Below are 72,089 nucleotides of genomic sequence, written 5' to 3'. Positions count from 1 at the left end.
ACAACTTCTCAGACTCTGCTGCTCAGAACTTGTGCCATTCGGAGTCACCCGGTGTTAGTGTGTGAAGAGTATTACCATGTTCAAGTTTCAACGTTATTGCCCCAGAGGGAGATTCATTTGTTCACCACACCGGTGTGCTTTCTTGAAATGTCTATTGTCCTAACTGGATGATAACCCATTACATGATGTCCTTTAAATGGGTAATAGTTTGCACAATGTATTTTAAACTGGCATCCACAGTCTTTGGCATGATGTTGTAACTGTATACTGTTCTGGCATGGCCTCTCTCTGCTGTTGTTCTCAGGCGGGGTTAGCTGCTAACTGTGTTGTCTCTAGGTTAGGGGACATCGTGACAGTCCCAGTCATCAGCAGTAGAACCCTGGGTCTCCACTTCCACCCCAGGAGCGGTCTCCACCACCATGTACCTGTCATGTTCGACTACTTCCACCTGTCCGTCGTCTCTGTCTCCATACACGCATCCTTGGTGGCCTTGCATCAACCACTCATCAGGTAACGCTGCGTGTGTGTCTTTGTGTGTGTACATGTCACACTGTCTTAGCTCTCACACCACGTATCTCCTCCCCTGTTAGAATGGGTTTAGTTTGGCAACCTGCTCTGAGAGTGCATCCACTGGCCTGCTACTTGAATAAGTTGTTTTTCAAACACTTGATGAATCCACTTGCCAAAATCTTAACCTGAATGTTCAGCCATTCTTTTCCATGATTACACCAGAACTGAATTACATAATGACTAACTGCTCTTCTCTCTCTCGCTCTCTCCATAGCTTTGCCCATACAGGGAAGGGTTCCTGGCTGGGAAAGGGCTCCCCAGAGAACGGTACTGACCCGTCAGCCATGGGGGTGTCCATGGAGAACCTGATGTTTGGGGCTGGATACTGCAAACCTGTAATCACAGAGGTACAGTCAAATCAAGTCAAACTGTATTGTAAGTGCATGAGTACATGGTTTCTCAATAAACCTTACAGAGGACAGTAAATGGTCAACACCAACAAGCCTAGTCCTTGACTAGTAATACTCAAATGGCAACCTGAACATGGGAAAGTGGCCCACAGAGTTCACACTGAAGATGAGAGAGCCAAGAGACAGAAGAACTGAATCAAAGCTGTCTTTCTCTGTCGCTCCCTCCGTCCAATAGGTCCCTCTAGAAGTATTAGAGACAGAGAGGGTGGACACTGAGGCTGCGTCCCTATTAATGTCTCATTATCCCACGTGGCCAGACCAGGCTCGCAGGACACTGAGGCTGCGTCCCTATTAATGTCTCATTAACCCACGTGGCCAGACCAGGCTCGCAGGACACTGAGGCTGCGTCCCTATTAATGTCTCATTAACCCACGTGGCCAGACCAGGCTCGCAGGACACTGAGGCTGCGTCCCTATTAATGTCTCATTAACCCACGTGGCCAGACCAGGCTCGCAGGACACTGAGGCTGCGTCCCTATTAATGTCTCATTAACCCACTTGGCCAGACCAGGCTCGCAGGACACTGAGGCTGCGTCCCTATTAATGTCTCATTAACCCACGTGGCCAGACCAGGCTCGCAGGACACTGAGGCTGCGTCCCTATTAATGTCTCATTAACCCACGTGGCCAGACCAGGCTCGCAGGACACTGAGGCTGCGTCCCTATTAATGTCTCATTAACCCACGTGGCCAGACCAGGCTCGCAGGACACCGAGGCTGCATATAAAGAACACCTTATTCCTTATATAGTGCTCTACTTTGGACCGGAACCCAAGATGCTGTTCAAAAGCAGTGCATTTTGGGGGTTCCTTTTCGGACGCGGCCCGAGGCTAGCAGGACACTGAGACCAGCTGAGCGACTGTGGCCTGGCGTCTGGAGGAGAAACGACAGCAGCTCTCAGTCACAGGAGGTTGGTGGCACCTTAATTGGGGAGGACGAGCTCGTGGTCGTGGCCGGAGTGGAATCAGTGGAATGGTATCAAACAGATCAAACGCATGGTTTCCATGGTTTCCAGGTGTATGATAACATTCCATTTGCTCCGTTCCAGCCACTGTTATGAGCCGCCCCCCCCCCCCCAGCAGCTTTCTCTGCTCTCAGCAGTAAATATGGTGTCATAAGGCTTCTCATCTGCCTGTGGACTACAGGGCTAAGGATAATAGTAGCCATTAGGGATGGTTTCCACATGTTAAGGGCTCATTTAGTGGCCCGAGAGCTGTGGGAAGTCAGAGAAAGTGCTTCGCTGGATGCATCAACCACAGACACCACTCACGTCTCTCGCGCTTCTGGAGGTGTGTGTTTGAGGTGTGTGTGTGTTTGTATGAGGTCTGTGTAAAGTGTGTGTGTGAGGGTGTGTGTTTGAGGTGGGTGTGTGTTTGTATGAGGTCTGTGTAAAATGTGTGTTTGAGGTGTGTGTGTGTGTTTGTATGAGGTCTGTGTAAAGTGTGTGTTTGAGGTGTGTGTGTGTGTTTGTATGAGGTCTGTGTAAAGCGTGTGTTTGAGGTGTGTGTGTGTTTGTATGAGGTCTGTGTAAAGTCTGTGTGTGAGGGTGTGTGTTTGAGGTGGGTGTGTGTTTGTATGAGGTCTGTGTAAAATGTGTGTTTGAGGTGTGTGTGTGTGTTTGTATGAGGTCTGTGTAAAGTGTGTGTTTGAGGTGTGTGTGTGTGTTTGTATGAGGTCTGTGTAAAGCGTGTGTTTGAGGTGTGTGTGTGTTTGTATGAGGTCTGTGTAAAGTCTGTGTGTGAGGGTGTGTGTTTGAGGTGTGTGTGTGTGTTTGTATGAGGTCTGTGTAAAGCGTGTGTTTGAGGTGTGTGTGTGTGTGTGTTTGTATCAGGTCTGTGTAAAGTGTGTGTTTGAGGTGTGTGTGTGTTTGTATGAGGTCTTTGTAAAGTGTGTGATTGAGGTGTGTGTTTGTATGAGGTCTGTGTAAAGTGTGTCAGTGATAACGGTATGGTTGTCCTCCTCCGGCAGAGCAGCTACTTTTCACTAGTCTTATCCGGCGTAGGTCGCTACTGTGATTGCAAAAGCTGTTGCTCACACCAACATGTGCCTCATACACACACCCTGATCCAGCCCTTTGGCCCTGTGGACGGATGTCACAGACTGAGCACTAAATCTTAATGAGAGCTGGGTTGTCCCCCTCATAGCCCCTCCTCTCGGTTTAGCCCCCTTGTTCATGGGTTACACACACCGGGCTCGGCCCCCCTGTTCATGGGTTTTATACAGCGCCTCCAACAGGGAACTTTAATAAGCACTGCATTTAGCCGGGCGGGGGGCGGTGTTTGATCCCCTTAATGAGTACTCCTCCAACCGCCACGTAGCTTACCTGCAGGAGAAATGTGTACAGAGCACAGTGTGTGTGTGTGTGCATGTGTGTGTGTGAGTGCCATCCTTCTCTCCCTTTCTCCTCTCTTCAAACCCCTTATTTATGTAAGGCTTTCTACCTGGAGGGTATAAGCACATTTTCAGCACTACCCTATTTATACTGCCACAGCTTTTCCACACTCTTTCTTCATTCATTATTAAGAGTGTTGTTATTGCACAATCTGGACACGTGTCGTTGGAAAATTGTGTTGATGTCAGCTGAATTATAGTGGTGCTGCCTCTTGTGGTGGGCAGAACATGGATGTGGACTTTCTTTACATCGTTCCCATTTCCTCATTGGTATAAAAATGTGTATCTCAGCAATATCAGAGGCGATAAAGATTTTCTGAGGGAGACACTCCTCTTGGACCCTCGTGGGGTGGTTGAGAATGTCAGGTACCAATGCAAGAGCAAGAGGCAGGATACCTTCAGATACTGAAAGCACACGGTCTCAGGCCTTTTCGAGAGAGAGACCTGCCCTGATATGTTTACCAGCCTGTCTGCCTGACAAGCTGCTGGCTTGTCCCCTGTTCCTGTTGTATGTAGATGTAGAGTGAGCCATAGAAATATAATTACTAGAGCAGGAATTCCCATTCATGTCATTGTTTTGTAACTCTGAGTTCTATTTCTGTCGGAGCAGATGGACCCCCTGTAACTACGTATCCCACGGTGCACTGCAGCAGCCATCAGATCCAGCGTGTAACCTGTGTACTCAGCCTTGTGTTCCTGTAACAGACAGTCAGCTTTGCATGTGGCTGGTGCTGACAATTAGGACTTAAGAAGACTGTAATACAGTATCCAAACAAGGTTACTTCGCATAAGAAATATACTGTATTTACACAAAGATTGCCTCGGCCCGTCTTGCTTGGTAAGCTACTCTGGCACCCCAAGCCCCCTGGTAGATATACACTACACAAGGCAGACTTCCTCTCTGGGTGGAACGCAATGACGATGTGGACAAAAGTTTGCTCCCAAAAATCGGATTCCGCCCATGCACATGCTCAGATGTCGATCGATGGAGTGAAGTGTGTTGAGACTCTTAGACTTGTCAGTGAGGGGAAAAAATAGTTTTGCTTTGTGGGGGAGGGGGATAATGACTGCGTTCATAGTGACAGAAATAGCTATTTTTCATTTTTACCCCTGGAGGTGTTCCATGTTACAACCCCCATATCCCAGTGTGCCACTATAAAGGTCAAAGGAACTATGAAAGTAAACATACAGATGTTCCTTCCTGGTTGTGGAGGATCCAGAAGTATTATCTGTTATTACAGAGCAGAGTAGAGCTATGATGATAGGGCACTGCGCTTTACTGCCCCAAGGTAAATTATAGTGCACACACACATACACCAGTATTACATGCCTTTAAAACTCACACACATACACCAGTATTACATGCCTTTAAAACTCACACACATACACCAATATTACATGCCTTTAAAACTCACACACATACAAAGGCATTATCCAAACATACCCCATCATTATATATCTTTAAAACAAAACTGCCAAAGCAGCCAGAACAGCCAGCCAGTCACAGGAAGATGGACCCTGTCCAGAAAACAGTGACAGAGGCCAGGCGCTGGCATCCCAAGGGGCTGGGGCCTGTGTGTGTTGGGACTGGTTCAGTGTCAGAGGTGAAAGTGCTGTGGGTTTGCGGTTAGAGATCCACCTGCTGGTGAGAAATAGGAATTACTACTAATAAATACTTTCCTTAAAATGGTAGTACAGTGACATTGATGAACAGGTTGGCTAAGCTTTCAATCCATTACCTTCCCAGTCTAATATATGTTGAATGAAACATCACCAGTGATTGTTACTGATGTCTGGGTAGTTGGTGGTTACTGGGTAGTGTGAGGTTAGTTAGTTCCTGTCCACAGGACATGTTAAAGGTCATACAACTACTGTAGGGTCATGTCTTCTATATCTTCCAGTACCACGTCCACATCAATGTTGTTTTACTACTGGGTACCAAGCTATGTTTAGGAACTGCCTGAGTCCAAAACCTCATGTGGTGACTGAGACTTTACACATTGGTGTTAACTCACTAGACAAGGTCCTAAATAAAGTCCTGTTCCAGACCAAGATCAATGGCAAGGCTACACAGAGGGAGCTCATTGGTTCCTACTGGGGAGACTGTGGAGTCCCAGTATGTGGACCTGGCCGTCATTAAAGCAGCTCGTTATCGTTTGACCTAGATGGAGTAACCAACATTTTTTCCCATGTCTCTTTTCTTCCCGGTCTCTTCCTCTGTCTCTCCATCTCTCCTGTCTCCCATGTGTCTCTCCTCTCTCTTTCCCTGTCTCTCCCTCTCTCCCATGTGTCTCTCCTCTCTCTTCCCCTGTCTCTCCGTCTCTCCTGTCTCCCATGTGTCTCTCCTCTCTCTTCCCCTGTCTCCCCGTCTCTCCTGTCTCCCATGTGTCTCTCCTCTCTCTTCCCCTGTCTCCCCGTCTCTCCTGTCTCCCATGTGTCTCTCCTGTCTCCCATGTGTCTCTCCTCTCTCTTCCCCTGTCTCTCCGTCTCTCCTGTCTCCCATGTGTCTCTCCTGTCTCCCATGTGTCTCTCCGTCTCTCCTGTCTCCCATGTGTCTCTCCTGTCTCCCATGTGTCTCTCCTGTCTCCCATGTGTCTCTCCTGTCTCCCATGTGTCTCTCCTGTCTCCCATGTGTCTCTCCTCTCTCTTCCCCTGTCTCTCCCTCTCTCCTGTCTCCCATGTGTCTCTCCTCTCTCTTCCCCCGTCTCTCCGTCTCTCCTGTCTCCCATGTGTCTCTCCTCTCTCTTCCCCTGTCTCCCCGTCTCTCCTGTCTCCCATGTGTCTCTCCTGTCTCCCATGTGTCTCTCCTCTCTCTTCCCCTGTCTCTCCGTCTCTCCTGTCTCCCATGTGTCTCTCCTGTCTCCCATGTGTCTCTCCTGTCTCCCATGTGTCTCTCCTCTCTCTTCCCCTGTCTCTCCCTCTCTCGTCTCCCATGTGTCTCTCCTCTCTCTTCCCCTGTCTCTCCGTCTCTCCTGTCTCCCATGTGTCTCTCCTCTCCTGTCTCCCCGTCTCTCCTGTCTCCCATGTGTCTCTCCTGTCTCCCATGTGTCTCTCCTCTCTCTTCCCGTCTCTCCGTCTCTCCTGTCTCCCATGTGTCTCTCCTGTCTCCCATGTGTCTCTCCTGTCTCCCATGTGTCTCTCCTGTCTCACATGTGTCTCTCCTGTCTCCCATGTGTCTCTCCGCATCTCCTGTCTCCCATGTGTCTCTCCTGTCTCCCATGTGTCTCTCCTGTCTCTCCTGTCTCCCATGTGTCTCTCCTGTCTCCCATGTGTCTCTCCTGTCTCCCATGTGTCTCTCCTGTCTCCCATGTGTCTCTCCTGTCTCCCATGTGTCTCTCCTGTCTCCCATGTGTCTCTCCTGTCTCCCATGTGTCTCTCCATCTCTCCTGTCTCCCATGTGTCTCCCCTGTCTCCCATGTGTCTCTCCCGTCTCCCATGTGTCTCTCCCCTCTTCCATGTGTTTATTCTCTCTCTTCCCCTGTCTCTCCGTCTCTCCTGTCTCCCATGTGTCGCTCCGTCTCTCCTGTCTCCCATGTGTCTCTCCCCTCTTCCACGTGTTTATCCTCTCTCTTCTCCTCCTCTCCTTCTTCCCTCTTCCCTCCAGGGGAGTTTCTACGTCCCCAGTGAGAACTGTTTACAGAGAGCTCACACATGGCATGGTAGACTCTGTCGCCTCCTACTGGTGGTACACAGAGGCCTACGTTCCTACTACACCACGGTGATGAAGGAGATACCACAGCTGCACCAGGTGGACATAGGTGAGGCAACAACATGTTACAATAGCATTTCCTCATTATTTAGCTATGTCTATTGTGGCAATCAATCAAGTCAATCATTTATTGTTCAATTGTATTTTTTTAATTTTTATATTTTTGTTTTTACAGTGGGTTTACTTCATACGGTGTAAGACTGAGTAGAGCCGGGCTTTGCTGTAATAATCTCTTTCTCTGGTCTTTCTCTACACAGACGAGCTTCCTGTGGAAGAAACACTAACGCTGCTCAGAACAGAACTACAGGTAGGTGGGTGTACAAGACATACAGTACTGATTAAAACCAAGATCAGTATCCACATTTATATTAGTTATGTTCTCTTTCCTCTCCAATGTTCGACTAGTATTTCCATAAAACAATTCCATTATTAAAGTGTTTCACTTTATCAACATACAGGTAACTGCCAAAATAAAGGAGACACCAACACAATAGAGCATCTTAATAGGGCGCTGGATCGCCACAAGCCAGAACAGCTTCAATGCACCTCGGCATAGATTCTACAAGTGTCTGGAACTCTATTGGAGGGATGCCACACCATTCTTCAATGAGAAATGACCCAATTTGGTGTTTTGTAGATGGTGGTAGGAAACACTGTCACAGGCCCCACTCTAGAATCGCCAACACGTGTTCAATTGAGTTGAGATCTGGTGACTGAGACGGCCATGACATATGATTTACATCGTTTTCATAATAATCAAACCATTCAGTGACCACTCGTGCCCTGTGGAGGGGGGCATTGTCATCCTATGAGGGCATAGCCACGCCAGCCAAAATAATGGCCTGCCAAGAATTTTTATACATGACCTTAAACATGATGGGATATTAATTGTTTAATGAACTCAGGAACCACATCTGTATGGAAGCACCTGCTTTGAATATACATATCTATTTATTCAAGTGTTTCCATTATTTTGGCAGTTACCTGTACTTTTACTATATACAGTATCTAAGATACCATGAATTAATTGAGCATATAAAGAGATACTATCTGTATCCACTGTCTCCTCCATTAGAAGGCAGCAGAACATATCAGTAGAGACCTGACACAGCTCTGCTCTACCTAACCTGCCCTTTGACCTCTAACCAGCCTCTAACCCCTCTAACCAGCACCACCCGCTGACCCTAACCCTCGTCTGTCTCCTCTCTCCTCTCCTTCTCTAGCTGCAGGAGGGACATGAGAAAGTAGCAGAACAGATCTGTAGAGACCTGACCCAACTCTGCTCCCAACTGTCGGCCCTGTGGACACGCTTCCTGGAGGCTGCCGTTCCCAACACACATATCCTGTCCCACCTGGCCCAGGAACACCACACACTCAGGGTGAGCCCTAACCCCTGACCTCCAACCCCTGACCTCCTCAGGAACATCACACATCACATACATTCTTTCTAATCTATTTTAAAGCCGAGGTCTTGAACTCTCCAAAGCCCACTATTCTGATTAGGTTTTGTGTGTCAGATTGCGTAAGAGTATTACTGCCAGGTAAAATACACCAACTTAGTCCCTATAGACCTCTATGCCTTGAATAGACATTATATCTGAGAATCCCAAATGTAATTTCCATCTAATCATTGGAATGATTCATATTAATGTAAACTGTCTCTCACAGTGTTAGTTTCAGATCTGTCTGTCTGTCTGTCTGTCTGCCTGCCTGCCTGCCTGCCTGCCTGTCTGTCTGCCTGTCTGTCTGCCTGTCTGCCTGTCTGTCTGTCTGCCTGTCTGTCTGTGTGAATCATAATGAACACAGTATGTCTCCATGTTAGTTTACCCTCAGTGGTTAGTTTCATGCTTCCACCCACAGGATGGGTGTGATTTCAATAAACATTTATTCTGTAATTATCCTGATGTTTGTGACTCTCTGTCTCTGTCACGCTCTGACTTTATAAACAGAAGACAGGTTTAGTTCAGTGGGGATTATTTTTTTTCTGATAATGCATGGTATCAAAGTCAACATGGTATTACATTTGCAAAATGCCAGAAGTCAAACATAATTGAACACTTTATTTAACATGAATTATTTAACATATTCATCGTTCATACATATAACTGCCAAAGTAAAGAACACACCGACAACTGGGTTGAGATCTGGGGCCTCATTTATAACCGTTCAGTAAATTTCACACTAAATATCTGTGCCATTTCTAAAAATGATTTGTAGTCTAAAAATATTTTGATTTATAAACTTGACATATGCCATACATAGCATGTTTCCCATTATAAATCAGACCTGTCGCAAAACTGTGCCCCGCATTCTGCAAGATTGATTGTATATTGGAAGCAATTGAAAAGTAGGTAACAACCCACACTTCTATGCAAAGGATGAATTGTTGTTCAATGTTTTGTTTATCAATAGAGTATTGTGTTTCTTTGTCCTGCCTTGGTATAGGCTCTGAGATTAAATAGGCTTATGATGTCACACTCCTATCGCACAGCAAACCTGTAGCCTATGCATACTGTCAAATATTTGACATGAATTACTGGTCTATTTACTGTGTTGGCAGAATGTACATTTTTTGTGTAGTAATTTTTACTGTATTTGGCAAAGGACTGTGACAGTTTCTGAAAGAGAGAACATTTGAATTCAACAATGTTTTGCAACAACTTTTCGCCCAAACTGAACATGCTGTCAATGCTACTAAAAACAAATTACAGTGGGCTACATACAGTAGTAGCATACAGTGCTACTATATTCAGACCGCTTGACTTTTTCCACAATTTGTTACGTTACAGCTTTATTCTAAAATGTATTAAATCGTTTTTTCCCCGTCAATAATCTACACACAATACCCCATAATGACAAATCAAAAACAAGTTTTTAGAAATGTTTGCAAACTCTAGAGCACTGTCAGAGTGACCATCGGGTTCTTGGTCACCTCCCTGACCAAGGGCCTTCTCCCCCAATTGCGGGCGGCCAGCTCTAGGAAGTGTCTTGGTGCTTCCAAACTTTTTCCATTTAAGAATAATGGAGGCCACTGTGTTCTTGGGGACTTTCAATGCTACAGAATTTTTTTGGTACCCTTTGCCAGATCTGTGCCTCGACACAATCCTGTCTCGGAGCTCTACGGCCTATTCCTTCGACATCATGGCTTGGTTTTTGCTCTGACATGCACTGGCAACTGTGGGACCTTATATAAACAGGTGTGTGCCTTTCCAAATCATGTCCAAACAACTTAATATACAACAGGTGGACTCCAATCAATTTGTAGAAACATCTGAAGGATGATCAATGGAAACAGGATGCTCCTGAGCACAATTTCGAGTCTCATAGCCAAGGGTCTGAATACTTATGTAAATAAGGTATTTATTTGTAATTTTTTTTACACATTAGCAAATATTTCTCAAAACCTTTTTTTCGCTTTGTCATTATTAGATATTGTGTGTAGATAGCTGAGGATCAAATAAATAATTGAATCCATTTTAGAATAAGGCTGTAACGTAACAAAATGTGGACAAAAGGAAGGGGTCTGAATACCTCCCGGAATGCACTGTACATACTTCATAGTAAAAGAGCAACTGTTTTGATGTTCACCTAATTAAAATGATCTGTAGGCTATAAACCACACTGCTCATGGGATCACATACAGCCAAACTTGAAATGCATAGCCTATCTATTTAAATAGCCCCAGTTAAATTAGAGATGCGCATGGTAATGTCTCGTCTGGTACCATCAGTAATGTGAACCCATCACAGCTACGAAAGGTGAGGAATTTATTCTGCAATGGGTTTTTTTTTAAAGACAGAAATAGGAAATGGATTCCTATGTCTAATTATTTACATTCCAACTAAAGGAAATAGGCTACATCGTGTTATTGTGATTATTTGATCAATAAGCCTGTCATCATATCCCCCACAAAATACCTGCTTGCAATACAATACTTCAACCACTATAACATTCCTCTACGTACGCATGGTCTGAAGTTTGCGTGGAGGAAAGGAAATTGTCACGTAAATTTTTTTTCATAAACGCTAACTTTTTCTGGAAAACCGGCACAAGCACACTTTGGGATATATTTTCTAAGTACGCACGGTTTATAAATGAGGCCCCTTGTGACTGAGATACAGATATACACACACACACACACACACACACGTTAAACCTCCTATACTCCTTTGAGACCCCTCTTTCAGTCACTGAGATCTCTGCTAGCCAAAATAATGGGCAACTGGGCATTTTCTAAGTATGATGGAACGTTAATTCTTAACTAACTCAGGAACCCCACCTGCGTAGAAGCACCTGCTTTCAAAATACATTGTCTCGCTCATTTACTCAAGTGTTTCCTTTATTTTGGCAGTTACCTATATTTGAACCATTTTTACACTATTAACTTTTACACCATTTTGAAGATCAAATCTTTGCCTTTCATGCATACAGTACTAATTCTGTAGGTTTCTCAGTGAGAAAATGAAGGTGGTTCTCGTTTGTATTTTGTGCTGGTGTCAGGTCAGGCGGTTTTCAGAGGCATACTTCTTCACAGAACACCCCAAAGAGACATCCCTGACATTCCAAGAGGACCTGTGAGTATTGGCATGATGTAGTTTTGTCACTCTGTTTTACACAAAATGTTATGTTAATGCTTCACCTGAGATTTCATTCTATGAATGAAGGAAATGTAAGTCCAATGTGTTCGAGTCGTTATGATAGATAGCAAAAAGTAATCTCCTTCTTCGTTCTCCTCTTAACATCGTCTTCTTCCTCTATCTTCTTTCTCCTGGTTAAAGGATCAACAGACACGGTCAGATAGCTGTGGAGGTGCGTAGCTCCAACTACCTGACCAGGATGCCACCGTTACCTGTAGAATGCCTGGACATTGACGGAGACTGGAACAGCCTGCCTATCATCTTCGAAGATAGATATGTAGAGTCTCCACGGACAGGTGAGTTGACTAAGTCCGGGATTTCATTCAACAGCGTTGTATTTTCCTCTACATTCGCAGAGATCATGATCGCTGATGGCTCAACAAGAATTGACCTTTAAGTAGTGCATAGGTTGTTAATCTGTTTCAGTTTGAATCCTGGCCTGAGTCTGCTTTTATTTGTGCTAACAATACTCTTTGATCTGTTTCAGATTCCTACTTTTCAAGTAGTGTAGATAAGCACAATTCAAACATCTAGTATTAGCGTAAGACCTAACATTTTTATCCATCTTTCCTTCTAGATTGGGGATCATATATACCAACACCTATGTCCACCAGTGAGCAGGCCATCCCCGACCCTCCTGTCACTGATTCCAACAATAGCCCTCCTCCCCTGGACCAGCTCACCAGCTCACCAGCAATACCAACCCAGGAACCTAAAGACAGTGAGGACTGCATGGACCTGTCTACACACGGGTCTCTCATAGGAGAGCAGAGCACCAGCATTATTACTGACAAGATAGGAGAGACATCAGAGCCAGACAAGGCAGACCCAGACCAGGGAGAACCAGACCAGGGAGAGCCAGTCCAGCCAGGGGATCCAGAGGTGCAGGCCAAGGCAGAGGATAAATCAGAGGAGAGCCCTGGTTTAGGCCTGAGAATAATCAGAGTCAGGCCCACTGATGTGGATCCATTCAGAGGAGAGGCAGTGCTAATGATCTCCTCCAACCACAAACAGTGTACGGACACACAACATACCTCTAACCGTGAAGACACGACTTGGAAAGACTTGGAGAACCACCAGGACATCATCACACAGAGATACCAGAACATTATCAGTACAGGAATTGACTTGGATGTAGAAGAGAATGACATTGCTATGGACGACGACAGCAAGTATGTTCCTCTTAGCCGTCTAACCACTTACCCCCAGGCTCCACTCAAAGATCATCCCCTCACGCACCCTCTACCTACGGACCTGAGGAGAGAGCTGGCCCACCGAGGGGTGGTGGGGGTGGGGGGCCCCAAGATAATGAACCGCTCCCCCTCCGTCATCTCTGACTCAGGCATCGAGAGTGAGCCCAGCTCGATGGCCTGGCTCCTGGACGCTCACCGGACTGGAGGGCGCCCTCTGGAGGAGATAATGGTACTGCAGCGCCTGGAGAGGAGACACCCAGCCCACCGCAGCTCCCTGGAGGGCCTGCAGACAGAGAGTGGAGCCAGCGGGGGCAGCCTGCCCGGCGGAGGGGGTGGCGGTATGGGTATCCAGGCCTCCCTCACCTCCATCTCGTCCCTTCCCTACGAGGACGACGAGGAACAGAGGTACCAGCAACAGCTCAGTAAACTGACCAAGTCTGTCTCAGCTCCTCAGATCTCCAGCCCTGAGGACACAGAAGAGGACCAGGGAGGAGCGGAGGCGGAGGTAGACACGGAGAGCGAGGGGACTAGCGGGTACCAGGACCAGGAGGTGGGATGCTCCTCCATCTCCACTGCTCCCACCCATGTAATGACTGGGGACTTGATTAGACACCAGGAGTCCTTATCCGGGGGAAACTACTCCTCTCTAGAGGACATCCAAGAGGGAGAGCTGCCTGAGGTTGGTATGTTTGACTGGGTAGCTGTGCCCTCACCACCCCAGCATGTGACCAGAACTCATATGGAGAGTTGTCATGTTCTTAAAGAAACTCTTAGATCTAATGAATCTGCTTTGCCAGTGGCCCTGTCAGACACTCAGGACATGAAAGCAGTGTTAAGTGGCATTAGTCGAGTACCAGAAGTCTTGCTGTTCCAACAGTATGTTAAATGCCATGATGATGTGAAGGATCCAGCTGTAGTCAGTCAGATGGAGGATAAGAAACATCACAGAGGAGATAGCTGTGGTGTCCCAAACTCAGTGGACCCAGGTCCCTGTGAAGTAGACTTCGCCCCCTGTAGCTGTGAGACAAAACCCTGTGAACATGACAGCGGTGTGCTGGTGGATGATGTGGAGGATAATCCAGTCAGGAATGACTGTCAGAGTCTCCATCAGATTGGGTTGAATGACCTTGTTGACCAGGACCTACTGGATCATCATCATACTCCCTGCCAGAGCCTCCATCGGGTCGGGCTGCGTGACCTAGTGGTGGTCTCACAGAGGAAGAGCCTCCATGACCCCAGGCCGATCCCCTCTATCCCCAACCACACAGAGAGACCCATCCACCTCATAGGCCTTACTGTCAATGATAGGGCCAGGTCTGATGACCTCATAGGGCTCCCGGCCAACGAGCGAGAGCAGCTGGATCTCAACGGTCAGACTAAGCCGGCTAAGATTCCCAGTAGCTCGGAGTCAGGGTCAGGCTCGGGGTCAACCACAGGGTCAGGCCTGTCCTTTATGAACAGGAAGGTGGTGGAGGTGGTGAATATGTCTGTGTCCTGTGCTCCGACCTGTCTTCCCTTCTCCTCCGTCCTCCGGGACTCACCGTCCATTAGCGGCATCTCCACTCGACAAGCCGCATCCCCCATTACCCATCAGCCCCTGGGGTCCTTTGGCATCATCTCCTCATCCTCGTCCAACTCCCTGGGGCCAGACGATGACACAAACGAGAGGATGCTGCAGTGAGTTGTTTTTTCTTTCTAGTTTTTGAATGAGACGGAAGTCAGATGTTTGCTCTTTGACCTCTTTGATGATGAGTTCTTGTGAGTGTGTGATTTCCCATAATGATGCTGTTGTTATTTCCAACAATGATCACACTGTTTTCCAGTTTCTACAGGTCCAAAGAGGATCTGGTGAAAGACCTGGTGTTCCAGGCAACCCTGTACAGTGACCTCCCTCACCTGGCCTCCGACCTGCCCTATTTCCCCCCTGAGGAGGAGGATGAGGAGTTTGAGGATGGCATACACCTGGTTGTCTGTGTCCACGGCCTTGATGGTGAGACAATCAATCAATCAATCAAGCAATCAATTGAATCAACCAAATCAACCAATCACCTGATCCACCTGATTGTATATGTCCATGGCCTGGATGGTAAAACAGCATACAATGTTGTCCAATGCTAGGACAATGCAACTTTACTCAAAACAACTGAACAGTCCAGAATATCATTTGGGTCCCCCCTCTATGCTTACATACAGATCAGGGGCCAGCAGTTTGAAGGTGTATTGTTTTATTGTGTCCTCCTAGGGAACAGTGCAGACCTTCGCCTGGTGAAGACCTTCATAGAGCTGGGTTTACCAGGGTCCAGACTCGACTTCCTCATGTCTGAGAGGAACCAGGTAAAATACAGAATATTCTGTCTGCACATTAATACAATAAACAGATTTTTGTAAATCGATAATCCTGTGAATATTATTTATATTTTTAGCTACTTATACCAGAGCACCCTTGTTAAAGAGGTATTTGAATCTCTATAGGATTTCCTGGTTAAATAAATGTACAAATATGTTGGTTGTTTTCCTCTCACTTGGCTGCAGACTGACACGTTTGCGGATTTTGACACCATGACGGACAGGCTAATAGACGAGATCATCCAGCACATTCAGCTGTACAACCTCACCGTCGGACGGATAAGGTCAGTATCCTAACCACTACACAACATTAAGGTCAAGTCTCCTAACCACCACACAACCTTAAGGTCAGTTCTAACTATGACACATTTATTTTGTGAGATAGTAAAATAGAACTTCTACAATCAAGACAGGATAACCATATTGCTTCAGAAGATAATAAACAACGTTTCTTGTTGTACATTTTTTCTCAACTTGTTTTTTTTATTACTTTCGAGCACTTCAAGCTATATTACAGAGTAGCCAGCTAACTGCCAGCTAACTGCCAGCTAACTGCCAGTGGCAAGTGGCCTAGTGGTTAGAGTGTTGGACCAGTAACCGAAAGGTTGCTGGATCGAATTCCTGAGCTGAATAGGTAAAAATCTGTCGTTCTGCCCCTGAGCAAGGCAGTTAACCCACTGTTCCCGGGGTGCCGTGGATGTCTGTTATGGCAGCCCCCTGCACCTCTCTGATCCAGAGGGGTTTAGTTGAATGCATTCAGTTGTACAACAATGTATCCCTTTATAGCCATGGATTGTGCATCTTCTGTTGTTTAGCTAAGTCACTAGCTGGTTGATGCTTTCCTTTTGTATGTAACAAGGGCAGATGAAAGCAACATCCACCTCCACAAATTCTGTTTGCATTGATAACCATACTGAATGAAGCTGTTTAGGGACCTCACGGGCACCCTTAACTTATTCACCGAATTTCATGGGGGAATTCACATTCAAATGTTCTGTGCAACTGACTTAAAGTTAAGGAAACTAAGGAAAGAGATGAGGGGGAAATTAACTTAAGGTGTTTTATGCAACTGCGCCCATTGCCTTAACTACCACACAACAATTAATGCAGTTCCAACTACCACACAACATTAAGGTCTGTGTCCTAACCCTCACACAACATTAAGGTAATTTCTAACTACCACACAACATGAATGTCAGTATTCTAACGACCACATAACATTAATGTCAGTGTCCTAACCACAACACAACATTAAGGTCCGTTCTACCTACCACACAACATTAATGTCAGTTTTCTAACTACCACATAACATAAAGACACAGGTACAGTAATAGGAGGCAATGGAGAAACAAAACAGCCCAATAGCCACTAGATGGCAGGATATGAATACATTATGATATTCACTGGGAATTGCATCCTCCTCACGTCCTCTCTCCTCGTCACCTTCTTAAAACCCATTGTATGAGAAAGGCAGAGGTTCCTACTCCTCCAATTAGTTTTGAGAAGGAGACGAGGAGAAAGGACACTGGGAGTATGCGTCCTCTCTCCTCCGTCTTCTCTCGCCTCCTTTTGAAATAGGTCAAAGGAGAGTCTGCGAGGAAAGTGAACGTGGATGAAATGAGACGGCCGTCATTAGGCAAATGATGTTTACAGGGGTGGATCCCCAAATAAATGTGTAAAGTGATCAAAACAAATGAAGTTAGTTGTGCAAGACATGTTATAGATGAAAAAAATGAGTCGTTTTTAAACATGTGCATGTTTCTTTGTCCTCTGACATGAAAGCTGATTCAAAGGGGTTGTGGCAGATTTAAAAGCTCTTCCACCTTAGGATACACATGAGTGTCCTCGATGAAAGGTGGCTATCGAGAAGTGGAGGACACTTTCGTTTGCCTACTAATGAATTGACACACTCCTCGACCACTTATCGGTTTCCGGGGCACGGAGGAGAGGACAGAGGACGGACTTTTGCCCAAATGAGAAAACCCCCCATCTCAGTTCAATCCTCAACCCTATCAAACAGATTGCCAGTTAGAGCAGAGGAGGCTGGTGGGAGGAGTAATAGGAGTATGGGCTCATTGTAATGGCTGCAATGGAAGAAATGGAACGGGGTCAACCGGTTTCCATTTGTTTAATGTATTTCATATCGTTCCATTTCTTCCATTCCAGCCATTACAATGAGCCCGTCCTCCTATAGCTCCTCCCACCAGCCCCGTCTGAGTTAGAGAAGGTTTTAATAACCCAGTAATGAAGGATATTCCCATGCACTTTCAACCACTTAGCATTGTCTTTGATGTGAAGAACTGAAACATATTTCTCTCCGCAGCAGAACACTAATGGATCCAAATCAAGTACAGTGATTCATCATGTACAATAATTGCCCTAAATATGCCAATTTTCCTATCTGAGTTTCTGTGTGTGCTATTTAAGTATGCATTCTTTTCAACATTGTTTATACTCTGGAGAAATGTGACTAAAGACATGGAGTGCCACAGTAGCAGCTGTCTCTCTCCTCATCGCCTCTACTATATTTAGTGTTCGAGGAAACAGATGAGGTGGTTTGTGGCTGGTGTTAAGGGATGCTGCCCAGTACTGTGATGACGGTGATACTACTGTAATTAGCAGATGAGAACTTAACATCTAAGGAAATCTAACGCCCCATGGACTACTGGGGTAAAGCAGCTAATTACTATCCTAGCCATGAAGACGTCAAGACGTCACCTTGCTTTGGAGGACGCTTATTTGGACATTAATCATCTCTATGGAGTTAAAAACATAAAGATCTATTTTCTTGACAAAACTCAAGGGGCTAGATTGGGATGAGCTACCCTCGTCCTGAACACTTTATACTGATAGAGTAAATACCAGGGGGCCAAGGAATTGGAGGCACTTCTTGCTGTGCATAGTTTCTATTCTATAATAAGAAACTGTGCAGTCAGTCTTGGCAGTCTTTTCATTTGATCATTCTTTAGGTCTAACGAGACCTGGGCAGCAGCAGAGTAATGTATTGATCTGTTCTGTTTGTCTGTTTTGTTTCTGTTCTGTTTGTCTCCTTTATCCGACCCTCAGTTTCATCGGTCACTCTTTGGGGAACGTGATTATCCGGTCGGTGCTGACAAGGCCTCGGTTCCGCTGCTACCTGGTCAAGCTGCACACCTTCCTGTCTCTGTCCGGACCACACCTGGGAACGCTGTACAACAACAGCACGCTGGTCAGCACAGGTGAGGTAGGGAGGGAGGTCGGGTCAGCATACTTACCTACTTACTTAGGCCTTTGTAATCCTTGCAAAACATAGGGCATCGTTGACTTAGCATGGAGAATAGAAACTGTTTCTGATTCTGGTTTTGTCTCCTCAGCAGCTTCCTACCAGTCTGTATTAATTGTACTGTATTTAGCTCTGCCCTGAGATCATCCCAGGGTTGTCTTCAATGGGGGATGTGTGTGTCTTTTATTCAGATGGTTGAATCAGGTCTCTGATTGTCTGTGGTTGTTTTAGATCTCTAGGTGATGTCTGTGGTTGTTACAGGTCTGTGGCTGACATCTGTGGTTGTTTTAGGTCTCTGGCTGATGTCTGTGGTTGTTACAGGTCTGTGGCTGACATCTGTGGTTGTTTTAGGTCTCTGGCTGATGTCTGTGGTTACAGGTCTGTGGCTGACATCTGTGGTTGTTTTAGGTCTCTGGCTGATGTCTGTGGTTGTTACAGGTCTGTGGCTGACATCTGTGGTTGTTTTAGGTCTGTGGCTGATGCAGAAGCTGAAGAAATCTGGATCGTTGCTGCAGCTCACCTGCAGAGATCACACCGATCCTCGGAAAACCTTCCTCTATCTTCTCAGTCAGAAACCAGGTAGGTACTGCTATAATGTAGGAGGAACTACACTGTAAGAGCACAATGAGCTCAAATATTCATTAAAATGTTGTTCATCTTGTCTTTTTTTTTCTCTTTTCCTTTCCATATGTCATTTGGCTAACACACAGACTCCACTAGCTAGCTAGCTCTGTTCTGGGAAGCACCCCCACTGTGTGAGATGAACAAAGCATCCGTTTGTCAAAGACTCCAAGTACATAAGCCAGAAAAACACTTTTTTTCTTCGAGCTGTGCCGGGCTGACAAAATGATCCAAACCCTGTCATTTGAAACCCAGTAGTGCACTCTTTTAAGAGCACAGTGACAGGAGACACGAGAAATAACACAGCTTCATCAGTCGAGGGCTGTCAAACAATGATGATGGCACCAAGTAATATAGAAATGTAACCCAAAAACACTTTCTGTCTCTCTATTTCTGTCACTCTGTCTACGCCCTCTGTTTGTCTGGTTTCTCAGGGCTCCAGTTCTTCAAGAATGTGGTGTTGGTGGCATCGCCTCAGGACCGATATGTTCCCTTCCACTCTGCAAGGATAGAGATGTGCAGGACTGCACTCAAAGACAGGACCACAGGTTAGCACCACTCACTGCAGCTCCTATGTTCCTATTAAAAAGACCAGATGCCTGCATTCTCCACCAAATACATCTAAGAATCATGGTTTGCATGGTAAACAATCGTCATCACGTACTGTACCTTTGTCTCTGTTGACATGCGTGTTTCTGTCTCCATATTCAAGGTCCAGTGTACACAGAGATGATCAACAACCTACTCCAGCCGTTGGTGGGGGCTAAGGACTGTTGTCTGATTCGCCAGAATGTGTTCCACGCCCTGCCCAACACCGCCAACACTCTGATTGGCCGAGCCGCTCACATCGCTGTGCTCGACTCTGAACTCTTCTTGGAGAAGTTCTTCCTGGTCGCAGGGCTCAACTACTTCAAATAGAACTTAAAACTACTTCAAATAGTACTTCAAACTACTTTAAAGGGATACGTCAGGATTTTCGACAATGAAGCCCTTTAGCTATTTCCCCAGAGTTAGATTAATTTGTGGATTCCATTTTTAGGTCTCTGTGTGCAGTTTGAAGGAAGTTGCTAACTAGCAGGAGCGCAATTGCAAACTAGCGTTAGGGCAATGACTGGAAGTATATGGAAACTGCTAGCCTGCTAGTTGATACAGCAGACTTAGCATTGGCTCGCGAAACTACCTCTGACTTCCTTCATACTGGGTGCATTGACATAAAAATGGTATCCACTAGTTCATCTGACTCTGGGGAAGTAAATAAAATGCTCAATTGACAAAATCCTGAAGTATCCCTTTAAATAGAGGCTCAAATATTTAAAAAAGTAGAACCACTACTTCAAATTGAGCTGTAGCTATAGAGAAACTGGCTCAGAGAGGCTCTAGGTGTATATGAAGACCTCTTTGTTGTGGTTAACAGGATAGGAGGATTTGGTGAGAGAAAGGGGGTTGCACCATGACTATGTACAGTGTATATTTAAAGTATGTATACCTATGTTACCCCTGTTGTCAAAGAGGTGGTCATAAGCTCTATACATCCCATCCATATTAACAGCCGTATGTCAAGTGAAACAACTGACGTGGCGCACCGTGTGGCTCATACTGGTGTTGTATAGGCCTTATGAACACCTTCATCCCTTACCCCTTCATCCCAAAGTGTAGTCAGTATAATGTACAACTAATGTTCATCCCAAAGCGCTACCAAATCAAGAACATTTCATTTTGGTATTGTATCCTGACCTGAAGTGGCTAGTCTGAATGAATCACTGGATGAAGGATCTACATGTATGCATTTATTTAAAAAACGAAGGAGATAGTTGTTTGGAATTTAACTCCGTAATTGTAATTGTTATAATACACGTATCAAACTCCACATAGAACTGTGGTGATGTTATATTGTACAAACGTTTCTTTTTACGAAAATTATTTATATATCATTTTAAGTTATGTATTTTAAATTATACCATATCCATACGTTTGTCAGACTATGACCATTGTGTTGTGGATTTTATATCATACAATTTCAACACATAACATGAAGGCCAAATCAAGAGGTGAACCTTCTATACATACAATGCCAGAAAAAGGTGGTCTATATATTTCTTGTATATGTTTATATACAGTATATTACATATCTAAAAAAAGTGTATGTTTGTTGAAAGCATTTATGTGTGTCCATCAAACTGCTGAGTTGAGTTGAAGGCTTATCAACCTTGTAATGCCTTTGTGTTCTTTAAAATAAGGTATATCCCAACTTCCTTCATAAGCTACTATGTACCTTCTACCGACTGTAGTGATCCTATTGAGATATGAGTATTACTACTACTACTACTACTAAGATATGAGTATTTCTATACTGATATATGAGTATTACTATACTGAGATATGAGTATTACTACTACTACTACTAAGATATGAGTATTTCAATACTGATATATGAGTATTACTATACTGAGATATGAGTAATACTATACTGAGATATGTATATTACTATACTGAGATATGAGTATTACTGCGACTGAGTCCATTGTGTAATTTATCTTGGTTGATTAATATTTTAAATAGATTTGAAATACAGAATCATGAAGTATGAATCACTATGGCTCATATCCCTTGGAAATGACCTATAGATCTCTCTCTGATTTCTCATACTGTACGTGCGCTGCTTTTAGAGTTAGATTTTGTATGCATTGAACCTTTAATGTCGCTACCTTGTCTGTGCCAGGAACAGTATAATAAGGAGGGTGTCACCCTGCATCCCAGAACAGTCTCTACTATGGGCACTTACTAGTAGGTACTATGCTTCTGTCCATCGAGATTAAAAGAATGTTTACATTTTCAGATTTACAGAGATGTTGTCATGGTATCACATGGAGGTGACTAAAGGTGCGTCTATGGAGGTCATGTACCGACACGTAGTTATTCTTTGCACTGGTTTGACTGACAAGTACACTTTATGCTGGACGTTTACAGCAAGTAGACCTACAGATACACTTGCTTGACGAAGTCCTTGCACTCCAACATTGTAATTTGTGTATGGCTGTTTCAATTGATATTGTACATACTCCGTTCTCCGCTCGCGGGTCAGCTTTCAAAGATGTGTCCATGCAGCTAGCGGCAAGCGACAAAGCTTGACCTTACTCGTTTCCTATTGTAATGTCCCATCTCCTGGTGCTCTGCTGTCACTGTCATTAAGCCCTTTCCTAGTGTCCTTGCAGTGCAAAAGGTGACATCTCCAAGTCGTCTCCTGCGGCTGCTCTGTTTGCTGCAGTGCTGACTGGTAAGCAGAGTGTCACTGGGATTGACTTTAATTAAATGGCCTCCGTTAAGACGTACGCACACACCACACACACACACGCACACGCACACACACACACACACACACAGCAATAGAAAGGGGGCTGGGTTGTTCCCGTCAGGACAATGAGGGAATGGCTGGTTGTGAAACCTCTACAGAAGCTGTGTCAGCAGTCTGGTAGAGCTAGCAGGCTTCATGCATAATTTCCTTCTGACATCCCTCTTGCCTGTTTGCTTTTACCCCCAAAGGGCCACGATCTGTTTGTCCAAAGGGCCACGATCTGTTTGTCCAAAGGGCCACAATCTGTTTGTCCAAAGGGCCACGATCTGTTTGTCCAAAGGGCCACGATCTGTTTGTCCAAAGGGCCACGATCTGATTGTCCAAAGGGCCACGATCTGTTTGTCCAAAGGGCCACGATCTGTTTGTCCAAAGGGCCATGATCTGTTTGTCCAAAGGGCCATGATCTGTTTGTCCAAAGGGCCATGATCTGTTTGTCCAAAGGGCCAAGATCTGTTTGTCCAAAGGGCCATGATCTGTTTGTCCAAAGGGCCATGATCTGTTTGTCCAAAGGGACCATGATCTGTTTGTCCAAAGGACCATGATCTGTTTGTCCAAAGGGCCACAATCTGTTTGTCCAAAGGGCCACATATTTCGTGAAGTAAAGATTTTAGTTTTCATGCTCTCCAAGGGCAGGTGTGGATTGGGATTTTAATATTCATGCTTTACAGGTTGTGTGGTTTAATTCATTGACATGTCATAATAGTTTTTTGTGAGCTTCTGTGTTTTCCCTGAAGGTACATAATACAGTAGTGGTAGGCCTACATGGACTTGATGCCTTCTGTTTCTTTGGTTTAGCAAAACGTTCTGATGGGAAAAAACTTGCCTGCTTCACTCAGTCAGAGAGGGCTGCTGTTCTGGTGCTGTTATGAAGAGAAACACTTCCCATTTCAAATGATTTAAAACATTAGTATTTTTCTTTCTTCTTGTTCACTCCTACAGAAGACATGACTTACCTCTGTCAGCAAAGCAACCCCTGATATGTTGACTGAACTTTTTATATTTTATTTGATTATTATTTGTCATTGGGAGAGTGAATCGTCCTTTGTTACACTGTGTGTGTGTGTGTGTGTGTGTGTGTGTGTGTGTGTGTCACAGGAGGTTGGTGGCACTTTAATTGGGGAGGACGGGCTCATAGTAATGGCTGGAATGGCATACATGGTATGGTATCGAGCACCATTCCGTTCACTCCATTCCAGCAAAAATTATTTGTCGTCCTCCTCTCAGCAGCTTCCTGTAGTGTGTGTGTGTGTGTACGCGCGTGTGTCCTCTATGTGTGCTTTTGCATAAAATGCTCCATGGCAGCTTTGTGACATGTTTGTGTAGTGGTTTTTATTTATTATCATCGTCTGTCTGCTGAGGATTATGACCCATTTCCAGCTGTTTGGTGTGAATGTTCCATAAAAACATTTGACTTGTGAGTGACATTGTATTTATTTATTTAATCAAGTATTTTCTTTTTGCTAACAATATAATAGAACTTAATCTGTGCCAATAATACGAATCTAATATTTTTCTAAGTTTGCTTACTGTATGTGTTCCTTAGTAGCTTGTGCCCATGTAAAAAATATACATATATTTCAGAACATTATGATAAACAATATCAACATTATATTATAATAAAACAAGTATGTTTCTTTATGCAATTCTGGAGCTTGCCTTCTTTGTTCTCAGCTAAAGAAACTAATTATAAATGCAATATGTCTGTATTAAGCTTAGTACAGGTGACTTTAACCATCAGAGAACAAAGCCTTATAGCATAAACGATGAAGGATGGGACTAAAAACCAACAAAAAGATAACTATTGTAAAATATACTGTGTCTCTAAAACAAATATAGTACTGTATGTACTGTATAAGTTGGAAGTAGAAGCCTAAGTGTTGTCGTTCATTAGTTTACTCCAATTAGGGGAGGGTTTCAGGGTTAGGGGAAAATAATAAAGGAAAATATATATATTTTATATATATATTTACAAAAAAACATGGGGGATTGGAAATTATGCAGACAATTACATTGATGGTAGCCACAATCTACCTTCAATATTATAGCTGATCTACCCCCTAAAAAAAAGGCTAGTACCATATGGTTGTGCAGTTTAATAGGACTGTATCCCACAAAATACTCCTTAACTGAACCCTCTGAAAACCATGCATTTTCTGTATGATATTTACTAACCTTACCAATACATAAAAAACTATGATCTCACTCATCTTTCTAATATTATGTTGCGCAGTACAGTACAATATAACACAAGTTTCAATACTTTAACATACAGTTGAAGTCAGAAGTTTACATGCACTTAGGTTGGAGTTATTAAACCACATTTTTCAATCACACCACAAATTTCGTGTTAACAGACTATAGTTTTGGCAAGTCGGTTAGGACATCTACTTTGTGCATGACACAAGTCATTTTTCCAACAATTCTTTACAGACAGATTATTTCACTTCTAATTTACTGTATCACAAGTCCAGTGGGTCTGAAGTTCACATACACTAACATCTTGGAAAACTCCAGAAAAGGATGGCATGGCTTTAGAAGCTTCTCATAGGCTAATTTACATAATTTGAGTCAATTGGAGGTGTACCTGTGGATGTATTTCAAGACCTACCTTCAAACTCAGTGCCTCTTTGCTTGACATGATGGGAAAATCAAAAGAAATCAGTCAAGACCTCAGAAAATGGTAGACCTCCACAAGTCTGGTTCATCCTTGGGAGCAATTTCCAAACGCCTGAAGGTACCACGTTCATCTCTACAAACAATAGTATGCAAGTATAAACACCATGGGACCACACAGCCGTCATACCACTCAGGAAGGAGACATGTTCTGTCTCCTAGAGATGAACGTACTTTGGTGAGAGAAGTGCAAATCAATCTCAGAATAACAGCAAAGGACATTGTGAAAATGCTGGAGGAAACAGGTACAAAGTATCTCTATCCACAGTAAAACGAGTCCAATATCGACATAACCTGAAAGGCCGCTCAGCAAGGAAGAAGCCACGGCTCCAAAACCGCCATAAAAAAGCCAGACTACAGTTTGCAACTGCACATGGGGACAAAGATCGTACTTTTTGGAGAAATGTTCTCTGGTCTGATGAAACAAAAATTGAACTGTTTGGCCATAATGACCATTGTTATGTTTGGAGGAAAAAGGGGGAGGCTTGCAAGCCGAAGAACACCATCCCAACCGTGAAGCACGGGGGTGGCAGCATCAGGTTGTGGGGGTGCTTTGCTGCAGGAGGGACTGGTGCACTTCACAAAATAGATGGCATCATGAGGACAAGAAATTACATGGATATATTGAAGCAACATCTCAAGACATCAGTTAAACTTAAATCTTGCTCGCAAATTAGTCTTCCAATTGAACAATGACCCCAAGCATACTTGCAAAGTTGTGGCAAAATGTCTTAAGGACAACAAAGTCAAGGTATTGGAATGGCCATCACAAAGCCTTGACCTCAATCCTATAGAAGATTTGTGGGCAGAACTGAAAAAGTGTGTGTGAGCAAGGAGGCCTACGAATCTGACTCAGTTACACCAGCTCTGTCAGGAGGAATGGGCCAACATATTGTGGGAAGCTTGTGGAAGGCTACCTGAAATGTTTGACCCAAGTTAAACAATTTAAAGGCAATGCTACCAAATACTAATTGAGTGTATGTAAACTTCTGACCTACTGGGAATGTGATGAAAGAAATAAAAGCTGAAATAAATCATTCTCTTTACTATTATTCTGACATTTCACCTTCTTAAAATAAAGTGGTGATCCTAACTGACCTAAGAGAGGGTCTTTTTTACTAGGATTGAATGTCAGGAATTGTGAAAAACTGAGTTTAAATGTATTCGGCTAAGGTGTATGTAAACTTACAACTTCAACTGCAGATAACTAGTCATAGTGTGCAACACATTCCACTATTCTCCCTTCGAGGGCAAACATCTGTTTGCTAAGTCGGTAAGTGCAAGTAGCCTTACAGAGAGCTGAACATGTCTAATAGATTTGACTCAAAGGGCATGAAAGTCATTCCACTTGCTCAGTGAGGCTGTTGCTGATTGGTCCTGTACCGTCCACCTGGGCAGGCCTCTACAGGTCACCACCGTACAGGGGGACAATGTTCTACACCACTGCACAGAGAAAATCTCTCTTTCTATCTCTCTCCCCCTCTATCTCTACCCCTTTCATAATTACTGACCACACACAATGGAATCAATTTCTCAGTTTCATCCCATTGTATTAAAGATTGGTCTCTCTGTTCAGAGGTTATAGGTGGTATGTGTCAGAATATGAATCATGAAAAAGATCATATGAAGAAACATCGGCTGTACTATAGATAGATGTGTCAAATCCACTGGAAACAAGCAGAAGGAAATGATTATCTGTCATATTAAAACATTTTTTTAATGAGATTTATTGAATTAAAACATGATGGGTTGTAGTGCCAGCCAGCACACCACTTCTATCAACAATTACGTCTGAATATAATGCTTATTTTCTAAATATGATATAAATCTATCAAACCATTGACATTGTGATGGACAACCAAGGTGCTATTTTCTAGCCTGGGTGCCAGTCTGTTTCTGCTCTCCTTATGGAATTGTCTTGCCAAATGTTTAGCTTGACAATGGCATTGACAATGGTCAAAAGCACAAACAGATCTGGGACCAGGCTAGGTATTTTCTAGGCTACAGTACAATATATTTCTGTGGATGCATTATAATCTCTGCATCTACTTGTTACAGAGCAGATGGTTCTACTGGTTTCTACCCGGTTACAGAACTGGTGGGTCTACTGGTTTCTACCTGGTTACAGAGGTGGTGGATCTACTGGGTTCTACCCGTTACAGAGGTGGTGGATCTACTTGTTTCTACCCAGTTACAGAGCTGGTGGGTCTACTGGTTTCTACCCAGTTACAGAGCTGATGGTTCTACTGGTTTCTACCTGGTTACAGAGCTGGTAGGTCTACTGGGTTCTACCAAGTTACAGAGCTGATGGTTCTACTGGTTTCTACCTGGTTACAGAGCTGGTGGGTCTACTGGTTTCTACCCAGTTACAGAGCTGATGGTTCTACTGGTTTCTACCCAGTTACATAGCTGATGGTTCTACTGGTTTCTACCCGGTTACAGAGCTGGTGGGCCTACTGGTTTCTACCCGGTTACAGAACTGGTGGGTCTACTGGTTTCTACCCAGTTACAGAGCTGGTGGGTCTACTGGTTTCTACCCAGTTACAGAGATGGTGGATCTACTGGTTTCTACCCGGTTACAGAGCTGGTGGGTCTACTGGTTTCTGCCCAGTTACAGAGATGGTGGATTTACTGGTTTCTACCCGGTTACAGAGGTGGTGTGTCGTGACATGGTGCGGGTCTCTACTGTGAACCTATAGTGTGGTCTCTGCTGAAGTCCTGCAGGGGTAGTCAAGCGTTCACTAGGAGCATGTGGAGTTCAGTTCACCACCATATGAGAATAAACAGTGGCTAGACGGATCAGGAGTGACCTGACCTTGTGTGGCCTACACATCACCACAAAATTAACAGATATACTGTATCTGTTGTTGGGGAAGCTAATCTAAAAATATAGCTTACCAAGCTACCAATTACTCACACTGGAAGATGTTAAAATACAGTACAGCTACCGCTTGTTTAACTAAAGTTACTTTGAAAAAGTAGTACACTGATCAAAACTACCTCGTCAGAATCTGAAATGTCAAGTTAAGAAACATGCCTACAGGAAGGTAGTGAGCTCTTTGTGACATCCAGAGACTGTGTGTGTCGGGTTAGCCCAGTGGTCAGGGAGAGGAAAAAATAAGGGTGTAGTTATTGTGCTAATAATTGAGTACTTTTTTTGTGTGCAAAAATGTTATGGGCAGTTCAGGTAGTTAGCTACACCAGTACATGGCAAAAAACGAATGATGTACTGAAAACACTACAATGCTAGTCCAAAAATGTAGTTCTATTACTAGTTGAATTTACATGTAATGGAACTACTCGCCAACACTGTTGTAGAGTTAAGCATGGTTTAGTCAGACCCCCTCATAACCAAGCCATGATCATTTCACAAAATAAAGCTGTGGCAGAACTCAGATGCCAGTTAACGAGCGTCTTCATAGATGTTAGAACAGTTTATGCTGTCTCTGTTCTCTCCAGGTTTCGCTCTCTCAGTCCCACCAACATCCTTAACTCTGGTAGCAATATGGTTAACCACAAACACATACCCTTTTCTGACACAACGACATAGGCCTACCGCTGTAGCCCTACACCACAGGAGATTGGTGGCACCTTAATTGGGGAGGAAGGGCTCATAGTAATGGCTGGAACGGAATCAATGCAACGGTAACAAATTAATCATGGTTTCCATGTGGTTGATACCATTCCATTCTCTCCATTCAAGCCATTTTTATGAGCCGTCCTCCCCTCAGCAGCTTCCTGTGGGCTACACACAGCCACCCCATTCCATTTACCAATCCAATTTTCCGTCATGGAAATATCTGTTATAATCAGACTCTCCAGAAGATGGCATTACCCTCCTCTATTCTTGTTGTTTAGAAGGTTGTGAGGCAGCGTGAAAGGCAGCTTTAAATTACTTTGGGTTCAGTTTATTGTGGCACTTCATGTTATGATTAAATTGAATATCAAGTCACTCACCTTATTCATAGGCGGATGATAATATTTTGCTGATAACACAGACTATTTTTTTCTTTGTCATCTTTAGTCATCATGCACATGGATTCTGGTGGAATTCAAAGGGATACCTCTTGGAGTCTGGGCATGTTTGTCTGTAGGCTGTGAAGGGATCTATAGGTCAGAGGCATACTTAACGAGGAGGCGAGGAGACTCACAGACAGAGGTACAGGCCAAAGTATTGATCCAGAAGTATTTGACATTTCATGTAGAACCCTCACTGGTGATTCATTGTCAGGGTGAGTCCATCCTTCCTGTCGAAACAACGGAGAACAAACGTGACCCTCAAAAAGGGATCCATAAGTTATGAGCCACGCAGAGCATGTTACAGACAAATAGTGAGCTCTTGTTTTGACCACAGCAGCTCCCGTGCCCCTTCATTTGAAAGGTTATCAGCTTCTCCAAGACCCTGTAATGTAGATAAGTAACATCCTGGCTTCGTGCACATTATTGGCAACACCCACCAATTGGTGGAGAATGCACTTGGACACATCTAGATCATTCTGCCTGTTACTGTTGCTGCAGAGGTCAACAGGTTCTCACTAACATCCATAGAGAGATGTATACTTTGTGAAAGAGAGAGAGAGAGAGCGAGCGAGAGAGCAAGAGAACACGATGGAGAGAGAGAATGAGACAGATGGAGAGACAGAGAGAGACACACACAGAGAGAGAGACAGAGAGAGAGATGTACTGTACATATGTAGGATTTTAATTTGACCTATATTGCCACAGCAAAATAATCCTGCAGCAACAGGATTGGAACGTTTAGTCCATAATGTTGCTTGAGCGATAGTTAGGCTATTAGCTGGTCAAAAATAGGCTGCATGAAAAGTGAAATACTTTTATGTGTGTTAGTGTGGATTTTCAGTGAATATATGTAAATTACAAAGTTAATCTGAGAATTCTCATGAACAAAATAGGAATAAAATGAAGATCCTACACCTGTAGACAAAGATAGCAGGAGACAGGTGGGTGGGGAGTGGTGTGGGGTCAAAAGGAGATTGGAATCAGACCTCCAAAAGTGACCTTAATATCTCACACCGAAAAAGTTCCATCCTAAAACTGACAGCCTGGCCAAAGACGTCCCTACTACACACACCTGCATCTGGCTCTTCCACTTTTCTTACTGATAAGTAGTCATTCATTCATTGCTGTGTGAGTCAAGTAAAGCATTGTCTATTACTGTGAATGGCTCGGTAAAAGACATGTGCCTACTCAGCACAGTAACCACATGACATTATCATTGCAGTTAATGCCAATACTGTAATGACAGGGACAGTAGAACAACAGGACCACAGTCACCACAGCGACTGTGACCACAGTGATGCCACAGTCAGTTTTTACTGCTCTCTGCATTGTTAATGATGTCCTGCCTACTATCCAATACGAACTCAGCCATAGTCACAATATGTCTGTGTCCCAAATGGCCCTCTATTCCCTGTATAGTGCATCACATTTGACAAGAGCCCTATTGGCCCTGGTCAAAAGTAGGCCACTATGAAGTGAACATAAAGTATATGTGTGACAGAATAGTGCACTGAGAGTTCAGGTATGGTTTTGAATGCGACTCAGGTTTACTTTGTCAACATGTCCAGCTTGCCCTCTTTCTGTTCACTCAAGCATCCACAACAATAAGACCAATTTACTCAACTATCAGTCACATTGGGATTGGCTATATACTGTAGCTTGCGGCTTCGGAGAGAGAATAGACAACGACTATCAGCAAAACCAATCCGAGACCCTCTCCAAGGACAGCAACTTGAATGTGGGACCTCCAAGGTTTACAGCTATGCCTTTGGAACATTTCAGACATTCAAACAATCGTAGGTCCCGTAGGAACACTGAACAGCAGCAGGATTTAATTTCTTAACCATAGTTGCTGGATGTAAAAAGATGAAACTATAAAATCTGTCAACCCAGTGGTTTTAAACATGAAATAATCTGCTTTAGTTCTGGGAGATCACAGCATGCAAAGAAATGCTAATCCCACATAATGATGGCTGTGCATCACAAAGGTCCACTCTGTCAGGAGAAATACAGACGGAACACACTGTGCACGTGGGTGCGTCGAGTGTGTCCGTGTGAACTTTGAAGAGAGTGGCAAGCCATTCAGTGGCTCTCCCTGTGGACCAGCTATGTTGTAACAGTGGAGGGAAATACTGTATAGCTACTCTCTTAGCACTTTTTTTTCTATCTAGAACCTAAAATGGTTTCTCCGCAGTCCCCATAGAACCCTTTGAAGAACCTTTTTTGGTTCAAGGTAGAATAATTTTGAATCCATGTAGAACCCTTTCCACAGAGTGTTCTACAAGGAACCCAAAATAGTTCTACCTGGAACCAAAAAGGGTTCTCCTATGGGGACAGAAACCCTTTTGGAGCCTTTTCTGCTAAGAGTGTACCATTTACTGAAGAGACATAGTTTGATGTGACAGTTTGACGTGTTTTAAATCCATTTCCTTTTTAACTACAGATTAACAGATTAACCTCGAGCCATACATAATCTGGGGATTATCCACTCTGTGATAAATGCATATGATGTGCTTTTGAAACGCGTCCCCAATCCTTCGGTGAACATACTGTCATTCATGTTTTAGTTTAGCCTTACACAGAGGAACGCTGAAAGAAGCATTGATTTCCCTCTGTTTCTTCTTGTGTTTCTCCCACAAAGAGGTGTCTAGGTCATGTCTAGTTGGTGTCTGGAGCAGGGGAAGCGGAGAGTGGAGAGGAACAGTAGAGGCAGGAGGAAGGCGAGGGAGGAAAGGAGCAGTGGCAACGAGGGGAAGGGGAGACCTACGACCTCAAGTCTGCACACTGTGTTTACTCGCTTTATCTTTGAGTTTTCTGTCTCTCACTTTTTTCTCCTAGCAGTGGAGAAGGCTGGGGTGGGTGTAAACTGTGCTGGAGACTGAAAAGAGAGAGAGAGAGAGAGAGAGAGAGAGAGAGAGAGAGAGAGAGAGAGAGAGAGAGAGAGAGAGAGAGAGAGAGAGAGAGCAGAAGAGGGAGACAGAGAGAGAGGGAGGCCTACAGAACTCTCTGCTATGGGCCACATAATATACATTTAAAAAAAGGCTTCTTCTGTGTTCTGCAATAATGGCCCGAATCTGACTTATTCCTTCTTTACATGTTTTGATTTAAGTTCTTCTCAGTATTTGGTGTTCAGGCTTAAGGGGCTTTGCAGGTGTGGCTCCCTTGCGCGCACTAAATTGAATTAAACTGCTGAAAACACTCCCACTCTCTGGCCAACATATTTTCTTGTGATGTTTTCATTTTCATACTTTAAATACGGTGTACCTGTAATTCGAATTTTCTCAACAGACTCACTAGAATATATATCAAGAGAACGGTTCAGAATAGGGATCAATGACAGAAAACCGTCTAAATACAGCATATGAGTCTCCTTTTCAGCACCAATTGGTTGATTTAAAAATACTCTGATCTTGCATATTATTTAGGGTTTGAAGTGTTTATGAATAATACAAAAACAGGTTTGGAGAGCCTTTGCCAATACAGATTCATCCTAAAAGTTTTCACATTCAGTTGTTCAATCCATGAAATATTGGAAAGTGAGGAAGTGTACAATAGGTGTTGAACAGTAGCCCCAGAAATCTACCCTAATAATCCTCACTAATCATGGAAGTGTGATGACTAGGGTCCAGTCATGGTGAACCGTGCGCAGGTTCCAGGTTTAAACTGCTATGTGTGGTCTGGGTTCCATAACGATTCATACAAGCTACATGTTCCAAATGATTGCACGTTGTGTAATACGTCAGCCTATTATGATCCGCTATTGCCAGCGATCCTCAGGAACACCCACACAAATGCAAAATCACGACGTGATGGAATGATGCAAAATGTAAGGAAACTAACCCTAAAGTGACACTTATAAATGTATGCCGGCATAACTGACAGTGGCTCCAGATAGTGGTTAATATTTAACACGATGCAAATTGTAATAAATATACAGTGAAATGTCTGGCCGTATAATTAAAACATTCTAGAAATCATAAATCAACTGGGTAGATTTGGCGCTATACTGTTATTTGCACGTGGCTACAGAATCTTGGGTCTCCACATTTCAGTTATAAGGCCAACATTTCAAAAACTTCACTGTGGAAAAGGTAATATATCGATATGCTTCAGTTCGCTGCCATGTGACTGGTTTCACATTTGTCTCAAGCGATCAGAAGGCACAATAGATATAAAACAATTGTAATTTATATTTACAATCCCCTTATCCAAATGGCTTACTAATTTACCTAGCTCTTATCGATAGCTCTTATCAGTCTGTAAATTACAGTGCATGGAGAACGGTGTTGTTTCTATAGAGGGAAAAAAGAAAGTAGATGTGGTTCCACTTGGAACGGACAGGTTGCTCAGCCGTATTCATCGTTTCATCATGCTTTATGGTGGTGGAAATACGAGGGAATGAATTCAAGGTCAGAATACGGCGTATCTGTGGACAAACTTCCGCATACTACTCTCATGCCTAAATTAAAGGTCGGAATATGAGTAGAGAGAAAGGTTCATAAAAACGATGTTCCATTTACGCACACATAACTCGGGTCGCTAGCCTTATCGCACCCTTCATTATAATGTTTTCCTAGGAAATTACTGTTTGCACTTTGGAAACATTGTAGTTCACACAGGTGGCTTTCCAGGTGCATAGTAACGCATCAACGTGAAATTCATTCAAAGTTAATTCATGGATAAATAGATAAAAGGTCATTCCCCATAGGGCTTATCTCGTCTGATGTTTTCATTAAAGCAAAGAAAAACGATTAATTCTCAGCGTGCAGTCACCCCTGCCAATACAGTTAATTGGCAATTTGATTAAATTTCAGGATTTAATGTGTGTGTAAAAGTAGGGTATTCATCTCTCAGAGATATAGTCCTCTCCGCTGACTGGTAGTCTGTGAGGGAAAAGTCCATTAATAAAAATGATATGATTTATGGCCAACTTTTAAAATGACTGAGCCATTTAATCAGCACAAGATGTGCTACGGTTGTAGAGATATGGAGGACAAAGGATTTACAGGGGATTGCCTTCACCTGACTAGTCAGATTCCATTTCAGCGGACTTGCAAGACATTCACACATTGATAACCTGCAACAAATACAGTACTAGGTGTTGTTTCAGTATCTCATCTAGGTATAAAGTCCTGTCTGCAGCCTTGTGAAATGGTTTGCGCAATATTCCTTTCAAACTCACAGTGAGACACATTGAATGGAGTACATTGAATGTAGCCAAATGCTGATGATGCTTCTTCTTAAAAAGTGTATTTCCCTGTTCTGCTTCAATAAAGAGAGAGGCAGCCATTCTCCTCGGGGAGGAGAGAGAGGAAACAGAACTTCATAAAGGATGAAAGGAATAAAAATATCAGCGGAATGGTGGTGAGGAAAAAACACAAACTGGCTCTTTAGAATCATCATCAGAATCTTCCTGAGCAATGGCCCCTCACAGAGCTCACAGAACACGGCTACCACTTAGAATGTTAGAACAGAGAGGAGCCCCCGAGTTCTCCTCAGGCAGACCACATCACATCATCTATGCCTGCCTACCAGAGAGAAAAGGTCTGGGACCGACGGCCAGCCGCCTGTAGTGCTCTCGCTCTCTCTCATCTTCATTATCATTTCAAGCTTGGCAGGCTCCCGGATTGGAGAATACATCGCAAGGAGGAAACGGGAACGCCTGCAAGGTGAATTAATGAAGAGAGAATGAGAGGAGGAAGAGAGGAGAGCCTTGGCAACGAAGAGGTGAGAGATAAACCCAGATTAGATGGAGTCCAACAGAGAGAAGGTAGGAGTCAGCTTTAATTGATGACTCTCTGGATGGGTGGAACCATTTACGGTGGGCTCCAATTGCAGTCAGAACACCTAGATACTCTACCATCAATAAATAAACGTTAACCCGGATAGAACCGAGAGAATCAAAGAGGATCAGATGTTCAGCTGGTTCTACATCATATAACATTAGCCATGCGGGCTAAATCAACGGGGATCACAGGAGGCTGGTGAGGGGAGGATAGCTCGTAATAACGGCTGGATTGGAGTGAATGAAATGGTATCAAACACACTGAAACCAGGTGTTTGATACCGTTCCATGCAAGCCATTACTATGAGCCCGTTATCCAAAAATTAAGGTGCTACCTTAATGGTCATTGTTAAGCTTATCATTAAACTACCAGCTTAGTGGTCATCATCACTCAGACATAAAGGATGCCTCAATAGACACGACGTTGGGCCATATGGATGGAGTCTTCCCCCATCTAATACCTTGTCAGCATCATTCAGATTTACTGAGCTGCAACGCGATCTATGGAACAAAATCAATCCAGCGAGAGAGCACTGCCTGACAACACCCATAGTGAAATACTGGCCAATGGTGAGGCTGATTTCATTTTTAGCTTTTTTTAACGAGGGAAGTTACTTAAGAACAAATTCTTACTTACAATGATGGCCTACACCGGCCAAACCAGGACGATGCTGTGCCAATTGTGCGACGCCCTAGTCCATGGAGGACAACCATCATTACGCACCAATGAGACAGGCGGTGTTCAGTTGATTGACAGTCACTTGGTGCAATGACCACCTATCATTTTGAAACACAGCTAGCTAGATAGCCAATGATCTGGGCTTTACATGAGTATGTTAAGGCCCTTTGTCGAACTAACTGCCATTGTCCTATGGCTGCGCACAAAATGATTTGTTCTCCTTTGAAAATCCAGAGGACCGCAGGTCAGTTTACGTTATGCAGCTCTCGTTTTCATCTATAAGGTTTTGTCAACACTGAAAAAGTACAACATGGCTACCAAGAGAGTAAACGCTAAATCGAACTTCAAGTAGACACATTTGGATGAGATTATTGCAGAACTTGACCAGGAGAGTGACACGAGGAGCCCTGTGCGCAAGAAAGATTGGAAGGAAAAGGTAACATTACTTTTAGATCAGTAAGTAAAATGAGTTTGTGCTTCCTGTGCTAATCCAGTTGTTTAAATTGTTGCATATTTATTTAAGATATTTTGTCTTTGATTTCTATATATGTATATATAATACATAGACCGGAGGCATACAATATATTAGTAGTATAGTCTGTGTCTTATTGCCTATTGACCCACATTTCATAATAGTGATTGTGTTCCCCATACTCTATATCATATATTTAAACAATAAGGCCTGAGGAGATGTGGTAAATGGCCAATGTACCACGGCTAAGGGCTGTTCTTCTGCACGACGCAATGAGGAGTACTTGGACATAGCCCTTAGCCGTGGTATATTGGCCATATATCACAAACCCCCGAGGTGCCTTATTGCTATTATGAACTGTTTATCAATGTACTTTAAGCAGAACAAATAAATGTGCTACGTCTTCCCGGGTGGCGCAGTGGTCTAAGGCACTGCATCGCAGTGCTAGCTGTGCCGTCAGATACTCTGGGTTCGCGCCCAGGCTCTGTCGCAGCCGGCTGCGAGCGGGAGGTCCATGGGGCGACGCACAATTGGCCTAGCGTCGTCCGGGTTAGGGAGGGTTTGGCCGGTAGGGATATCCTTGTCTCATCACGCACTAGCAACTCCTGTGGCGGGCCGGGCACAGTGCACGCTGACCAGGTCGCCAGGTGCACGGTGTTTCCTCCGACACATTGGTGCGGCTGGCTTCCGGGTTGGATGCGCGCTGTGTTAAGAAGCTGTTTGGCTTGGTTGTGTTTTCGCGAGCCCATACAAGAGTTGAAGTGATGAGACAAGATAGTAACTACTAACAATTGAATACCATGAAATTGGGGAGAAGAAGAACTTCAGTTCTAACTGATAAAAAAAAAAATCCCCAATAGTGGTAGAGAGTAGGATGACCTGTGGGAGCCAACTTCAAAGACACCACATTCAAGTCCTCCATCCCCTAGTAATTTAAATGTAGGAACTGGTTCTGGGCGCAATCTGACCCCTTGGCTGTCTCTAGCTCCACCCCCACCCCTGCATGGCCATCTAGAGGTGTGAAAGTTAGTACCTTTTAAGTGGGGGCGCTAATGATCCATCCATATGACATTCCTGGGAGTGTGTAAACAACAACAAAATATTACCATAGCATTTATGTATGTTCTGTATAGTTATGTACTTCCGGCGCCGGCAGAGATCGCAGCCTCGCTTCGCGTTCCTAGGAAACTATGCAGTATTTTTTTTTTTTTATGTGTTATTTCTTACACTGCAAAAACTTTAAAAAAGGGGACTATCCCTGAGAAATTTTAAGAACAAATTCTTATTTACAAGGACAGTGTAGCGAATTTCCTCCTCTTCGTCTGAGGAGGAGGAGTATGGATCGGACCAAAACGCAGCGTGTCAATAAGTGTCCATATTGATTTATTCAAAAACACAACTGAACACTGTAACAACGTCCGCTCCTGGCTGGCGGGAGACCCTGGCAGCTCCTGGCTGGCGGGAGACTCCGGCGGCTCCTGGCTGACTGTGGGCTCTGGCGGCTCCTGGCTGGCTGACGGCTCTGGCGGCTCGGGATAGACCGGACCGTGCAGGCGCACTGGAGCTCTTGAGCGCCGAGCCTGCCCAACCTTACCTGGTTGAATGCTCCCCGTAGCCAGGCCAGTGCGGCGAGGTGGAATAGCCCGCACTGGGCTGTGCTGGCGAACCGGGGACACCATGCGTAAGGCTGGTGCCATGTACCCCAGATACGTAGAGCCGGCTTCATGGCACCTGGCTCGATGCCCACTCCAGCCCGGCCGATACGAGGAGCTGGAATGTACCACACCGGGCTATGCACACGCACCAGGGACACTGTGCCTGCCCGGTCCCTCTCGCTCTCCGGTAAGCACAGGGAGTTGGCTCAGGTCTCCTACCTGACTTAGCCACACTCCCCGTTTGCCCCTCCCAATACATTTTTGGGGCTGCCTCTCGGGCTTCCAGCCGTGCTGCCTCCTCATACCGGCGCCTCTCCGCTTTCGCTGCCTCCAGCTCTGCTTTAGGGCGGCGATATTCCCCTGCTTGTGCCCAGGGTCCCTTCCCGTCCAAAATCTCCTCCCAAGTCCAGGAGTCTTGTGTTTTTGGCCGCTGCTGCTGCTGCCCTTTACCACGCTGCTTGGTCCTCTTGTGGTGGGTGTTTCTGTAACTGAGGAGTAAGGATTGGACCAAAACGCAGCATGGTAAGTGTCCATATTGATTTATTCAAAAACCCAACTGAACACTGGAACAAAATAATAAACGTGAAATATACTAAACCAAAACAGTACCACATGGCCCAAACACCCACGGAAACAAACACCCACAACCCAAAAGTGAAACCCAGGCTACCTAAGTATGATTCTCAATCAGAGACAACTAACGACACCTGCCTCTGATTGAGAACCATACTAGGCCGAACACAAAAACCAACATAGAAAAACAATCATAGACTGCCCACCCCAACTCACTCCCTGACCATACTAAAACAAATAATAAAATAACAGAACTATGGTCAGAACGTGACAGACAGCTTAAACATTCCAAACACGGTTGACACAGGGCAAATTGTTTCACCAACCTATGGGACTTCTAATCACAGACAGTTGTGATACTGCCTGGATTCAAACCAGGGTGTCTGTCATGACACCTCAAGCACTGAGATACAGTGCCTTAGACCGCTGCGCAACTCAGCAGGAATGTTTCTCTGTGTGTCAGTGGAAACTGGCGGAGGGGAGCTAATAGGAGGACAGGCTCATTGTAATGGCTGGAATGGAATAAATTGAATGGCATCAAACATATGGAAACCACATGTTTGACTTCGCTCCATTAATTCCATTCCAGCCATTACAATGAGCCTGTCCACCAACAGCTCCTCCCACCAGCCTCCACAGACACACATAGATAAACTGTAAGATACAAGATACACAGTGAGATACATCCCAAACAGCACCTGTTCAGTGATAATAGATCAAACATCCAGAGAGGACTGGTGGGAGAGAAGATAGGATAGAATGTTTAATTGAATATTGACATACAAAATAACATTAACCATATGGATCAGATTTTTTTTCTCCACTTCTGTCCTGTTGGTAACTTTTTACATTCATTATCAGCAGGTAGAAGCTCTTATGCAAAACACATTCCCATCATCCCACTAGAACATGTTTTGAGTATCCTCCTCTTCCTCCTCTTCCTCCCTCTCGCTCTGCTTCATCCTCCTCCTCAACATCTCTCAGTGCCACTTGTTCCTACTTTAATGACCTGTGTGCAGCTCCCACTGTCAAGCCCATTCCCCCCTAACTACAGGCTCTGAGCCAGTGAGACCTTGCGTCAATCTCCATGTCAGCCTAGCATCAAATTTGCATGGGAATTCTAATTTCCCAGCATGCTATGTTGGCCTCCCGCAGACCGGAATAAAGGACAAAGCTCATGAGGTGGAGCTGTCCATCAGGAACTTTGTGTCATGTGCTGTTCTTTCCCGAACCACTCGCTGTGATTCTGATCTGTAAAGATGGATTCCAGCAGAGAACGAGAGCTAACGGCTACAGGGGAAATGCTTTATAATAACATCCAGTAATAAACCATTTATTAAGGAATTTATCAACAGAGTAACTTAGTTGCAAATTGAAGGTGGAAATTATAACATATGTATCCTGCATTATCATAGAAAGACAGACACAATGAAGGTTGTGCACAGCCTGCCTTTCAACATGATAAAATCACATTTTAAGTGTGTCCGAAAGTTTTGGAACTCTTCGCCGAGACTGTGGCCTAGTCTGTTGAGACTCTAGGGGCAGTATTTTCATTTTTGAAAGAAAAAAAACGTTCCCGTTTCAAACGGGATATTTTGTCAGGACAAGATGCTAGAATATGCATATAATTGACATCTTTGGATAGAAAACACTCTAACGTTTCCAAAACTGTAAAGATATTGTCTGTGAGTATAACAGAACTGATGTTGCAGGCGAAAGCGTGCCAATGAGTCCCCATTCAGCTGTGAATGTGTTATGAACCAGAGTACAGAGGTAGCCATTATTCCAATCGCTTCTACTGAGAAACCAATTGTCCCGGTGGATATATTATCGAATAGATATTTGAAAAACACCTTGAGGATTGATTATAAACAACGTTTGCCATGTTTCTGTCGATATTATGGAGCTAATTTTGAATATTTTTTGGCGTTGTCGTGACCGCAATTTCCGGTCGATTTCTCAGCCAAACGTGAAGAACAAACTGAGCTATTTTGCTTACAAAAATAATATTTGGGGAAAAAATTAACTTTGGCTATCTACCTGGGAGTCTCGTGAGTGAAAACATCCGAAGTTCATCAAAAGTAAACGATTTAATTTGATTGCTTTTCTGATTTTCGTGACAGGTTGCCTGCTGCTAGCAAGGCATAATGCTATGCTAGGCTATCGATAAACTTACACAAATGCTTGTCTAGCTTTGGCTGTAAAGCATATTTTGAAATTCTGAGATGACAGGGTGATTAACAAAAGGCTAAACTGTGTTCCAATATATTTCACTTGTGATTTTCATGAATAGGAATATTTTCTAGGAAGATTTATGTCCGTTGCATTATGCTAATTAGTGTCAGATGATGACAACGGTCCCGTTCACGGGATGGGGTGTCACTAGAGGCTAACCCTTATACTTTTCAAAATAAATAGCATATTTCCATCACTTTATTTCATTAAATTAACTGTGAGTATTAGCGTATCTGCTTTGTAAACAAGACTAATTAGGCTTTAGAAAATAATTGCCCCTGTTTGTCTGAATTATATTCCTGGACCCTGTTATCTCTTAAGAGATAAATACATAAATAAATCACTGCGAGAAAGATGGAGAGAAAGCAAGAGAGAGAGAGAACAGAGAAAGAAAGAGAGTGAGAAAGAAATAAAGAGAGGGAGAGAGAGAGATGTCTTCATTGTTATTCTACAGTGTGGAAAGTAGTGGAAGTGGGGAAGGACCCTTGAATGAGTGGGTGTGTCCAGACGTTTGACTGGTACTGTTTATCAACGAATTGGCGAGGGCACTAGAACAGTCTGCAGCACCCGGCCTCACCCTACTAGAATCTGAATTCAAATGTCTACTGTTTGCTGATGATCTGGTGCTTCTGTCCTCAACCAAGGAGGGCCTACAGCAGCACCTAGATCTTCTGCGCATATTCTGGCAGACCAGTAAATCTCAGTAAGACGAAGAGAACGGTGTTCCAAAAAAGGTTCAGTTGCCCCGACCACAAATGCAAATTCCATCTAGACACCGTTGCCGTAGAGCACACAAAAACAATGCTTACCTCGCCCTAAACACCAGCGCCACAGGTAACTTCCACAAAGCTGTGAACGATCTGATAGACAAGGCACATATGGCATTCTATGCCATCAAAAGGAACATACAATTCGACATATCAATTAGGATCTGGCTAAAAAAATACTTTAATCAGTTATGGAACCCTTTGCTCTTCACGTTTGTGAATTCCGCTAATTATCAAAATCCAGAAAAGAGACGTTAAATTCTACAACCTCATAAAAGGAAGCGATTCCCAAACCTTTCATAACAAAGCCATCACCTACACAGAAATTAACTTGGAGAAGAGCCTCCTAAGCAAGATGGTCCTGGGGCTCTATTCACAAACACAAACAGGCCCCAAGGACAGCAACACAATTAGACCCAACCAAATCATGAGAAAACAAAAAGATAATTACTTGACACATTGGAAATAATTTACCAAAAAACAGAGCAAACTGGAACGTTATTGGGCCCAAAACAGAGACTACACAGTGGCAGAATACCTGACCATGACTGACCCAAAATTAAGGAAATCTTTGACTATGTACAGACTCAGTGAGCATGGCCTTGCTATTGGGAAAGCCCACCAAAGGCAGACCTGGCTCTCAAGAGAAGACAGGCTATGTGCACACTGCCCACAAAATGAGATGGAAACTGCATTTCCTAACCTCCTGCCAAATGTTTGACCATATTAGAGACACTTATTTCTCTCAGATTACACAGACCCACAAATAATTTTAAAGCAAATCCAATTTTGATAAACTCCCATTTCTATTGGGTGAAATACCATAGTGTGCAATCACAGCAGCTATATTTGTGACCTTTTGCCACAAGAAAAGGGCAACAAGTGAAGAACAAAACCCATTCTAAATACAACCTATATTTATGTTGATTTATTTTCCCTTTTTTACTATTTGCACATCATTACAAAACTGCATATAAACACAATATGACATTTGAAATGTCGTTATTCTTTTGTAACTTTTGTGAGTGTAATGTTTACTGTTCACTTTTTATTGTTTTATTTCGCTTTTGCTTATTATCTATTTCACTTGCTATGGCAAAGTAAACACGTTTCCCATGCCAATAAATCCCCTTAAATTGAAATTGAATTGAGAGAGAAAGAGAGGGAGAGAGAGAGAGAGCATCATCACCCAGCATCATCATCTCTCATTAAGTAATGAGTAGTGATTGGTATGAAATTACTTCACCTCACAGTCTGGTTGTCCATTAGTTTGTTAATCAACAGCATATGACTGCCAGGCAGCAGCTAAATCCTCCTGCAAACAAACCACCCGCCCAGTCACTGGCCTTCGACACACACACACAAGCGCGCACACACACGCACGCACACACACACACACACACACACACACACACACACACACACACACACACACACACACACTACACACTACACACCCCTCAACATCCAATCCTGTATTAGCATAATAAGGGCCAAAGAAGCCAATGTTTGCTGATGATCAGTATGCATTTATTCACAGGAAGCTGTTGTCATGTACCACCTGGTTTATTCCAGGCCCGCTCTGTTCTGTAATCAAAGCTGAGGTTCAGGTTAAACTACCGGCATTATAATGCTCTCAACGCTCAGAGCTCAGTGGTCTCATCGCATTCAGAATGAGATGGGCAGAGAAACTCTGTGAGAGGAGTTCATGATTAAAGACTTACAAACAGGGTATAGGAGTCATTCATGAGGGTGATGAACCAACACTTTACATACTACAGCAACATCTTAACTGGGAAGACATTTTTACCGTCATGTCATAAATACTGTTTTAGTTGTTATAGGCTGCAAGGAAATGTCAGTTGTGTCACATTGAAATCAGAGAAAGGCTCATAAGGCTACAACAGTGAACAGGCTAGACTTGTGACAGCAAATCAAATCAAATCAAATCAAATCAAATTTTATTTGTCACATACACATGGTTAGCAGATGTTAATGCGAGTGTAGCGAAATGCTTGTGCTTCTAGTTCCGACAATGCAGTAATAACCAACAAGTAATCTAACTAACAATTCCAAAACTACTGTCTTGTACACAGTGTAAGGGGATAAAGAATATGTACATAAGGATATATGAATGAGTGATGGTACAGAGCAGCATAGGCAAGATACAGTAGATGGTATCGAGTACAGTATGTACAAATGAGATGAGTATGTAAACAAAGTGGCATAGTTTAAAGTGGCTAGTGATACATGTATTACATAAGGATACAGTCAATGATATAGAGTACAGTATATACGTATGCATATGAGATGAATAATGTAGGGTAAGTAACATTATATAAGGTAGCATTGTTTAAAGTGGCTAGTGATATATTTACATCATTTCCCATCAATTCCCATTATTAAAGTGGCTGGAGTTGAGTCAGTGTCAGTGTGTTGGCAGCAGCCACTCAATGTTAGTGGTGGCTGTTTAACAGCACTGGTGAAATAGAGTATATTAGAAACAACAAGCGCACTCTAACGACAAGGACAGTTTAAAGCAATGCTTTATGTTTTGCTATAGCGTCATGCTATATGATGCAACCAGAACAACAGGACTGATCCCTCTCTGTGGGTCAAAGAACATCCAGCTCAATAGATGGGAGACGGTCAACAGTAAATGTGACCCATCACCTCAATTTGGTCTTATGGAGCAACATTTTAAATTGTGTTTTTTTTACATTGGATAAAAGTACAGACTCAGAGCTACAACATGGTATATCGTACACTGCAGTTGAGGAACAAAGTCATTCTGCTATGAAGGTTGATAAACGTGTAACCCCACTTTTGTGAAAATGGCCTTGAATGTGTGTTGGTACACCTACTGGAGAGCTCTTTGTCTACACCCATTCAGATTAGTTCACACCCTCTTAAGCCTTAGCCCCACCCATCTCTTTAAGGATTCACACGTGAGGCCATGAGGTAAACAGAGTAGGGTAGTGTAGTGAACAACCAACGATTTCAAGACTAAAGTAGTGAAAGTAGTTGCAAAGAGTAGTAGTACAAATACACTTGATCTAGTCCTTGGCCCATATCCTAATCTGACTTCGGAGCAGGTCATGTTGTGCTTCACATTACCGTCTCTGGTAAACACACACTATATCAAATAACATCTACGTTTATTTGTCACATGCACAGGATACAGAATGTGTAAAACAGGACAGTGAAATGGTTACCTGCATAGTAGCAATATCAAAACTAGAATGTGTCCAGATAAAAATATTGGACAAATATTTCATAGTTATTAGATGATGCTTTCACAATTGTTTAAATTGATGGGTCATGTGAAGTAAATGTTATAACCAGCCCCAGCCACATCTAACTAAGTCAATGGGTCACTATAGTCTAGACATGTGTACATGTTCATGAAATATAATAGATGGCTGTAATCACCCCCAGACACACCTGGCTAACTTGATGTGTCATGTAATCATCTGGTGAAGTGGAGCCTTTTGTTTAGACATGTAGCTAGCAACGCTACAGTGCAAACGAATTGCCATAGCTAGCCACCGTGCATGAAATGCTGTAGCATGAATCTGAAGTCAGCTAAACCTAACCAACTGGGTTCAACGTTACCTACAGTTGAAGTCGGAAGTTTACTTACACTTAGGTCGGAGTCATTAAAACTAGTTTTTCAACCACTCCACAAATTTCTTGTTAACAAACTATAGTTTGGCAAGTCAGTTAGGACATCTACTTTGTGCATGACACAAGTCATTTTTCCAACAATTGTTTACAGACAGATTTTTTCACTTATAACAGACTGTATCACAATTCCAGTGGGTCAGAAGTTTACATACACTAACTTGACTGTGCCATTAAACTGCTTGGAAAATTTCAGAAAATTATGTCATGTCTTTAAAAGCTTCTGATAGGCTAATTGACATTTTTGAGTCAATTGGAGGTGTACCTGTAACGCTCCGGGTGTCGTGGGTGTGGAGTCAGACGCAGGAAACAGAGTGTAAAATGCTGTGCTCTTTAATGCACAAACACAACCCAGGGTGCCCCAAACACGGGGGACGAAAATAGTACAACCGAAATACACGACCAGGAACAAACACGTTCCTCTACTACAGAACCGAAGGTCACAATAATTAATCCCGCACAAAGAAACAGGCGGGCCGGCTGTCTAATAAAGCCCAACTAATCATTCACGAACAGGTGCTGACAATAAACATACAAGGAGGGGGAGGAAAGACAATCAGTGGCAGCTAATAGGCCGGTGACGCCGACCGCCGACCGGGAAGGAAAACCACCCTCGGTCGGACTCGTGACAGTACCTGTGGATGTATTTCAAGGCCTACCTTCAAACTCAGTGCCTCTTTGCTTGACATCATGGGACAATCAAAAAAAGCAAAAATATTGTAGACCTCCACAAGTCCGGTACATCCTTGCGAGCAATTTCCAAATACCTGAAGGTGCCACGTTCATCTGTATAAACAATAGTACACAAGTATAAACACCATGTGACCACACAGCCGTCATACCGCTCAGGAAGGAGACACGTTCTGTCTCCTAGAGATGAATGTACTTCGGTGCAAAAAGTGCAAATCAATCATAGAACAACAGCAAAGGACCTCGTGAAGATGCTGGAGGAAACAGGTACAAAATGATCTATATCCACAGTAAAACGAGTCCTATATCGACATAACCTGAGAGGCCGCTCAGCAAGGAAGAAACCACGGCTCCAAAACTGCCTAAGAAATGCCAGACTACGGTTTTCAACTGCACATGGGGAAAGATCGCACTTTTTGGAGAATGTCCTCTGGTCTGATGAAACAAAAATAGAACTGTTTGGCCATAATGACCATCGTTATGATTGGAGGAAAAGGGGGAAGCTTGCAAGCCGAAGAACACCATCCCAACCGTGAAGCACGGGGTGGCAGCATCATGTTGTGGGGGTGCTTTGCTGCAGTAGGGACTGGTGCATTTCACAAAATAGATGGCATCATGACTTTAAAAAATTATGTGGATATATTGAGGCAACATCTCAGGACATGGGTCTTCCAAATGTGTCTTCAAAATGGATAATGACCCCAAGCGTACTTCCAAAGTTGTGGCAAAACGGCTTAAGGACAACAAAGTCAAGGCATTGCAGTGGCCATCACAAAGCCTTATTCTCAATCTTATAGAAAATCTGTGGACAGAACTGAAAAAGCATGTGCGGGCAAGGAGGCCTACAAACCTGACTCAGTTACACCAGCTCTGTCAGGAGGAATGGGCCAAAATTCACCTTTTTTCCAAAAAGATAATTTTTGTAGGCGAAATAGCTCCGCTTGTTCTTCACGTTTGGCTGAGAAATCGCCCGGAAATTGCAGTCACGAAAACGCAGAAAAATATTCCAAATTAGATCCATAATATCGACAGAATCATGGCAAACGTTGTTTATAATCAATCCTCAAGGTGTTTTTCAAATATCTATTCGATAATATATCCATCGGGACAATTAGTTTTTCAGTAGGACCAATTGGAATAATGGCTACCTTTGTATTTTACACGAGAGTCACTATGGGAGCCATCAGGTGAACACTTGCGCAATGTCGCCACTTACGGGTATTCTTCAACATAAATGCGTAAAACTAGTCACAATGCTGTAGACACCTTCGGGAATACGGAGAAAGAGTAATCTGGTTGATAGCCCATTCACTGCTCAATAGGGATGCATTGGAACGCAGCGCTTTCAAAACATGAGGCACTTCCGGATTGGATTTTTCTCAGGCTTTCGCCTGCAACATCCGTTCTGTTATACTCACAGACAATATTTTTTACAGTTTTGGAAACTTTAGAGTGTTTTCTATCCTAAGCTGTCAATTATATGCATATTCTAGCATCTTGTCCTGACAAAATATCCCGTTTACTACGTGAACGTTATTTTTCCAAAAATGAAAATACTGCCCCCTAGTCACAAAAGTTAAGGCACATGAAAGTCCACCTGTTCCAGAATGCATTTCGACCAAAAAAACGCATTTTGAAAACAAAAATCATACAAATGCCTCTCCAGTAAAGTTGTGATGTGCGACACATGCCTAGCTTCCTGAAATGGGTGACAAATGTCAAAAGTGTTTACCCTCAAGAAGGAGACAGGTTGGCTGGTATTTATCATAACCACATACAGGTTCCTATTACAGCTTCAGCCTCTCAGCCTGTCAGGGTCCTGTGTTAAGGATTAATTGAGTGGAAATATCAAGAGGGAAAACAGAAGCAGAAAGATGTCTGGGTTCTATTCCTGTATGATATTATAGTGAGTTTGAATGTTAAAGGTCATTCTTAAGTCTCTGTTCCAAATACCCCATTCCCTACATAGCGCACTACTTTTGATCAGAGCCCTATGGGCCCTGGTCTAAATAAGTGCACTATATGGGGAATAGATTGTCATCTGAGAGTCTGTTTCATAGGGCAGCAGAGGTTGTGCATGCTCAGATATTGAGTCTTGCACTAGATGTTGACTTGCGCTGGTTATTACACAGCATGTATTTTTATTACCTAATCTAGAACCTGCTTTCAAGGTAGGTGGGCTCTAAATGTTGAGTATTTCCATGTGTTTCTCTGAGATGGAGAGAGAGAGCGAGAGAGAGAGAGAGCAGAGAGAAAGAGAACAGAGAGAGATGAGATTATTAGATATGTTTAGAGAGAAACTTGTTATAAATGTAGCAGAGTAGATGAACTAATCACTGAACCAGTGGTGGAAAAAGTAGTTAACTGTCATACGTAACTGTCATGTCATTCTATTAAGATACCTTAATAGAAACCAACTCAAGTAAAAGTGACAGTCACCCAGTAAAATACTACTTGAGTAAAAGTCTAAAATTATTTGTTTTTAAATATACTTAAGTATCAAAAGTAAACGTAATTGCTAAAGTATACTTAAGTATCAAATTCCTATTAAAAAAAACAGACGGCACCCTTTTCTTGTTTTAATTTTCACGTATAACCAGGGGCACATTCCAACACTCAGACATCATTTACAAAAGAAGAATGTGTGTTTAGTGAGTCTGCCAGATCAGAGGCAGTAAATCAAATCAAATCGTTTTGGTCACACATACACGGTTACCAGATGTTATTGTGAGTGTAGCAAAATGCTTGTGCTTCTATTTCCGACCGTGCAGTAATATCTAACAACATCTAACAATTCCACAACTACTACTTAATGCACAAAAATCTAAGTAAAGGAATGGAATAAGAATATATACATATAAATATATGGATGAGCAATGACTGAGGGGTGCCCGCTCTGCTGAAATCCATGATCATCTTCTTTGTTTTGTTGACGTTGCATGTGAGGTTGTTTTCCTGACACCACACTCTGAGTGCACTCACCTCCTCCATATAGGCTGTCTTGTCGTTGTTGGTGACCAAACCTACTACTGTTGTGTCGTCTGCAAACTTGATGATTTAGTTGGAAGCGTGGCCACGCAGTCATAGGTGAACAGGGAGTACAGAAGGGGCTGAGCGTGCACCCTTGTCGGGCCCCAGTGTTGAGGATCAGCGAAGTGGAGATGTTGTTTCCTACCTTCACCACCTGTGGGCGGCCCGTCAGGAAGTCCAGAAACCAATTGCACAGTGCGGGGTTGAGATAGTTCAGTTACCTTTTGCCTTACCATTTAGTTCAGTTACCTTTGCCTTATTGGGTACAGGAACAATGGTGGCCATCTTGAAGCATGTGGGGACAGCAGCCTGGGATTGGGAGAGATTGAATATGTCCGTAAACACACCAGCCAGCTGGTTTGCGCATGCTCTGTGGATGTGGCTAAGGATGCCTTGAGAGGGTTAACACGTTTAAATGTCTTACTCACGTCAGCCACGGAGAAGGAGAGCCCGCAGTCTTTGTTAGCTAGCCGCATTGGTTGCACTGTATTATCCTCAAAGAGGCAAAGAAGGTGTTTAGTTTGTCTGGAAGCAAGATGTCGGTGTTATTTTTCTTAGGAATGTAGTAAGGTAAATGTTGTCCAAAATATAAATAGTAAAGTAAAGTACAGATACCACAAACAACGACTTAAGTAGGACTTAGTACTTTACACCACTGCTAGAAACACCTGTGACAACCAGACTGCAACAAAGGTCTGATATTCATAGGACCACATTCAATAATAGTATTTGTTGTCCGCTTGTCCTCTGAAAACTGAAAATGGAAACCTTATGAACAGCTAAGTGAGATAGATTCTCCTGCTACATCAACACAACTCTGTTGTGAGTATACGGGGGCAATCCAAGCTGTTCCCTGCTCTTCCCTGGTCCAGCACTTTATTTGGCAGCCAGCCAAAATTATGAAAATATATCAACCTTAAATCTGGAGAAATAATATTTTAATGGGTGTGGTACCCCTATGTCTGAGTCTGAAATTGGACCTTATTGCATACAATATATAGTGCACTACTTTTTCTCAGGGCTCATAACGTGTCATTGGGGACTCACACTAAGCAGTATCATGGTGGAATCACTGTGGTTCATCAGATAAGTAATGAAAGGTGAAGTTTTTAACAGAGTAACACCAGCCCTACCACCAGCAGTAAAACCATGTATTATTCACTACACAGCAGATCAATAAACCAGGAGTAAAGAGAGCGAGAGAGGAGAGAGAGGGGTATGCTGTGTCATCAGTTTAATGAAATATAGATTTGGGACTATTAAACATCGGGTTTTTGTCGTGGTAAAATTGGTCACTTTATCAGGGCTAAACAAAGCTATCCACTTAACTGCAGAAGGATCGATGTCGGGGACGCAACGAATATGTAGGCCTACCTTTCTGATGTGGCTAAAACAAAAGCTATGACAATTTTTGATAGTTGTTGCATCTAGTCACCTGCACGAACACACACCACACACGCCTCTGTACTCAAATGTCAATGTGCCATCACTACGGTAGCTCTTCCTTGTAGCTCGTTGTTGTACTGTAATTCATCTGAATTAATTATTGTAGGCTATTTCTAAAGATATTATACAGAAGATGATTTTATTACCAAATAGGCTGTGGTTTCATTCTCTGGAATATGCATGTAGTGCCATGACAATATAATAAAACCTGGCTACCCATCAATTAAATAGTCCCATGATGAGTTGATAAGGATCCAGAAAGAAAAGATCTGGTGTGCCAGGGCTCGATATAATCAGTTCCGCCTTAACCCACGATAACTGAGAACTGCATCGTAGTTTCATTGTTTTTATTTAGGTGATGTGGAATGTGGAATGTGTTGTGATCCACACCTTGATCCTTATAGCTAGCTAGCTTGCTAGCTGCTTATCAAAGGTAGATAACTAGTTCATATAACCCAACTATCTCTCAATGTTTGTCAAAGTTACTGTAGCTGTTAATTGTTGTTGGATGTAGTTGTCTGGTTTATCAGGTCCCAGGCTCCAATTACTGTTATGATTATTTATTTACAAGTTAATTACAATTAGCTTTTTGCTTTAGTGCCATCTGTACCTGATAGATCAGACCTAGTCGAGGTAGACGAGCAGACCCAGAAGTTCTGACTGAAGTTCTGACTGAAGTTCTGACTGAAGTTCTGACTGAAGTTTTGACTGAAGTTTTGACTGAAGTTTTGACTGAAGTTTTGACTGAAGTTCTGACTGAAGTTTTTGACACAAGTTCTGACTGAAGTTTTGACTGAACGGGCCCCAGGACGGTCCGTTTACTTTGTGCTTTTATCATACAGTGCCTTGCGAAAGTATTCGGCCCCCTTGAACTTTGCGACCTTTAGCCACATTTCAGGCTTCAAACATAAAGATATAAAACTGTATTTGTTTGTGAAGAATTAACAACAAGTGGGACACAATCATGAAGTGGAACGACATTTATTGGATATTTCAAACTTTTTTAACAAATCAAAAACTGAAAAATTGGGCGTGCAAAATTATTCAGCCCCTTTACTTTCAGTGCAGCAAACTCTCTCCAGAAGTTCAGTGAGGATCCCTGAATGATCCAATGTTGACCTAAATGACTAATGATGATAAATACAATCCACCTGTGTGTAATCAAGTCTCCGTATAAATGCACCTGCACTGTGATAGTCTCAGAGGTCCGTTAAAAGCGCAGAGAGCATCATGAAGAACAAGGAACACACCAGGCAGGTCCGAGATACTGTTGTGAAGAAGTTTAAAGCCGGATTTGGATACAAAAAGATTTCCCAAGCTTTAAACATCCCAAGGAGCACTGTGCAAGCGATAATATTGAAATGGAAGGAGTATCAGACCACTGCAAATCTACCAAGACCTGGCCGTCCTTCTAAACTTTCAGCTCATACAAGGAGAAGACTGATCAGAGATGCAGCCAAGAGGCCCATGATCACTCTGGATGAACTGCAGAGATCTACAGCTGAGGTGGGAGACTCTGTCCATAGGACAACAATCAGTCGTATATTGCACAAATCTGGCCTTTATGGAAGAGTGGCAAGAAGAAAGCCATTTCTTAAAGATATCCATAAAAAGTGTTGTTTAAAGTTTGCCACAAGCCATCTGGGAGACACACCAAACACGTGAAAGAAGGTGCTCTGGTCAGATGAAACCAAAATTGAACTTTTTGGCAACAATGCAAAACGTTATGTTTGGCGTAAAAGCAACACAGCTCATCACCCTGAACACACCATCCCCACTGTCAAACATGGTGGTGGCAGCATCATGGTTTGGGCCTGCTTTTCTTCAGCAGGGACAGGGAAGATGGTTAAAATTGATGGGAAGATGGATGGAGCCAAATACAGGACCATTCTGGAAGAAAACCTGATGGAGTCTGCAAAAGACCTGAGACTGGGACGGAGATTTGTCTTCCAACAAGACAATGATCCAAAACATAAAGCAAAATCTACAATGGAATGGTTCAAAAATAAACATATCCAGGTGTTAGAATGGCCAAGTCAAAGTCCAGACCTGAATCCAATCGAGAATCTGTGGAAAGAACTGAAAACTGCTGTTCACAAATGCTCTCCATCCAACCTCACTGAGCTCGAGCTGTTTTGCAAGGAGGAATGGGAAAAAATGTCAGTCTCTCGATGTGCAAAACTGATAGAGACATACCACAAGCGACTTACAGCTGTAATCGCAGCAAAAGGTGGCGCTACAAAGTATTAACTTAAGGGGGCTGAATAATTTTGCACGCCCAATTTTTCAGTTTTTGATTTGTTAAAAAAGTTTGAAATATCCAATAAATGTCGTTCCACTTCATGATTGTGTCCCACTTGTTGTTGATTCTTCACAAAAAATACAGTTTTATATCTTTATGTTTGAAGCCTGAAATGTGGCAAAAGGTCGCAAAGTTCAAGGGGGCTGAATACTTTCGCAAGCCACGGTATATGCGGGTCCGTTCCCCCTCATAGCAAATAGATGGCAAAACAATCCAAGCAATTTTTGCACGGCCTATGTGTCCACAGAGGCAGAGCTTCTTTTGCTTGCAGTCACTGAGGGGCAGAGTTGTAAGTAACTGAACATCTTGTTTGAACAATATATTTTTGAAACAGGAAAATGTACACATTTACCACACTTTTATTAGCATTTAAAACATAATCCACAAATTATATAATATACAGTGCCTTCAGAAAGTATTCACAACCTGTTTACTTTTTCCACATTTTGTTGACATACAGCCTGAATTTGAAATTGATTATATTGAGGTTCTATGACACAATACCCCATAATGTTTATTTTTATTTTTAAGCTGAAATGTTTTTAGTCAATAATTATTTAACCCCGTTGTTATGGCAACCCTAAATGAGTAAAAATGTGCTTAATTAACAAATCGCAAAAAAGTTGCATGGACTCATTTCGTGTTCAATAATAGTGGTTAACATACTTTTTTTTATAGCTACCCTATCTCTGTACCCCACACATACAAGGGTGGTTTTACACTGACTCGCACAGAAGGGCACCTATTGGTAGATGTGTAAAAAATAAAAACGCAGACGTTGAATATCTATTTGAGCCTGATAAATTTATTAATTAGGCTTTGGATGGTGTATCAATACACCCAGTCACTGCAAAGACACAAGCATCCTTCCAAAATCAGTTGCCATAGAGGAATGAAACCGCTCAGGGATTTCACCATGAAGTCAATGATGATTTTAAAACAGTTACAGAGTTTAAATGGTTGTGAGATGAGAAAAGTGAGGATTGATCAACAGCATTGTAGTTACTCCACAATAGTAATGTAAATGACAGATTGAAAAGAAGGAAGCCTGTACAGAATAAAAATATTCCAAAACATGCATCCTGTTTGCAACAAGGCACTTAAATAATACTGCAAAATATGTGGATAAGAAATTTACTTTTTGTCCTGAATACAAAGCATTCTGTTTGGGGCAAATCCAACACAACACTTCACTGAGTACCACTCTTCATATTTTCAAGCATGGTGGTGGCTGCATCATGTTATGGGTATGCTTGTCATCGGTAAGGACTAAGGAGTTTTTTAGAATATGAAGAAACAGAATACAGCTATGAGCACAGACAAAATCCTAGAGGAAAACTTGGTTCAGTCTGCTTTCCAACAGACACTGGGAGACTAATTAATCTTTCAGCAGGACAATAACCTAAAACACAAGCCAAATCTACACTGGTATTGCTTACCAAGTCGACATTGAATGTTCCTGAGGGGCCTAGCTTCAGTTTTGACATAAATTGGCTTAAAAATCTATTGCAAGACTTGAAAATGCCTGTGTAGCAATGATCAACAATCTACTTGACAGTGCTTGAAGAATTAAAAAATATATAGTGGGCAAATATCATACAATCCAGGTGTGCAAAGTGCTTAGAGACTTACCCCAAAAGACTCAAAGCTTTAATTATCGCCTAAGGTGAACTATGTCAAGGGGTATTAATACTTTATAAAGGCACTTTATATATGTAAAAAAATACTGATATACAGTATTTCTTTTGGACCAATTACAATTGGGTCGCCACCCCTGACACGCTATTGGGTGGCCCGCAGCTGTTATTAACGTGAGAGGGGGTTCAAATAACAGTATTGAGAGACAGTACACTAGTTTCTGGTCAAAACTGTAAACTGTATTATTAAACTTATTATGTTTTTTTTAAATGAGTGATTTTAAGTTCCATTTATTTGAAATTGACTAGTTTACTTTTTTCGATCAAAGAGTTAGTCTTGCTTGGGTGCGGAGCTTATTAGAATAATACCCTGCGGGCTTTGCAAATGTACATTTTTACATTACATTTACATTTTGGTCATTTAGCAGATGTTTAGCAGAACTACCTCAGTAAGTGCATTCAACTAAGGTAGATAAACAACCACATTGTCGTGTCTTTGGCTATGCCGGATTAAGTGATATGACATGCTATTCTATGAAATAATTTCTCCGTAATTAATATTACCTGATTGAGCTAATCGTGTAAATGTAATTAACTAGAGAGTCGGGCACCACAAAATAATATTCATAGAGCTGTTATCTTCCGAATAAACTCTTAAAGAGTCAATATTAATCGTCAATATTAATGGTCATCTTAATTCAGTCTCATCTGAAAGTTGTAAATTCTTGGTTATCTGCACAAACCCTGGCTAACAAATTGAATCAGCAATACAAAATTGGGTTTAATTATTTATTTACTAAATACCTAACTAATCACACAGATTTACATATACACATAATTAAATCATAACTTGATTACAAATTACGTCATAAAAGAAAACGTCCCTAGCAGGCGGAACAGATATGACAGCTTGTTACACAAAAGAAAAGGGGCTGGGTGAAAGTGAAATAGCGGGAAGACTGAGGAACAAAGGGTAAAGCTGTGCTATCGTAAATACAGTATCTTATGCATTCTAAATTGCGCCCATTTGGAAAAGGAAAATGCAGTAAATATTTACACTTCGGTAGGTTAGTGGTAGATGGAAGGCCGTGTTGCCCAACCGAGTCCTTTGTCCTTTGAAGAATGTCTCTGCTGGTAATTGAATACGTTGTAGTAACGTCGTTGTGTGGTAGACGGGATACTCTGTCTGTTCCTTCCTAACCCTCGTTTGCAGCGGCTGTTGCTAACTCAATGGCTAGGAGGTATCACTTCTGTAGTGAATAAGAGTTCAAAGTTCATACCATTCGCAACCAAAGCTCACGCTGATGTTGGCTTCGTTCTGTAGTTATTATCTGAACCATTCTGACATCGGACCGTCGTCCTCACGTCCTCGGAACAGGAGGTTATGTTGTCGTCAAGGGCTTTTATAAGAAGGGAGAGGAGGGCGTGTTTGAAAAGTTTTATAGCCCCTGTCCCTTCACAGGGGCGGGCCACTGATTGAGCAGAGCCCTATCTTATGAAAACCCAAATCTCACATTTTAGAAGCTAAAATCACATTTCATCCCATCACAAATAATTTCATATTCAAACATTTAATTGAACAACAATTCCATGTGAATCCGATAACTCTGATGTGTAGACTTTCCACTGTAGAGTTTATGTCATCTTATCATTGATGAGAATGTCTCAGATGACAACCGAACTGACATCATATTCATTAAGTACCACTGCATATGTTCCATTGGTCGGATTACCAGAATGTTGTTCATTTCCGCCCACCTTCTGATGTTCCCAGAATCTCTATGTCAACCAAGGGGTTTTCAAAAGTAACATCAGTAGGGTCGAGAGAGGAAAAAGGGGGAAATAGGTATTTATGACTGTCATAAACCTACCATAAGGCCAACGTCATGACAACATGCAAAAAAACTAAAACTAAAAACTAAAACGCTTCTGTAATCGATACTGAGAATGTTGTTGAAGTTAATGTTGTCTGTTGGTTTGGCAGTAGTAAACTCTAAAGCTATTGAAAATGCTTACAGAAGTGTTAGAGGCAGAGGAGAACTTTAATGTTCCCTCCTGAATTCTCTGTGGTGCTATTGCACATTTTTTATTAAACGTTTTAATATTGTATAGTGCTAACATGTTGTGTTACAAACTGGATCAAATACTTTCTTTGTAGTAGGGAAAAACAAAGAAATATGCTTATTGCACCCAAAAAGTTTGGAAATAAGTTTAAGTAGCAACAGCTTGAAAATATTGATTATGTCATCTTTGTTACAAAAATATATTCATTTATAAAATGTCTGTGTTCTAAGCTCAATCAACAATATTAACAATAACCGGCTGACAAAAGTTCATGACCCCCACAGCCCTACCCCCTACAGGGTCAGAGTAACTCTATTGGTTTGAGCAAGGACTACAACATCACTTCAAGTAACTGTACTCTGATATGGTAGCACAATAGGTTTCCACCAAAGTTTGAGTAATAACAGCACATTGGTGTTTACAGTGTAAAGCGAATAGGGTGCCATTTTAGGCACATCCCATGTCAAGTGTTCTGACAGTATGAGCTGGGTAAAGAGAGGGTCCTGTCTCTGTGAGAGTTGTGTTAATGGTCTGTTGAAAGCAGACCACTGTATAGAGGGAGTTTTTAATGAGAATAAATAGCTTAGTGAAAGCCCAGCCTGGCTGTTCTGTCAAAGTTTCCTGTGACAGTGAAGCATGTCAACTTTTTAAAACATACCAAATTCCCCCCTCTCTCAGAGACCTAGTACCCACTAACCACTGGTAACATCTGTTGTGTCGGAGAGATATGAAACATTTTACATTTATAGTATATTTTGGTCATTTTGCAGACGTTCTTATCCAGAACTACTTACAAGCAGTGCATTTAAGGTCAGGTGAGTAAGATGACCACATTTGACAGTCATTGCAAGTCAAACCTCCTAAAAAAGCAGCTATCAGCTAAATCAGTGCTAGTTTGAAAGACAAGTACCACAGTAAGGTGTTTTTGTGCGTCCAAAATAGCACACTATTCTGTATAGGGAATAGGGTGCCATTTCAGACACAGCCCATACCTCCCATGCTTCACTTCAGCTCTCAGTCTGGCCTGTATGACTGGGATGTATTCATTTGAGCCGAAATCCCTTTTTCCACTTTGTATCAAATTGACAACCATCTGGGGATCCGTAGAAAAACGGCCTCCCGTTGAATAGTTAAATAGAGTTGAGGTGTGTGCGTGTGTGCGTGTGTGCTGAAGAGATCGGGAGAGGAAGCGACTGTCTGGCAGCTGTAATAATGCGGCTGCTTGAAATGCATTGGCACCATTCAGATGCATAATTACAGTGGGCAAGGGAGGTCTGTAAGCTCCCACTTTATATCATGTAATATCATTGAGCTCAAACCATGTCCTTTCAGAACTGATGTTTCCCATATTTTGTGGACTCTATTATCATATTTCAATCTCTTTGTGTGGTGGATGTGTCTATCGAAGGTGATTCACAGGACACGGTGAATAGAAGGCTTTGGTTCAAAACACTATTAAAACACTATTGTTAACATTTCTGATATTTACCTCATAGGTTTCTGAAAGGAGATCACCAAGAATTTGTCAGCCAAAAACCAACAGATACACATTCACACACACACACACACACACACACACACACACACACACACACACACACACACAAGCAGGTGATGGCTATCTTATCTGTCTGAAAGATATCAGTTTGTCTCTGTGGATGGTTTGTCCTCTGACAAATCAATTGTACATTTCAGTGTTCCTCAAGGTTCCGTTTAAGGACCCCTATTCTTTTCACTATATATTTTAGCTCTTCGTGATGTCATTCAGAAACATAATGTTAACTTTCACTGCTATGCGGATAATACACAGCTGAAGAGTTTGATGAAAGATGGTGAAGACACAAAATTGCCCTCCCTGGAAGCCTGTGTTTCAGACATAAGGAAGTAGATGGCGGCAAATGTTATTCTTTTAAACTGGGACAAAACAGAGATGCTAGTTTTAGGTCCCAAGAAACAAAGAGATCTTCTGTCATATCTGACAATTCATCTTGGTTGTACAGTCATCTCAAATAAAACTGTGAAGGACCTCGCTGTTACTCTGGACCCTGATTGCTCTTTTGACGATAATATCAAGACTAATTCAAGGACATCTTTTTTCCATCTACACAAAAATGTGGCAGAAAAATTAATCCACGCTTTTGTCACTTCTAGATTAAATTATTGCAATGCTCTACTTTCCGGCTATCCGGATAAAGCACTAAATAAACTTCAGTTATTGCTAAACACAGCTGCCAGAATCTTGACTAGAATCAAAAAATGTGATCACATGAACCTAGTGCCAGCCTCTCTACACTTACTTCCTGTTAAGACTAGGGCTGATTTCATGGTTTTACTGCTAACCTACAAAGAATTACATGGGCTTGCTCCTACCTACAATATCTCTCCAATTTGGTCCTGCCGTACATACCTACTCGTACGCTATGGTCACATGACACCGACCTCCTTATTGCCCCTAGAATTTCTAAGCAAACAGCTGGAGTCAGGGCTTTCTCCTATAGAGCTACATTTTTATGGAATGGTCTTCCTACCCATGTGAGAAAAGCAGACTCTGACTCAACCTTTAAGTCTTTATTGAAGACTCATCTCTTCAGTAGGTCCTATGATTGAGTGTAGACTGGCCCAGGGGTGTGAAGGTGAATGGAAAGGCACTGGAGCGATGAACCGCCCTTGCTGTCTCTGCCTAGCTGGTTCCCCTCTCTCCAGTGGGATTCTCTGCCTCTAACCCTATTATGGGGGCGGAGTCACTGGCTTACTGGTGCTCTTCCATGCTGTCCCTAGGAGGGGTGCATCACTTGAGTGGGTTGAGTCACTGACGTGATCTTCCTGTCTGGGTTGGCGCCCCCCTCGGGTTTGTGCCGTGGCGGAGATCTTTGTGGGCTATACTCGGCCTTGTCTCAGTGTAGTAAGTTGGTGGTTTGAAGATATCCCTCTAGTGGTGTGGAGGCTGCGCTTTTGCAAAGTGGATGGGGTTATATCCTCCCTGGTTGGCCCTGTCCGGGGGTATCGTCGGATGGGGATCCATTGTGTCTCCTGACCCCTCCTGTCTCAGCCTCCAGTATTTATGCTGCAGTAGTTTTGTGTTGGGGACTAGGGTCAGTCTGTTGTATCTGGAGTATTTCTTCTGTCTTATCCGGTGTCCTGTTTGAATTTAAGTATGGTCCCTCTAATTCTCTTTCTCTTCCTCTCCCTCCCCTCCATGCCTCAGGACTACCTGGCCTGATGACTCCTTGCTGTCCCCAGTCCACCGGGTCGTGCTGCTGCTCCGGTTTCAACTGTCCTGCCTGCGGCTGTGGATCCCTGGCCTGTTCGCCGGACGTGCTACCTTGTCCTGGACCTGCTGTTTTCGACTCTCTCTCTAACGCACCTGTGTCTCTAGCTCTGAATGTTCGGCTATGAAAAGCCAACTTACATTTACTCCTGAGGTGCTGACCTGTTGCAACCTCTACAACCACTGTGATTATTATTATTTGACCCTGCTGCTCATCTATGAATGGTTGAACATCTTGGCCATGTTTTGTTATAATCTTCACCCGGCACAGCCAGAAGAGGACTGACCACTCCTCAGGGCCTGGTTACTCTCTAGGTTTCTTCCTAGGTTCCTACCTTTCTAGGGAGTTTTTCCTAGCCACTGTGCTTCTGAATTGCTTGCTGTTTAGGGTTTTAGGCTGGGTTCCTGTAAAGCACTTTGTGACATCGGCTGATGTGAAAAAGGGCTATATAAATACATTTGACTGATTGATTGATTGGTATGAGTAGGGAGGGATAGTTAGGTACAGTAAGTGGTTGATTAATATTGCATCTTAGACTGTGTGTGTGTGCGTGCTTGCGTGTCTGTGTGTGTGCCTGTGTGTACGTTTGTCTCAGGTAAGCGGTTGGTTAATATTGTCTCGTAGAGTGTTGATAGCCTTTCAGCTGATTATTCCAATTAGAGAACACAGCTGGAGGAGGTGATTAATTCAACACTGTGACTGACTCTGTTATTTACACTGGGCCCTTCAGCCTGTTTATTTGCCAACCTGAGTCCATGGAATAGGATACAAATTGCAATCAATTCCCTGTATAGTGCACTACTTTTTACCAGATCCCCATGGGTGCCCTATTGGTCGCCATGCAAATAGCTTTCACTGCCTGTTAAATATGTGCAATGATAAAAGAATATAGCTAATTAAATAGTTTACAAGACATGTAACACCACCTTTTTTGTGTGAATCTGCATGTTTACTCAAGTGTTATTTTGACACTCTCAGTGTAAAATTAAGTATTTTTCGTGATTCACATAGCAGTCTATGTGTCTATGTGCCTGACCAGGAAAAACACGAGGCCCTATTAGAGCCCATAAATAGGGCCCAGAGTTTTCCCTGGCCTGTAGGGAATCCTATCCTCATTGTAAATTGTATACGCTGCCAAGACGAAAACACATGCTTTCTTTTGTATTTCTTTCCCCCTGTCTTTCTCTCCCAGTAATGTGTGTTTCCTCTGAACTTGTATAATTCTCTCCCCAGAGGACAAAGTTCGTTCCACATGAGTTTGCCTCCTAATAACCAAGCCCAGTCCGGGCCAGCCTTCTTCCCAGCCTCCCTGTGAGAAGTCCATTAAGACCAAGTCGTGCATAGTAGATGTAACATTAGGTCTGCTGGGCTGCTAAGGAGAGACCGGAGCCTGAGAATACTGAATTAATCAGAAAGCCAAATCATGTTTTTATGATTATGGAAACCCAGGTGGGATAGGATACTTTATGGGATATTTGGTAGCATTTCTGTCATTACGAGCATGGTACTTTAAGACTCACACAATACAGAATATTTCCAGAAATTAGTACACTGTTGTGATACTAGATATAACAAACATGTGTATCTCAGAGGCCTTTTACTACACTACATAGTTAAAATGATGAAGAGGGAGATTTCTGCTCTTTCTGTATGGTACCCTACAGTAGCTGTCCTTTAGGAACAGGCTCTTCAACATCTCTTGAGCGATGCCCTTCAAGAAGGGGAGCCTTTCATCCCATCCCTTCCCTTTCCTTCCATTGATCCTTCCTTCCTTCCTTCCTTCCTTCCTTCCTTCCTTCCTTCCTTCCTTCCTTCCCCTCCTCTCTCAGCTTCTGTTCTATGTGCTTCATTAGTCCCGACAACATATCCATCCCACCACTCCGCCGCCACGGCAACGCTCCTCGCCTCGTCTGGCATGGCACGGGGGAAGAGGTAGAACCAAGGACATCGTCGGCATCTGGGGGGTGCGGGATGGGGTAACAGCACCCCGCCAAACAACGCAGTCATGTGTGAAATCACCTCTCTTCCGCTTAAAGGGCTTACATGGATTTTTAATGATGAGCCCGTATCTTTTATATGCCAAATATACGGAATGACTTCATTCTTTTAAATGCATATTTAAAGATATGGAGGAGGATGGTACTATGACAAGATGAATGGTTATGTGAGATGGAAAGGGAGCCTTCCTCCTCTTCGGTTACCTAAGTAACACTGAACCTGACGTGGAAGAGAAGAACCCAGGCCTCATCATGTATAATAAGGGAAGGGGTGTAAGGTGACATTAAATGACCTATTTGCTCATGCAAAGCAATAAACCAAATGCCAGGAAAGGATTTCAGTTTTTGAACGAATGGATACATACCACAAACAAATTGAAATCTCTCAAAACATGCAAATCTATCAAATGTATACATTGTATTGAGTAGTCACATGCTATAGCAGAACAACATCTAAGCTAGTAACCAAACAGTATTAGGAGACCTCTGCCTCCCCCCTTCTCGTACAGGTACTGCCCAGCGATGGGAGATTACACTCGCATGAAACTCCATCAGGAGCAGCGCAGCATGAGCCTCCATCTGTTCAGCACAATGAGAAACCCTCACCTAGTGTAGACGGCCCCGCTGGAGGGAACATTGAGGGAAGTCCCAATCAGATAAATCACCTCCCCTAAATGCCTCTGGGAATTACTGTGTGTGTGTGTGTGTGTGTGTGTGTGTGTGTGTGTGTGTGTGTGTGTGTGTGTGTGTGTGTGTGTGTGTGTGTGAGTGTGTGTGTGTGTGTGTGTGTGTCTGTGCGCGCGCGCGCGCGTGCAAGAGGCCATTAGACATTAGAGTGATCTGAGACAGAGATGCTGTAAGCCTAATGTCTCATCTGGCTGAATGTGGCTGGGGATGTGTTCCAAATGGTACCTTTATTCACTTTCAAGTGCACTACTTTTGACCAGGGCCCATAGGAGTGGGGATAATCTTTCACGTCCACAGCAATATGACTTTACACCTGTATTAGGGAAAAATAATTAAGTCATCATAGAACGGAATGTTTAGATTTTTTTATTTTAGGACATCAGATGACTGTCAATGTCAAAATCTAAAACATTTGTGGTCAACAACTTCCTCAGCATTGCGTCATTTGATAGCTCCTCATACCTTTAATATGCCATGCCTAATAGCGAACATCTCTCTATGGGACAATTGTTTTGGAAAGAGGGAAATGGTTGATAGCCTTTTGAGATTTTGCTGTGGTAGGAAAAAAAAGAGCATGTAAAAAGCGCTGTCAACAGATTTCAAGGACCAGTGTGGCCATATGGAAAGTTAATATACTTGGCATTTTCAACTAAATAGCCTTGTGTCTCATGCAAACTGTTTCAACTGAGAAGTAAGTGCTCTTTATAATGAGTACATTGGAAATTGGACTTTTCACAGAAAGCTCTAAATAACACAGGTATTAGTCAAGTAATAACTTAGAAGTTCAAGAAAGAATGTAATAATAAAAAATAAAAAAGCAACCCCCTCCCCCTCCACACACAAAATAAATGGAAGAAAACTAAGCAGAGTTTTAGTCATCTCAAAGGCTCCAGATCCTTTGACAGCTGAAAGTTCTGCTCAGAAACAGATTGTCGTTGTGAGGTGATTTGTCACAGAGGACCTGGCGTGTCTCCATTCAGAATGAGACGCCTCACAGACGACGCCACTGCCTGACGGACCCCTCCCCCCCCAGCCGCCTGCCTAACCACACTGACAGGATTGTCAGAGCTATTTGTCACAGCTGTGTTTAGTGATGGGATTGGTTGTACCCTCTGTGCCCTCTCCTTCTCCCAGCCGCTACAAATGCCAATGGTTCAACCTCTGGAGGTTAATCAAATTACCTGCTGCTGGTGGCTTTAGAGGCTCTTATATTTTCTCTCTTCTCGTTTACCTTTCATGAAATTTAAAAGCTGTATTAAAGGGGATGAAGACAGAACATGGTGGCCTCTGTGTTGTACTGTCAGGGAGAGAATAGAAGGGTATCACTCCTGTTGTGGAGGATGGTGGGGAGACATGTCACTGTGTTTGAAAGGGATTTGGTCCCTGGATCAACTCAACGTCTGCCGAGACACTGACTAATAAAGACTTTAATATAAGTTTGGTGTCTAACTATCTCCCCAAAGGAACATTTATGTTGGTGCAGGGAAGTCTGTAGTACCAGAAACAATGCATGTTTACACTGACAACTTTTGGTTCCTTAAAAACGTTTAGATAATATCCCTATTCCCTTTTTAGTGTACACATTTTGACCAGGGCCAATAGGATACATTCTTTTTTTTACAGCTATTACTGGCCCTGTCTGTGACTTCCCAATAGGCAAGCACAGTCAGCACAACAACACCCTGGTGATAAAGCTCTAAGTCCTCAGGAATGGATAAATTGCAGCGTTTTCCGTGACACAGGGATCATCTGGCTGTCTCAGAGCACACTGTAGAGACGATAAAGCTCTGTTATAGCAACTGTGGCATTGTAGAGGAGAGGAACTCTGTTGTATACTGTTGTACACGGTGTTAGTGTGTTTCTATTCATATACTGTAGCTCCACAAACCAGACATACAGTATCTACTGTATTTTGTGCCTAAATGGTAATTTAATGAATAATGGTTGTATGCATGCAGGCCTATTCACAGCTCTTCCCGGACCAGACGTATTCCATGCCTTACTACGTGGGCATTAGGGAGAGTAAACGCTGACTCAGACAAACTTATCTGTTCTCAATTTGTGTGTATATATGTGTCAATAACCCATTTCAGACATTGGCCCAGGAAAATGTAGGATATTCTTTCTGAAATTAGATCACTCCATTATATCGACACAGGCAATCAGTGGACATGTGTTCAGTTACTTAGAATACATTTAGTTTCGCCAGCTTTACAGCAGAATGATATGGGAAGTCATGGTATCGTTTTCGAGTTGCAATCTGCTTTTCTTGTTAAAAGAAACGTCAGCTCACCAGATTACAACCAGGTAAAAACATTTTCAATAACTATACAAACGGACCATGACAAAAATCATCAGTCTTTTCGACCAGTTTTGCCCACTGGCTCCAGAAACAAATCAAGAGGTGTATGATGATGTTTTCTCATTAAAGGGACGAATTTATGATGTCACTTATTCATGTGCTGGTATGAATAGCACATCGTCATGTGCCAGTTGGTTTGGGGTGTCTGCTCTAGCAGGGGAAGTGACAGAGACAGAGATCCATGGCCACCTCTGGGTTCGTGGACACTGAGAACACGACGTCATTCCTGGCTTATCCGATTTTCTGAGTAAACCTGAAGGTGGAGCGTGGTGTATGTTGAGTTTTGTTTTCCATTCAGCGTCTCTACGTCAAGGGAAATATAGCATTCTTTCTCTAACAAAGATATCTAAATATATTTCAGGATGTTGTGTATCTTTCACTTCCTTGTTTGCTCTCTCAAGAACCTCAAGGGGGGTAGACCACTGGTTTGTATACACGATGATGTCTCCTCTGTAACCATATCAATATTGAGTTCATATGCATGACACATTGCAAAAATACTATGCATATGTTGTGCATAAAACGGACAAAATGTAATCGTCACTTGTTTTGGGTGGCCATTGGCTCAACTTACTCCAAGGCAAACATTTTGACTATACTAGTCCACACAGATACGAGGATACACTTTCATGCTAGGTTCAAATTCTAATATTGTAAATTATATAAACCCCAACTGATGGACAGAACAATCTTAAAACTATTGAAGTCGGTTTAAAAACAAGCAGAATGAAACCACTAACACAATAGATTAATTTGATTTGGTGAAAATCCATTTTTTGGACCTAACTTGCTTACCACTTTTTCTATTTGGTTCCTTCCTTCACAGACTCCATGAAATGATGACCTCTACCTAAATATTTGGTCACATGATTCATTTTGTGTATGGTTTCCTAGAAACTAGTGATGGCTCATTTAACCCTTTGGTTCAACTTAGCCCAAAAGGGATGATGCTTTTACATATATTTCTCCAACTGGGTTGAAAATGAACTTTCTTGAGCACTTACTATAATATACAGGAAGTCATAATATGACCGTGTAGCCTTAAATAAACCTTAACCATTGTGGTTAAGCACCCCTTGCTTTTGAGGTACGCTATAGGGCCATCTACATCTGTTGAACGTGGTTCGTACAGACAGGCTCTTGCAATTCTATAACTTTGAAAAGCAAATGATTTAACTGCAAATAGTCTAAACACATGGACTAAAAAAACAAGAAAGTATATTTGTAAAGTATGTGAGGAACACGTAATCTGTGGTTAAATTGGGAGGAAGGAGCTGGAACGGAGTCTCATTGTGTGAGGATAGGGGGAAAACATGAATACAGTGAAAATCAATCAATTCATAGATTTCTATTCAGAAAATGATTATGAAACATGACCAATTATGGGTACAGTTCCATTCTGCCACCAGCTCTCCAGTATTATATAATGACTCTTTTACCCAGAGAATTTAAATGTCATATTGGCCATTTGTCTGTGAGAATAAACACTATTGAAACCAGAACACTGTTTCAGCTAGAACACTGTTGAACCCAGAACACTGATGTGTGTGTGTGTGTGTGTGTGTGTGTGTGTGTGTGTGTGTGTGTGTGCCTGCGTGTGCCTGCGTGTGTGTGAATGTGGTCGGAATGCTGGCTAAATGCCTACATGCCTACGTACATTGGTGTAAAATACTTATCTGTACTTGACTTTACTACTTATATTTTTGATTACATTTACTTTTACTTCACGACATTCCTAAAGAAAATTATGTACTTTTTACTCCATACAGTTTCCCTGACACTCAAAAGAACTTGTTACATTTTTAATGGTTAGCAGAACAGAAAAATTGTCTAATTCATACACTTATCAAGAGAACATCCCTGATCTTCCCTACAGCCTCTGATCTGGCTTTGTTTGTAAATTATGACTGAGTGTTGGCTATCGGTAAATTTAAAAATCAAAGAAAATGGTGCCGTCTGGTTTGATTAAACTAGTTAGGGATAGGCGGGACGCAAATGTCTCAACTGGCCAATTGCCAGGGAAAATGCAGAGCGCCAGATTCAAATAAAATACTATGAAATTCAAACTTTCATTAAATCACACATGTAAGATACTCAAGTGAATCCAGCCAACATGTCAAGCATAAGAAGCTGTTATCTGATAGCCTGCACCATCTGCACCAAGGAAAGGAATTTGAAAATATGAATAATTATATTTTACTTTTGACACTTAAGTATATTTGAGCAATTACATTTACTTTTGATATTTAAGCATATTTATAACCAAGTACTTTTAGACTTTTACTCTAGTATTTTACTGGGTGACGTTCACTTTTACTTTAATCATTTTCAATTAACGTTACTTTTACTCAAGTATGACAATTGGGTACTTTTTCCACCACTGCCTATTTACAGTCCGATGAACATTAATAGACACTGGTACAGTACGTACCCCTCTGCTCAGGATAATCAAACAGCCTCGAGGGCACAGAGAAGAAGAAAAACGACTACTAAATATCGCATTAATTGACATTCAGCAGGGGTCACAGGGTGGGTGTGCGTTGGCTGTGCTGACATTTTAATCTGGAGTCAGTCTAAGGTTGCATCCCAAATGGCACTCTGTTCCCTTTATAGTGCACTACTTTTGACCAGCGCCCTATGGGCACCCATATTTGCAGATATCTGGAATTAATATCTAGACATTCTGCAGCAGGCCTTATGTGAGAATTAATAATGCAATTATTGGTGTTCCACTGATAACCTAATACTCAGCCAAACTCAGCGCAGTGGAGAGGATACTGTGACGATATCTCTGCCTCGCTCTCTCCCCACCTCCCGTAGATGGAAGTGGGATTTCAGCAATACCCGGGACCAGGATATCCAGGTTTAATTAATGTCTTGAGGCTCTTCTAAATTATGCACTTACACACAGTGGTCTGGTGTGTGTTGCTGTGCATGTGTGCGCTCGCAAGTATGTACACTAGTTGTGTGTGTGTGTGTGTGTGTGTGTGAGTGAGAGGAGAGCGCTCAGGCTTCCCCTTAAAATGAATGTGACATGATAACTATTGATGTGATATGATATGCTCATTGACTCTACTGACCTCGGAGGAGAAACCACCACTTTTCTGCTGCCATTTGTTCACACCTTGGAAAAGACACAAACACATTGCATGAATCCAGACCAATGAACTAACACAAACAGATTTATCTGGTCCTATACACACTGGAGTTGTACAACCGATGTACAACACATTTGGCATACAACCGTTGTGATACAACAGAGAGTTTTTCTGCGCAAAAGTAATTACATAAGCGTTGTGGAGAGAGAAACACCGCACAATGGTTGGGTAAAAAAAAAAAAATTGTGAGACAAACTCTCCGTTTTGTCACCCTCAAAAATATAACTTCAATCACAACCATTGTGCCAAATGCTTTGCACATTCTACAGCAGAATTAGAAATTAGAGAGAAGAATCTTGAATGAGGAAGATAAATGGTTGTCTTGGCTCGTTGATTGATTTGTTCATTCTATAAATTAAAACAACATCTTAACTGTTATGATCTTGATGACCTTTACTAAAGTGAAACTTGTTAAATAAGTGACCGGCACTGAAATGAAGGGGAAATAGAATGTAACAGTGGTAAGTGTTTTGTATTTGCTATTATACGAGTGGATATACACAGGTGTAAGAGCAATGAAAGGAAAAGTATTGTTGTCAGGAATTCTCACTGTGTGCGTGTGTGTGTCCAAATGGGTATGGGTTGACTTTGTGGTTAGAAGCTGAAGTGTATTACAAAGAAAGGCTTTGTATGTAATACATCCTAGCAGAATCAGTCCCGGTGAAGGAGGAGACTGCAACACAAATCATTCTCCCCCACCAGCAGGCATCTCAAGTGGATACATTCTGTTAGGTGACCCAACTGACACAGGTTGCATCCCAAATGGCACCCTATTCCCTATATAATGCATTACTGTTGACCAGGGCCCGTAGGGCTCCCGTCAAAAGTATTACACTATTTAGGGAATACGATGCCATTTGTGATGCAGAACAGTGATCCTACTCTGGCAGTAAATGGCTTTTCACTGAGCGAAGGGCGTATTCCTGTACCCAGCCTTATCCTGCCTTATCCTCCACAGACTGCATTAAAATGGGAAAATAAAGTCCAGACTCATTACCGCGCTGTCCTTGACAGTGAGTGCGTACGCACCTTGAAGAGCCATGTCACGGTGAAGTAGTTTTAATAGAGGCTAATCTATTTAGGACAAGGTTTTAACATCACCAAGCTGGTTATAGTGTGTGTATGGCACAGGGAGATAGATACTAATAATGGTGCTGGGAGTCATTGAATAAAAGTTAGGCAGGGATATGCAGGGATATGGGGCTTGTGTCCCAAATGGCACTCTATTACCTTTCTAGTGCACTACTTTTGACCAGGGCCAATAGGGCTCTTGTCAAAGTAGTGCACTATTTAGAGAATAAGGTACCAAATGGGACACGCCTAGTATTTATAATTCATTGTGTTGTCTGAAGTTATTGATTAAGACGATCCATCTCCTGTCGGCCAGGGGAAATGATTCCGAGATGAAAATCAAAAGAATGTAATGTAAAATTGAAGAGGTGAGTCGAAATAGAGCTGAATGATAATACCCTCCCTATTCATAGAATACAGCTAATATATCTAACCAGTCATATTGGGTGTTTACTATGGGAATGAGGTGTATTATAGTCTATGTGAGTTAAGAATTCACCCCATGATGTGCTACAGATCTTAATTTGATCACTCTGTTGCAGGATAACTTTTGCACGCCATTTTGAACTTGTAGTGTATTTGATGTTTAAAAAGGCTCCTGAAGACTGTAATTTCATCTTTGAAATGTCAGACTTTATTTTCCCTTACAAACAATGTCCATGATTAATAGTCCACATAATAATTCACATTTTCTGTTGCTGCAGTATTATTTACCTAGCTCAAATTAAGATCCTACATCTGTACATGATGATAATGTTTTTTTTTGTGTGTGTGCAGATTGTATATTGTACATAAGAGTGTTTGTAGACTGAAATTGTTTGGGTTTCTTCTGAGTTGTACGCTCTAAAATCTCACGTTTTGATTAAAAAAGCAGCTCTTAGTTCTTGAAGACGTTGTATTGTTTCACGTTACGTACAACCACTTTAGAGATGATCTCTGAATATTTCTGAAGCCACAGCCTGGTCTTATAGTCTAGTCATAACATAGTATGATTTACATTTAATATGTCATGTCTACCCATGAGTCCAGGTTGGGAGAGAAGTGGGTAGAAGTTGCCCTGTGCTCTTGCTGATGAATGCAGCAGGAGAAGTAGCCAACCTGGCTTGTGTCACCACCAGAGGAAATAGCTTGTCTGCTAAGCGGCTAAGCCCTGCATTTAGATATTGATTACGGCCTATCGTCGCCCCCTTGGAGATCAGGCTAAATTACCCTCCTCTTAATTGGGACTCGCACTTACGTAGAACTACTCCGCTGTGAGGGGAGATTTAAAATTCCATTAGCGTCAACTCAATGACAGCTCTGCTCTGCGCTCGGCAGCGAGAGAGTAGCGTCTCGGAGACGGGTCTCGTCTGATCCGCGCCCAAAATGTTTAAAGGTAATTGAGGATAAAAATGCGGCAGTGGCAGCAGAAGGGTTGAAACCAGTGGCTCGCTAATTACAGATCGAAGCTGTGTCTGAAATGGCACCTTCTTCCTTAATTCCTATGGGCCCTGGTCAACAGTAGATCACTATATAGGTAATAGGGGACTATTTGGGTGCTACCCAAGCTGAGCCTTAGGAGGAAGGTCCTCACTCGTCTACAATAATAGGGAAATGTATATGAGACTCATGGACTGTAGGTACAAATGATTGATTTCTCCACCACTGTGTAGTTCATATACTCATAGGGACTAAATGTCATTATTGGCACTTGAGGACTTTCGTATTTCAGCTGAAGTCATGTTAGGACAGATATAGTCCGCTTCCCAAATTACACCCTATTGCCTGTATAGAGTACCACGACAGTAATAATCTCTCTTGTAACTTTCCGTAGTGTTATTTGCTGAGCAAATACATCTCAGTAAGTAAGTCATGCTTTACAGTGATAACACAACAAACAGAATTATACACATTATTTAAGCCATGTAATGTATCAGACCATCTGCTGCTGTTGTTTTGTGAATATGAAGGAAGGATATTCATAATGACAATCAGTGTCATAAACCTCACTCTTCTTATTCGAGGTGATCTCCATCTGTCCATCTCTCTTTATCTCCATCTCTCTTTATCTCCATCTGTCCATCTCTCTTTGTCTCCATCTCTCTTTATCTCCATCTGTCCATCTCTCTTTACCTCCATCTCTCTTTATCTCCATCTCTCTTTATCTCCATCTCTCTTTGTCTCCATCTCTCTTTATCTCCATCTCTCTTTGTCTCCATCTCTCTTTATCCCCATCTCTCTTTGTCTCCATCTCTCTTTATCTCCATCTCTCTTTGTCTCCATCTCTCTTTATCTCCATCTCTCTTGGTCTCCATCTCTCTTTATCTCCATCTCTCTATCTCAGTCTCTCTTTGTCTCCATCTCTCTATCTCCATCTCTTTTTGTCTCCATCTCTCTCTATTTTGATCTGTCCATCCCAGGAAAACAACAAGGTCTCATCTCTGGCTTTATTTTACACTTCATTTCCTGATGAAGCGTAGCTCACGACTCATCTCATCTCAGGCTGCTTCCCAAATGGCACCCTATTCCTTGTATAGTGCACAACTTTAGCCCAGGGCCCATAAGGAATAGGGTGCCATTTAGGACTCCAATTTAGACCCAGATTGGCTGGAGAAACATTATGCTAATGTCTCCATGGTCTACAGATCTGGAGGAGAGAGGGAAGAGAGGCACACCTTAATGATGTGACCTATACTCTCTTACACAAGCTCTGTTAAAGGGCAATCAATTACTTATATGAAAATAACTATACAGAATCTTGAGAAAAATGAGTTTAAAAACAGTTGCTGCATTATTTTAGATAATAAGCAGAGCATTTAAGTGTGATTCACCACAGGCCAAAATGTAGTTGTAAACTTCACCATTTATCTCTGAGCAGGAAAGGTCAGTAGTTCCAGATACTGCAGGTTCTCAACTTGAAACCCCAGAATGGGGTATATTGCAGGTTACTGTTCCTAAATGCATGACGGTGGCATGGGCTTCGAATTTGTCAACCTTTATTTAACTAGGCAAGTCAGTTAAGAACAAATTCTTATTTACAATGACAGCCTACCGAGGCCAAATTCGGACAATGCTGGGCCAATTGTGCGCCGCCCAGTCACGGCCAGGTTCGAACCAGGCACTGTAGTGACACCTCTTGCACTGAGATGCAGTGCCTTAGACCGCTGTGCCACTCGGGAGATAAAAAAAATAAAAAAAAACTTTAAAAAACTGCTTGTCATACCGGTACAGGAAATACATTTGATCAATAATGAATCAGTTGTCATGGAAAACAAAACATAATGCCTGAGGACTGCCTTGCCCTAGCTGCTGACCAAAGATGGCCCAGTTCAACATCAATAGAGGCCACACTTTCCTCTGCTCTAA

The 72,089-nt window shown here is 42.7% G+C and overlaps 1 protein-coding gene and 1 long non-coding RNA gene across 3 annotated transcripts in view; both read left to right on the top strand.

Moving 5' to 3' along the window:
- LOC110496382 (protein FAM135B) overlaps positions 1 to 23,906 on the top strand; it is a 50,208-nt gene extending 26,302 nt beyond the window's left edge. Inside the window, exons 6-20 of one of the 2 annotated variants that reach the window (XM_036952943.2) lie at positions 337 to 510; positions 785 to 917; positions 6,973 to 7,126; positions 7,335 to 7,384; positions 8,301 to 8,456; positions 11,578 to 11,651; positions 11,856 to 12,010; positions 12,292 to 14,584; positions 14,731 to 14,897; positions 15,150 to 15,241; positions 15,440 to 15,537; positions 18,320 to 18,471; positions 18,984 to 19,094; positions 19,571 to 19,684; positions 19,849 to 23,906. In XM_036952943.2, coding sequence (XP_036808838.2) covers positions 337 to 510; positions 785 to 917; positions 6,973 to 7,126; positions 7,335 to 7,384; positions 8,301 to 8,456; positions 11,578 to 11,651; positions 11,856 to 12,010; positions 12,292 to 14,584; positions 14,731 to 14,897; positions 15,150 to 15,241; positions 15,440 to 15,537; positions 18,320 to 18,471; positions 18,984 to 19,094; positions 19,571 to 19,684; positions 19,849 to 20,054 — 4,129 coding nt within the window. In that variant the 3' untranslated portion in view covers positions 20,055 to 23,906. Of the gene's footprint in view, positions 1 to 336; positions 511 to 784; positions 918 to 2,721; positions 7,127 to 7,334; positions 7,385 to 8,300; positions 8,457 to 11,577; positions 11,652 to 11,855; positions 12,011 to 12,291; positions 14,585 to 14,730; positions 14,898 to 15,149; positions 15,242 to 15,439; positions 15,538 to 18,319; positions 18,472 to 18,983; positions 19,095 to 19,570; positions 19,685 to 19,848 lie in introns of those variants that run through there. The other variant, XM_090206818.1, reaches the window with a different exon arrangement.
- An 11,985-nt stretch (positions 23,907 to 35,891) lies between these two features.
- Positions 35,892 to 61,799, top strand: LOC149975595 (uncharacterized). Its single transcript, XR_016488550.1, has 2 exons — positions 35,892 to 36,081; positions 59,406 to 61,799. It is a non-coding gene; the product is annotated as an uncharacterized LOC149975595 (long non-coding RNA).
- Positions 61,800 to 72,089: the final 10,290 nt, after the last annotated feature.

The sequence above is a fragment of the Oncorhynchus mykiss genome, chromosome 18 (assembly GCF_057628025.1).
Source record: "Oncorhynchus mykiss isolate SJ-2025 chromosome 18, ASM5762802v1, whole genome shotgun sequence".
Taxonomy (NCBI): Eukaryota; Metazoa; Chordata; class Actinopteri; order Salmoniformes; family Salmonidae; genus Oncorhynchus; species Oncorhynchus mykiss.
Note: the sequence above shows the minus strand (reverse complement) of the source record. Positions and strands in the feature narration are given on the sequence as shown.